Source organism: Rosa rugosa, chromosome 1, assembly GCF_958449725.1.
Source record: "Rosa rugosa chromosome 1, drRosRugo1.1, whole genome shotgun sequence".
NCBI lineage: Eukaryota > Viridiplantae > Streptophyta > Magnoliopsida > Rosales > Rosaceae > Rosa > Rosa rugosa.
In genome coordinates, this window is record NC_084820.1 from 18,247,843 (window position 1) to 18,318,401 (window position 70,559).

Here is a 70,559-nt window from a genome sequence, read left to right on the forward strand (position 1 = left end):
AGCAAATTCTACCCTTTTACTTCTCTTAAGAAGTTACTTTCATCTTCAGAAGTCCATCTTTATGGCAGGTAGGGTAGTTGACCATGAAACTTACGCGAGCTTTGAAATCAAACCCTTCATTGATTGGGAACCATGAAAATGATCATTCTCTACTTTTCAAGCATAATCACTATTACTGATTTGATTTTCTTTGTTGAATTTTCTTCGTGCAGATAAAATTCAGGCTTTGATGCACGACCATACATGGTCATCAATTGGGAAAATAATTAGAAATTGAGGATTGATGGTTACGGGTTACCAATATCAGCAATTATTGTGGAGTCATGTAAGAATTGGACGCTGAAAAGACAAAAGAGAAGGAATTTGGCCAGGTGAGAAAATTATGGGTATTTTATATCGTTATTGTATAAACATAAGGGTCTTTGTTTAAAGAAGACAACCTAGAATACATGAATATTCTGTTTTTGGACCAGATGTAAGACAGAAAAATGATCAATCTTATTAGTCAATTACAAGTAATTAGTGATAACGAAAGAAAATTGAATATTGTTTTTTGGGCCAAGCAAACTAATTGAGGAATGATATTTTTGACTACAAGGGATTGATTTGAGCTGAGCGACTCACTCGATGTAATTAAAAAGTCGGATTATGTATGTCGAGTACATTTCTATTTACACATCAATATCTTTTACCATGTAACCAGATATTTGAATTCATTTGTGTTCAAGTGTCTCTGCAAGGATGATTAGGTGAAAATAACCAATTTCATCAAACAACTTATTACTTTTCTGCTTTTTACAAGTATTGCCGTAAAGTGACAAATTTACATAAAGCCTGGTTGAACACCAAAAAAATCGAGAAAAAAAAAATTAAAAAAAATGCTAATGCTACACATATCACTAGAGGCCTGTTCACCTAACAGACAGTTTTTATAAGACTGTGAGGGACAAGTAAATTTGACGGCTGAAAACAAATGTACAGTTTTAAGTTGTTATAATTGCAGTTTTTAAATTTAATACATGTAGTTGAGATGTATTTATCTCTTAAAGTCTCTTAAAACTATTGCTTATGTGAGCAACACTGCATACCACCAATCCATTTGCACCTAAAAATAACGGATTATTTTTATTTTTGAGTTGCATTGCATGATTTGCATCCTAGTTTTGGCGACTCGATAATGAAAAACAAAGGAAAACAAATAAGCCCAAATTCATGGCCAGGTCACAAGTGTGGTGGTTTGGGCCCAAAAAACCAGATTAGCTTGGAGTTGGGTTTAGCTCCGTTAGAAGGTAAAGGTGTGGGGTTAGTATCGTCATTTTGAACTGCCTATATAATTCCATGCTCGCGTTTAGGTCTTCGATATGCAGAAATCCATCCGCCTTTCTTTTCTCTCTCTATTCCTGCCGATCTGTTGATCGGCGGCGTTTTTTTTTCTCATTCTTCTTCATGATTTCAAATTGCGTTCTTCATAAATTGGTTTTGGAAATTGTAAATATTAGAGGGCGATGATGATGAAACGTTTCTCGATTCTGAGTTTATGTTATATATATATACATAGACTAATGCTTTTGCTGCTTGATGACTGGTATTTATGCGTGTCTGAGCCCTTAGGTTACTGATTTACTTTTAGTGTGAATTATGCGTTTCTGGAATGATAAGGTGAACTGGGTGTGGCTGTGATTACAAAGTAAATCTGAATGCTTGATTGTATTTATGCAATCCGGTATAAGCATGACAGACCCTTTTACACCCATAGAATATGAGCCACAGATTTTCCCAGTTCCCTTTAGATTTATCTTGCTTACCCAGTTTCTTTTGGGTTCTTTAATTTTATTTTTGGGTTTTAATTTCTGAATTTGGATTTGATATTGCACTGAATTTGAGAACTTATACTAAGTTTTAAGCTGATTTTGACCTCATTTCATGTGTGTGATAGAGAGAGAGAATTGGTAGGGTAAGTTTTAATGTGGTATCATTTTCTGAATTTCTGACATTACCAGCTCTTAGAAACAGAAACAGGGCTCCCAGTCTGGTACAATTTTGTTGGCATTGCTGCGAATGCTGAGTGGAAATGTGGAATATCACTATAGTTGTCACTGGTGTTATGATAGACCAGTAGGGAAAGTGCAGCAGTCAAACAAATATGAACATTTTATGATATATGAAAAGGCATGGGAATTTCCTACAGGAAAGGAAAAGGAGAGACAATTTATGGGAAGTACAAGGGCTTGAATTTCCAGTTTTTATCATTACTGAAGAGTGGCCAAAACAGGGACAACCAGAAAGTGAATTTTGCACAGGATAAGTGGTGGTTGGGGTACTTTCGAGTTTTGACACTGTCGAGTTCATTTTTGGGGGGATTGAAATTGACAATATATGGATCTAATGTGATTCAGAGAGCTAGCATTATAGACCAAAATGGGCTTGATTTAACAAAAAAAGCTATCCAACATTGGAAAAAAGAAGTTTGTCAGAACTGAGAAGAATGATAATGAATATATTTTTTTTTAAAAGAAAAAAAAGATTCGCGGTTTATTACCTAATTCACAAGTTGAATATTGATTTTAAGTCCAAAAAAAATTCTGTAAGCCTGAATCCAACCAGATCAAAGTTGGCACATTAAGCGAAAAAAAGGCCCATCAGTTAACAGTGTGAGCAGATTCATCAGAACATACCAACTCAAACTAAAGCAACCGACCAAAACTTGATCGAGGATAATATAACTCAATAAGAATGCAGATGCTCTTAGTGAATACATTCAAGTAAAAAATTGGACATGCCAACTTTAGCCGCTTTTCATAAAAGTATTTGGTAGCAAGTTTTTACAAAACAAATTCATCAAAGAAAATGTTTACAATCACTTCGTACATAGTGCATCTTTTACATATTAATGGTATCGATATATTATGTAGACAAAATCGCCATAAAAATATACTGACCTCATGCACTAATAGAATTCATAAACATTTAATGTGAAGAGAGTATTCAATGCACCGATGTGCACTTGCATGAACATAAATAGACTATTGGATTACATTAAGGATATTTTTTATTTTTTATTTTTTAAATGTTGCCTATAAATATTTACGATTGAGATCTGCATGTTCAACTGCACACCGGTGAATAAAAGAATTTTCCTTTAGTTCCTTTACATATATTCCCCCAAATTCCCAACTTGCCCTTGGTGACAGTGTCTAACCTACCTCTTCACTGAAAGAAAAAAAAAATGATATAACGTAACCATATGGCTTATAGACAATTTTGATGATGATGAAATGGACTTTATAAAAATGTGGTCCCTCAAGGTCACGTTATTACCGTTGACACCACTAAAAGAACTAGCAGGTGATTCTACTAAATCTCCCCAATAATCTCAAATCCCACTTGCGTCTATAGGGTGGTCCATTCTCGGCTTCTGCACATAAATTTAGATGAATCCCATGCCTTTTGGACTATGCTGGGGGGCCCAAGTAGGCCCACTACCAACTCCCCACACTGGGCCCATACCCAAAGTTTCACTCCACCAAAAACAATAGTGTTGCTTGTTGGGTAGACAGCCCACAAGTGTGCCTCTTGTCTGAAATTCAGGGAACTCCCTAACTTAACTAGCTATTTCTGAATACGATGATCATGTAAACCCTGCAAAGTTGAAGAAACCATCCAACTAGAGGAGGTTGAAGAGGGTCTGTCAATGGGAGGGAGGGCCCTATTCACAGAAGGTCAATTGGGCAATGATCAATATGTGTTTTGGAAGTTTCACCTTCATGATTGATCTGGGCTGTCCCCACTGGTTTAGGGTCTGGACAAGAATGTACATTATATTTTCCACAATTCTGCAGAAAGATCTACCCCCTTCCTACCCAATAATGCATTTTGTGCCAGTTTCCATGATCTGTTTAGACATAGATGGAAACCGAAAACAGTATTAGCACACAGCATTTAAGTTGGACTGAACTACAAAACCCGGATAATGTCCGGTCTAATACAGTATAGCATAGTGCAGTCAATCCAGTTCATGTTTGATATAAATGATGGAAGAGAGATAAATTGAGATATTAACACAGCACAAATTAATTTAAATTGATAATGAACTTTGGATAACAAGAATTCCACACTAGCCAAACTGGCCAATACCCTATGCAAATTGGGATAAACCCATATGTCTGTAGTTTGTAACCAAGAAGAAAAGAAAGGATGAGAAACAAGAAAAAGAGAGAAATAAACAAGATCACAGATAATTCACTCCCAGTTGCTCTCTGATCTCCTACACAGTTTGTAGTCTTCAACGCCTTTGTTTTTTTTTTTAAAGGGAGGGAACTGAGGAGCTTGCTAAAGTTGAACCGAGTACATCATCATATAGGCTTGCCCCATCCCGACTCTTCTTGTTATCAGCTCTTGGGCTGCTCCCTGAGCTACTGTTTGAAAGTGAACAGAATGTTGACTTTTGCAGGACACCGGTTGGGGAAGACTCTAACTGGCTGCTGCCATCCCAGCCTTCGTTCAAGAGGTTAATAGGTGATGTGTTTGACGATGATGAGTTCTTGGAGTTCACACAGCTACTGGTGTTGGTCAGAACTTCCCCTAAGGGACCCCCCATCGAACTTCTCCAAGAGATAGGTACCCAATTTGTTTGCTGATCTGTTGGTTCGCTTTGGTCATTGCTCACCCCCAAATTTTGTGTTGGCTCGAACTCACGAGAGAGCCTCAGCGGTGAGAGTCCAAGCTTGTCTTGTGTGGGTGAGGATGAGGATGAGGAGAAGTCCGACGCCATAGGGATTGCCATTGAGAGCTGAGTCCAGTCTGATTTTAAATCCTCAGGCCAAGTAACAACTGATTGACTGGACTGGTCCTTCGGCCAATCATCGATGAACTGGTGAAGCAGATTTTGGTCTTGTGTTTCCTGATCAGTGAAATCAAGGAAAGAACCACCAAAATCTTTGGGAATGTAAGAGCTCCTATGTGAAGGGTTGAGAAGTGAATCAGTAGAAACAAGACCAAACTCTGATTGCGACAATTCTTCCATAAGGAAATCTCGTTTCGGGATGTTAAAACTTGAAGCATTAGATTCAGGCTTGATGCTAGAAGCAGACATCACGGAGAGACCCTGTGGATCTTGCATTCTGCAACACAATGTTGATTAGAAAAAGCCTAAGACAGGGTATAAAGTAAAGTAGAACAATAAAATAGAAATATTAACATAAGAAATATGCACAACCTTTATCATCACATATAGTTTCAACGATATAGGTCCAAAACTCCAAATTCAATTATCTAAACTAGTAAGACTAGTCACTCTCATGCATCAGTGTAAAAATGGAATTATGGGGTCTACAACAACTTGTATTGTGCATAACTATTTTAAATCAAAGTCATATTATAAAGCCTGAAAGACCTAATGAGAACTAATCTGTTTTAGTCCACATAATTTTCACCTGTTGGCAAAGGCATCAACAGAAGAATTGGCGGCGGCAGCATCAGCAGGAGGAGGCTCCAAGCTTTTGAACTGCGGCTGGGATGCACCACTGACCGACGTTGGCATTGATGAGGTTACCGGAGGCGCCACTTCCTTTGAATTTGCTCTCCTAGAGGCACCATGGCCTGTCTGGCCTTCCACAGGCTTTCTTGAACGATGGCGGCCCCTGTTAATGTGCCTCTCACAGTACTTCTGGTCTGCTACAGCATCTCTTGAGCACCGCCACTTCTTCCCATCCGTTCGACGACACCTCCCAGGTTCAGGATCAGCATTGCCGGAATACCCCAGATGGAAAGACCCCCAACCTACTGTACGAATAACAATGCCACAACATTGAAGAAAAAGACAAATTAGACAAGAGAGGAAATAAGAACAACATGATTTCTGATTCAGAAAAACTATAACAGCATAAAATAGGAAATTCCATGATCTGAGAAGTAAAGCATCAAATGTACAATATTTAATTTCAAATTTCAAACACAGATTCATTTCTGATCAAGATATGATTATGCATAGCTTACATGAGTTGGGAGAGGGACCAGACAAGCCATATGGGTAGAGGGCCTTCTTAAGAGGAATGAGCAAATTGGATGGCACAGGCGCATTTGCATTCAGGTACTTATAGATCAAGGCCTGGTGCTCTAGCTCAATCCACTGTGAAGGAGTAAATGGTCCTCTAGCCGCTGCATAAAGCCCATGCATGTTTGCATTCAAGCTTCCAGACCCATAACCTACAACAACCACTTTGCTTAAGCATTTCTGGAAATAAACACATCATATCAATGTTTTAAAAAATTGACCCAATCACGTCTTATCTGGTACTCCCATTATTTTCCCTATCTGTTTCCATCAATCTTTGAGCTGTTGAAGACAGATTTTACCGAAAAAGAAAAAAACACCCAAGAGCAGAAAACGGGTAGTTGTTTTCTTTATTTCTTGACAAGACCTCTAATTTCCTCTAAATGCCTCTTTGAAAAGACTAACCAGTCACCAAACACATCACTAAAACCAATCTATTACCCAAAATGGGCCTAAAGATCTCTGCTTTACATGTACATTCCCCCAAAACCATCTCATTAAATCATTATCAACATTGACCAACCACCCAAAAAGGCCAAAACACACTCAAAACTCAAAGAAAAAAAAAAAGAGAGAAATAATTAATCAGTACCTGCATTTCTAGCATAGGGAGAAGAGGGAGTAGGCATGCGCTGGTAGTATGCAAAATCTGAGCTTGCTCCTCCATCTTTGCTCAGAAAAGTGACCTCTGATTTATTGGAGGCAAAGCTCAGCATTTGCTCTTGTCTGGGAGGAGCCAGAGAACTAGATCTCATCGGGAGCTGAGGAGGAGGCCCCTGAGGCAATGGCATTGTCCTGGGAGACGACATGTCGTCGGGTTTGGAGACCCTCCAGTCATCCTCAACAGGCCAGGATCTCTGTTGCTTGAAAGACAACCCAGATCCATGACCCGGTTTGGTCTCGGGTCCTGAGACATGAGAATGAGCTGTTGCTCCTTCTCCGGGTTCAGGACCCATCAAGCAATCCATGTCCATACCACCCACCACCCCAAAATCCATTTTGGACACCAATCTAGAACAGGGTCTCTGAGAAGCAGCATGATGAGTTCATTAGCAGCAAAGAAGAAGAAGAAGCTTCAAATGGTTTGGGGAGAGAGAGAATGAAGAAGTGCATCTTGGGTGGGTTTGTAATACTAGTTTTGGGAGCTGAATATTTTAAAGGTGTGGTCTTTGAGAAGTTAAAAATAAATAATTGGAGAGAGAGAGAGAGAGAGAGAGTGAATGAAAGAGACAGTCTTTTTGGTCTGAGAGAGAGAGAGTTTGGAAACAGAAGCTTAAGCTTAAGCTTAAGATTAAGATGGTTGGGACTTGGAAGTACCAAAGACCCACTAAGCTCTACTGTACTATTACTGCTTCTGAGAGACAATGCTTGCTTGATAGAACAGGTTTATCCAGTATTTATAGTAGGAAAATCCTTGTTTTTGAGCTGCATAGAAAATCAAAATTTGCTAAATTTAAGAAAACTTTATCTGGAATTTAGAAGCAGTGGATTTTGTATTTATTAGCTAGTTTTAAGGGGATGCTCAGCAGGAATAAATTTACTAAAACCACTCCCTTTTGAGTTTTGGAATGCCAACTCAAATTTAAATAGGATTTGTCCTCCCTGAATTGTAACATTTTTCACATTTTGTTCTGTAAAAAAAATTAAAATAGTTGGATAGGAATAGTCTAATGCATGATGTACAATTTGTAATGAGATATTCAGTAAGACAGTGACCTAGTAAATAATGCTTACAAGAAATGAAGTGCAAATTAAATGGGTGATAAAATATGGGAATATATAACTATAGATGAGACAAGAATCAACATGGTACTTCATGTTTGCAATTAAAGTTGATTGATACTTCTCCATCGCACTGTTTAGTAATAGAAAGATGACCTCCTTTCTGTGTGTTTGTTTTTGGGCAACAGTTGCATTTTCCAAAGTCCAGTAGCATGTCACCTATAACAAACTTATGTAGCAATCAAATTAAAATATGTGTTGCAGTTCATTTATTCACCAACTCTCAAACATGGAGATAAAATCTGGACAATGTACCTATATTGGAAAACATTTACATATGTTAGTTTATTTTCACTAAACATAGCGAATATGGTTTAAAACATAGTTGTACGCACGTTTCACTAAAATTGTTATCTTTTATTTTACAAATGTACTTTACCCTATTACTAAACACCATCACACTTAAAAAAACAAAACAGAGAAAAAAAAAATATTGACCTAAATGGAAAAAAAATTTATTTGGTGCATGGCCCCGGCCAAACCCGATTGTGATTTTTATTGTGAAATTTGGCTATCAAACACTGTGTCTAACCACATTGTGATAAATGATACACGATTCTACCTAAAAAGCTTGTTATACCATATAAAAATATATTAAATTTACAGTTAAGCAAAATCATGGTAGGTACGTTAGAATTTCACCTATGTATGCAATGTTCTATGCATCTACACGTGGTGTTTTGTTGTTATGAACTTGCAAACATGATTTTAATTAAGGGTCCTTGACCCAAAGCACCAAAATTAACAAAAAGTATCCCACTTGCCCCAGTAACAAATTTTTATTCTCACTTACCCTTTTTAATGCAAAATGACAATTTTGCCCTCAGCTAAATTAAATAATTACATCGATCTCTCTGCTCTCTCTCTCTCTCTCCTCCCCTCCCCTCCCCTCTCTCTCTCTCCTCCCCTCCCCTCCCCTCTCTCTCTCTCCCCAACGAGGCCGGCATCTCTCCTCGAGGAGGTCCGACGCCGGTGACCCGTGGACGAAGGTTTGTGGTTGAGAACGAGGATAGCGACGGGGATTGGGCGAAGTTGGAGTCGACGACCGCCGGCGACATCACCCCTCACGCCGGTGTTATCTTCCTCACTCCGTCGCCGTCGACGTCGACCGCACCTCCAATTCCGAGCACCGCCGCCACGTGAAGAACACCTCCGAAGCTCCGCCGCCACGCCAGGATCGTCATCAAACCTCTGAAGCTCTAAGCGCCAGGATCGATTCCGGCTTTGTTCTCAGCCAAAGGTCACCGTCGCTCTCCTCTTGCTCAGACCGATTTCCGGCTTCGTCTTCAGCCAAAGACCGCCGTCGCTCCTCTTGCCAAGATCGGTTTCACCATTCGTCCGAGAACGACCTTCGTAGCCTTCATCTCGCCCACAGACCGGTGACCGGATTCTTCAGTCGCCTTCGGTCCGGGTCGGGCTCTAACGCAGACGTTCAATTTTTTTTTTTTTTTTTTTTTTGGGTAAAATGGTTTTCTGGGTGCACAAATCAGGTTTTTTTTTTTTTTTTTTTTTTTTTTTTTTTTTTTTTTAAGTATTGGGACAGAAGGAAAGAAAAAAAATTTTGAATGTCTATTGGGGGGCAATAGACGTTTTTAAATTGATATAATCTCTTCATTTTTTTCTTTAATCAAAGTTTTATTTGTCTAAATTTAGGGAGATTAGTTTATATTCTCGTAACCGAAAGTTCTATTGGGGGGCAATAGACGTCTATTGGGGGGCAATAGACGTCTATTGGGGGGCAATAGATGTTTATTGCCCTCTATTGGGGGGCAATAGACCGAAAGTTCTATTGGGAGGCAATAGACGTCTATTGGAGGGCAATAGACGTCTATTGGGGGGCAATAGACCTCTATTGCCCCTCTATTTGGGGGCAATAGACATCTATTAGGGGGAAATAGATGTCTATTGGGGGCAATAGAGGTTTTCAGCAAATTCCGGTGGGCGGCGGCCGGTGACCGGATTCCGGCGACCGTTGACCGGATTCCGGCGACCGGTGACCGGAATCCGGCGGCCGGTGACGGGCTCCGGTGAAGTCTCCTATGGTTTCTCTCTCTTCCATTTTCTCTCTCTCTCTCTCTAAGTAACAAAGGGGTGAGGGGTAAAATTGTATTAAAAAAAAATTAAAAACAAAAAAAAAATCTTAATGGGGTATTAGGGAAGACTCTCTTAGAGTGTATTGGGTAAGAGGGAATTAAAAAAACTTAATGGGGTAAGTGGGAAAAAAATCCCTAGAAATGGGGTAGATGGACAAAACCCCTTAATAATTTTAATTATCAATTATGCTTGTTAGATATTGATGTTTACCATAATATAATAACCGATACACGTTCATACCTAAAGTATTTTACCATATAAAGATATATTTAATGGAATTGTTAGGTAATTAAGATTACGTGGTAAGTATGTTAGATTTCAACATGCGCATACATGTATCTCTGAACGATAATATAAATAAGGGTGTTGCTCCACGTGGTAGCGTGTTATTGTTTAATCGTCCTCAATATATTTTTGTTGCTAATTGAGGTTATCCAACATCCTATCTTTACCAAATTGTGGCAATTGGTACGCATATCTACCGATGTTTAATTATAGTTTCATGTGAGCATACTATAAGCTTCTTTTTTTTTTTTTTTTTTTTTTTAAACCCCACCCCATTCCCACCCTTAATGGGGCTCGAACTCCTGACCTCTTATATATGAGACCAAAGCCTTACCACCCCACCAAGCATACTATAAGCTTAGATCAGTCATTGTATTTTACAACATTGTGGCAAGCAACTCGATACATGTTTACCGTTTACGTTTAAATACTTTGGTGTACCATTTAAAGAAATTCCCACCCAAATAGCTAAGTAAGATTACAATACTTTATAGTTCAACAAATGCATATAAAGATGATTGCATACTTAAAACAATGACGTCAAATAGGTTAAAGTTGAATATGATTAAAAATATGTCACTATAAGAGCATCTTTAGCAGACTCTCTATTTTGGCTCCTTAGCTATTTTGGAGAGTATATTTAGCTTTTTATATATTTTAGCAGCTGCACCAGACTCTCTATTATAACTTTTAGCTATCTCGCTCCTAAATATAGAGAGCGAGATGAGACTCTCTATAATTTAAAACATTCCTTTAAGTTATTTTGTGTAATTTATAAATATATTTAAACTATTTAATCTTCATTTAAAAAATAATATAAATTTAAAACTAGCTAACTAGAACACTGATGCAGATGTATTTATAAAGTGACTAGCCAAAATGACTTTTTAGCTAGTTTGGCTAAAATTTGACTTTAAAATAGCTAGCATTGTTAAAAATGCTATAAATGGACACCATTAAGCATTCAACTCTACATATTGAATAGACAAAACTACAATCAGTAGGTACTAATTACTATGAGTAAAAGAACAGCTTCTTGTTCAAAATAAAATGGAAAGAGTTTTGATTGAAAGTTTAAGTTGAGAAGAAAGAGGAAAATGTTATCTTGTGATTAGCATTACCTAAAAATCAACTGCAACCAAAAAGTACATGTTAAAAGGAAACAAGTGCAATTTTCTTCATTATCATGCAAATCTTAAGTTCTTAACTGAAATGACAAATCAGTTCTAAGTATTTGTAAAAGTAGCTTTCTTCCATTTCACCATTCAATGTTGCAAGAACAAAAAATAGTCCTATGATAGGGACTCACTCTCTCTCTCTCCAAATCTCTCTCTTTATTACAAAATCTCAATCATGAATACCTAAATATCACATCATTCTTTTATTTTCTCCTTCTCCTTCTTCATCTTTTTTTTTTTTTTCCTCTTTAGTTAAAAACCCTTTTCCATCTATTATTTTTTTTTTCACATCTATTTTTACTGTGAGTTATTGTATGGAGAAATACTGGTTGTTAAATATTTCAAACTGAAAATTCTAGAAGAGCATTCATGTCACTTCAAAATAATTGCTGGGACCCATGTATGACGTCGTGCTTCCCGTCGTTTTGTGCAACGCATCCGATCGAGGGTATTATGGGGTATTCACAAAATAGTCCGCTAGCGGTTTAACACTTCACGTTGGGACCTATCTGCCACGGAGGGTGGGCGTGTGGCCGCACGTAGAGGACATGTTTGCCACGTGACCTCTCACCTAAAATCTAATCCTTCTTCAAACTCATATCCCCTTTGCCACCTTTTTAATTTCTATCCTAACTTGTTGAGTTCATTGCGGCTTTTTCTCAAGAAGTAATTACACGTGCTTCGAAAAATTTGGAAATTACTCACCCATGGCACTTGCTTGGCTAGTTTGTTTTGTTGTAACAATTGTTAACTCGGATCATTGTCCATATATATGTAAATGACTACAAGTTGTTTAAGTAAAGTGAGTTTAATAGCGTGAACCTGATAAGTAACTTCCGACTCGTATTTGTGAATAGCTATAAATTATTTCAATGACCGTTTAAGGCTGCTCAACAAATCCCAATTCATTAATGACATTTACACCTACTTTCAAATTAAATGATTTTTTTTTTTAAATACGAAGCTCACCAAGTAATATATATGAACTATAAACTATTAAGTTAAATAAGACTGAATAACTACTCATATATCCACATCTTTGTGAACACTATGATCAACAACCCTCTTACAATATTTAGATATCCTTTAACCTTAATCTTAAATGGCTATCCCACGATAGTGAGCTATTCATGGATATAAGTTTGAATCCCGAGTCCGGTTTTTGGTCATATTCTCTTGTCCAAGTCAAGCCCCTTTGGAGTTTGGAGTTTCTATCCAAATGCAAGAAAAAGCTTCGAGGTAGGAAACTGCATGCAATTCATGAGGTCATCCTCACTAACTCATAAGACACTGCTTTGTTTTCGTTATACCCACTCACTGGAAACGAAGCCAAAGCAAAACCGAAACCCCGCAAACGCCCAAAGCATGCCCTGGTTTTGGCATCTACTTCCTTAGCGTTTGTATTAGCTAGCTAGTGATTTGCACGATGAACTCACCAAAAGACAAATAGCCTTTGCGAGTTTCATGCCCGATAAAACAAACCAAATTAAAGCTACGTTATTTCTTGCTTCTGGCATTTCAGTTTTGGAGTACAGATGGTGTGCATGCAACATAATAGAACCAAACTTTGTGGTTAGCATCTTCAATGCTAAATTGACAAATCCAAACCCGGATTAATTAGACACGTACAGACAATGGAAACGTCTAGATGGGTTTTATATTAAAGCCAAGTAGGTGAAATAATTCAATTTGGGAGGCTCAGCTAAGCATATAGAGGGATGTAGGAGACTTGTATAAAGTGATTACTTAGATGAATAGATAGACAGATACATGTAGCATTAATGTAGCTATACATCTATGTTTTGGTTTCCAAGTCCATAGTCAATTTGTCCTAAAGCTGTTCTGTAGATTAGTAGGTGTTTGATGGATCATAATTTCAAGCATGTGGCCTAGCTAGGTCTAAACAATGGGCTTTCTCTACCTAATTGCATAATTGAGTACGTGGTCCTGCAATCCTAAATGAATTTTACTAGAATATGGTTGATCTAAATTGACTCATATGCACAGTGCTAGATTTAGAATTAACTCAAGGAGGCTAGCTAGTCTTCCTCCTAATAATTATCAAGGCACAAGGAATGTGTTCACTAATAGAAATGTTAGGGTTTTGACTTGGACTGGGTCTCAAACTCTCAATGCCCTATTTATGAATAGTAAGGTTGAAAATGTCTTCTTTTTAAATTTTCCGACTAGTGGACGATATTAACAATATAGAAAAAGAGTGTTTGGTTTTTCTTATAATACATTATTTTGACTTTTGAGTTCTATCTAATTTTGATCATTCTTTTATAAAAGCCACTCAGTTTGCTCTCTAAGACAAACAAGAAGATATTTTAGGAAAAGAGGATTGAACTTGGAACTCATCTAAAATTGTAGATAAGACTAAAAATATTTTGTTATTGCTTGTTAACCGTGGTGTCATGAACTTCACTGAATATAATCAATCAGGATTCTTAAATCAAATGATTAACCAACCAAAATTAAAAATAGAAATTATTTTATACATGGATATTATTACTAATATAGTATACGTGCCTACTTAAAGATCACATATAAGATGTTTCTAGCACTTTATTCACTAATATCCTGAAGAGGCTGAGGATGGTACTAGCTCCAACCCTACGGGGATGGAGCTAGCATTTTCTTAAGTCTCTCTGCTATTAGACATCTGGATCCAAGCCTTCTAAAGTTGGAGTAATCTCTATGAGTTATTTTAAGATGTTTCTAGTTGTTATTTGTACCACAAGTGTGTGCTGGCAGATTAGACTAGATGAATGATTTTTCCTTAGAATAGTGAGGTTATTGTTCTTGCTTGTTTAGGCTTGCTTTCCAGCGAGCGTCCCTTTAGACTTTAATGAGTTTAGTATTGGCTTAGATAGGTTTATCTGGTTTTACTGGATTTCTTATGTAAGTTCTGTTAGACTCTGGCCTGTTTTCATGGCTTTGATATCTAATAACATCAAATCCTATTAAAAAAAAAAAGATCACATATAAGTAAAGAAATTACCTTACATTTTCTATTTTCGCCTCCTTTTATCTTTATTTCATAGTGTGGTTCTATAATCGTAACCATCCATCTTTTAGGTCTTCCTTCAAAGCATTATCACTGCAACAACAAGAAAAAGAACAAAAACATCAACCAAATAAAAAAGAGGTAGTTATCTAACTATCATTAAATCAATTAAGTACCGTTTGGTTCAGTGGCGTAAGTCTCTCTTTTGTAGAAGATCCTGAGATCAACTCATGAACAATTAGTTGTTGTGTTTTCTCAATTGTTAGCCTTTGAGTCTGAGCAATGTCGGGTTTGGTACAACTCAACCCCAGATTGTATCCGGGATTTAATTCAAAAGGAGACTCCCACTCCTACTTAATCTAATAAAGCTCAGTTCCTTTGCCTTCAAACAAAAATAATAAATAAATAAAGTATCATCAAATCAATATAAAAAACACTATAATTGATTTTGTTTAACATCTATTTCTTATTCTAAAAATGAACTGTTTCGATTAGCAGAGACCATATTACCATATATAAAGGGAAAAATAAGATGTTATAAAGGGAAAAATAGCTCATATATATATATATATATATATATATATATATATATATATATATATATATTCAAACATAAAATTTAAAGCTCAATTATTTTTTTTCTTTGAAGAAACAAAAATTAACTTTTATATCCATTAATAATCAATGCATTATTTGATCTAATTTGCAGTTGAAATTGGAGTTCAAATTACGTTTACCTCTAAACTCAAACTGAAAGTGAGTATATTAACGCAACCGAGAAATAAGAAAAGTTTGAGAAAGAGTCATAACTCTGGGAATCAAAGAGGGAGAGACACCGAAAAGAAAAGAAATATAAAGAGATGCTGGTATGAGAGTCGGAGAGAAATGAAGAAAGAGAGGGGTTTTTATAATTTAAGCGCTTTAAGAGTGATTTTGGAGACACCGAAAGGAATATTTCAAAGAGATGCTGGTATGAGAGTCGGAGAGAAACGAAGAAAGAGAGGGTTTTTATAAAGTTAAGCACTTTAAAAGTGATTTTGAAGACACCGAAAGAACAATAAATATTTCAACGAGATGCTGGTATGAGAGTCATAACTTTGTGAATGAAAGAGGGAGAGACACCGAAAGAAAAAGAAATATTTCAAAGACATGCTGTTATGAGAGTCGGAAAGAAATGAAGAAAGAGGGGGTTTTATAAAGTTAAGAAAGTTAAGTGCTCCATAAGTGATTTTAGAATTTTACTTTCTATAAAATGTAAAATTTTTGGTTTTGTTTATCCTCTTAATGCATAAAAAATAGTTTTAGACAACCCAAAGTTAAAAAAAAAAAAAAAAACCTAGGAAATTTTCTCTCAACCTGGTTTTCCTCCCCCAAAACCCTAGCACGGCAACTTTGCCGCTCTCCCCTACCAGACCAGATCTATCACCTTTCTTCCTCATCCATGGCTACCATTAATTGATGCCATCACTACTAGCTTTGCTGCCTCCTTGGCTCTTGCTGAGGGTGGTAAAGCCCCGGACCTTGGAAACATGAGTGGAGGCCCTGTGCGCAAATCCTCCCAATCTTTTCTCCTTGGAAAACCTCTTACTCGCAAACCCGTGGACTCTGCTGCCTTCAAATCTCACTTCCTCCGAACATGGATGGTGGAAAGGGACTTTAGAGTCCAGGAAAGGGAGGATAATCTTTTCTTGTTCTCTTTTGAATCAATCTGAGACCGGAATAAGGTTCTTAGAGGAGGAGTTTGGTGTTTTGATCGGGCTCCGGTCTGCCTGGAGAAGTATGATGGAGTCCTACGTATTGCTGAGGTTTCGATGAAACATGTTCGTATCTGGGTTAGGGTTTCGGGCATTCCGCCGCTGTATGAGGAACCTGATAATTTTACTCTCATTGAGAACCTTCTGGGAGGTTTTCTGGATTATGACAAGAAAGAATTCCGGAAAGGAATTATTCGCATATTCTTTTTGCATGATATCTCCAAACCCATTCTCCTTGAACGCCCAGGATTTTCTTGGCGATAGGAATTGAGCCTTTGTTGAAATTTCAGTTTGAACACCTCAAGGGTAGATGCTCTCAATGTGGCATGATTACTCATTCTGGGGCCAAGTGTGAGGACCCTAATGCGGCAATCTCTACTCCTAGGGTATTGCACTTCGGCGGCCCCTCTACTGTTGGTGGTTCTTTCTCCTTCTCGGCCCAAGCTAGTCCTGAGTTACCTTTCTCTTCTCCTGCTTTAATAAAGAAAAAGAAGCCTGTCATTAGAAGAAAGGAAGGATCGGTTTCTGGGTTAGATTCTTCTGCTGGTACCGTGCAAAGTATGGCAGAGGAGGAGATATTACAGCCAACGACGAATATGGATGAGGTGGTGGTCTCGGGATCGGCCTCCATGGAGGGTGTTATGAAATCCATTCCTCCTACTGAAGATGTGTAGGTGGAACCTAAGGTTTACAAGAAGAGAAGCAGGAATGGAGGTTGTACCCCCTCCCCGAAGAAGTTTAAAACTATCCTGGGGGGTAAGCTTCTTACTCTTCAAGCAGATGCTTTGGGTTTAGTGGAAACTGACAAAGAGAGTGAGCAAGGCATCCTGAAAAAGAAGGTTGGCAGGCCTCTGGGGAGCAAGAATAAGAATCCTCGTCCTCAGAAGATGGTGGGTATGACCCCTCTGCGTCTTACTTACCCTACTATTGAAAATGGTCAAGAGAGTAGCCCTATAGAGAAGGGCAAAGGTAAGCTCTAAGCTTCCTTTATTCGGTACGTAGTAGTTGAAGCTTCAAGTCTGTTGCTATTTAAGTTTAGTTGCTCTAATTGTACACCAATTGAGGTATAGGCGATTAGAGTTACTCTAGCAAGGATTTAGGTAGTGTTGGATTTGCCTTCATTGGCTAGGTCAAAAGTGTGCTTATTTTGTTCAACAGTGAGGGTTACCTGTCATGTGTTTGGTAGCTTAGACCATCTAGTTCTTTTGGTATGAGACAACATATGATGTACGTGTCTTCTGGCCATGGATAAATGAATGAAATTATCCCTTTCTCTAAAACAAAAAAAAAAAAGTTTTAGACAAAATTTATAAGGGCTCATGTCCTCGAGGTTCTTGCGTTCCTCTGCTCCTAACCGTTTAAATAATAATCATTTTACAACCACCATTTTAAATATTAGTTTTTTTATATATTATTTACCTTATCTTGAATGAGAAATGATTGCTACTTTGAAGACAATAATGTCCTCCCCCTCAATTTATTAAGGAGAGAGAAAAAAAGAAATAAAAGCAAGGTTGGGTTATGATATTTTGCTGCTCTTAAGAGATCAAAGCCAAGAAATTTTGGGGTTGTGTGGCTTTATACAAGCCAAACGCGTGCAGAGGGAAAGTCTCACATTAAAAAGAAGACACAATAACATAAAGAATATAAGTAGTTGAAGTAATACTCCTAACAGTTCTAAGGTCTTTTGAGATAAAACTTCTTCCCCGTTTGCCACTGAGTGGCTAAAGTGGAGACAATGTTGGTACTATGTCTAGTTTAAGAAAGAGCGACACAGATTTTGTTGCTCAACAATTGATATCATAGTCGAAGGTTCGATCGAGATAGATCATTTAAGGTGGAGTGAGGGCGATGGTCAAAGTGAGAACTCAAACGTGCAACAAGTGGAGCCAGCTTGAATAAATTTCCTGTCAAGGTAAAGTTAGGTTGTGCACTCAAAGAAAATCCTGACTGAAGTGACTTGATAGATGAAGTAGTGACTCGAAGCATGTATGAAAATTACTAGCAAGGTGGAGTCGGGTTGGAAATTCAAGGAAATCTTGATCGAAAGGTGGATCGAGCACGCACTCAAGTAAAATTCTGATCGAATGTTGTTAATGTTCAGAATACCACCATATGATGTCGGCTTCCGATAACGTGGACGAGGGTCCAATCTTCCAATATGTATAGAGCTCGTGAAATCTCGCTAATCTGTCAAGAGAAATACAACGGCGTCAAGAGGGGAGACCGCGGTTGGCGGTCTTCGCTCCTCCGATGCTGAAGTTAGACGATGTACTTGTATTGACAAATGTAGCGGTAGATAGCTATTAAATGCGTAGTAAATGAAGAGAGAGAAGTTGACCTTTTATAGGTGAAATAGTGAGTTACCTCACTCTTATTTGCGATGTGGGACTGAAATGTTTCAGTTTGATGAGCTTTGGTCCTTTCTGCAGACACGACTTTGGGTGGCGCGTGTCGGCGCGTCGAGGCATATTTCGGCCTGGAGATGGCTTGCCGGTGAAGGTTGCGTTGCTGTGTTTCCAGGGGTCACACCGTTGAAGTCATTCCGACAAGGTGACATGGTTAAGTATGAGTGCTGATTATGGCCGGCAGATGTCATGTATATACAAATGTGGAGTTGCAAGAGACCATTATATAGCTCAAGAAAATGATGGTTGCTGGGAGAACTTCTTTCTCGCCAAGATTGGACTTATGTGGCTTGATACAAGCCAATGATGTATAGAGGAAACAACTCGCATTGGAAATGAGACACAATAACGTAAAGAATATAAGTGGTTGGATTACTCGTAATAGTATTGACACATTTTGATATAAATCCCTTAACAATGTCAGTATTTCCTTTTTCTGAACAATATCAGTATTTCATTTTTTGATCAGATAAACAACTCAAATGCTACAACTAGTTTTTCGTGAGTCGAACTCATAACCTCTTACTTACAAAGGGAAGACTATGCCACTAGACCAAATGATATTGGAGAATATCAGTATTTCCTAAGCATATGACAAAGCAATATTTCTAGATGACTTTTTATTTTAATTTTTAACCGTATAACTCTTACATATAAAGAACGAGGAAAATACTCTTTTTTTTTTGGTTACAAAAAAGCTCTTAACTATTTTAATAAAATAGAGTCAGTGAGTCGTGGTTTGTTGGTTAGCTTGCAAAAAAATCATGAATTCAATTCTCGCTGGCAATTGTAATGAGTGACGTTTAGGGTGGAGATTTAAAAAATACTAGAAATTGCCAACACACCATTTGAATGGTGTGTGAGTTATGAATTACGGCCGAAATTATGTGCATATATTTGTAGTGGGTGGTGGATTTTGAAGGAGAGGCAAAAAAGTAAAATAACACACATATTACTGTTCACTATTGAAGGTTGAATGACATAGTCGTAATAAAACAACAAAGATGGGTAAAACAATAAACCAATATGGACGTTACTGTTCATAAATAGCTAGAACTTTAGTATAGGTAATATATAAAAAAAAAAACGAAATTGAAAACATTTAGTTAGTTTTGGGTCCTTGACAAAAAGCCCCAAAATGAGCCAAAGTTATCCCACTTACCTCAGCAATAGATTTTTATTCCTACTAACCCAATTTAAAGAGAAATGACAACTTTACCCTTCACCTAATTAAAAAACTACATGATGCCACTCTAATCTCTCTCCTCCCTCAGATTCGGTCTCCCTCTCACACCAGACGTAGGCTCTCTCTCTCTCTCTCTATCCCCGTCGCTCCTTCCTCGTCGGAATCGGACATAAGACGTGACTGGCCAGTTTGCCTCCGTCGTCGTCTCCGTCTCTCTCATCCCTTCAATCTGCACACTCTCTCTCTCATCCTCCGATGCAGATCGGAAAACACTCAGTCTCTCTCTCTTTCTCTCTTCCTCCCTCCCCCACAGCACGACGCTTGCACTGCCGCGCCATGGAGGCTCCGGACCCGGATGACGAGATCAGAGCTTTCTTCCAGTCCGGTTTCAGATGGTTTCGCCTTCGACAGCCAAAGATCGAAAATGGAGCCACTGAGTTCGACGTCCAGCACAACACCGGAGGCTTTCGGTTCCGATTCCGAAGAGAGAGATGGATAAGAGCTTTTCGGCCTCTCTCTCTCCACCGCTATACCTGCAGCGACTCCGACCGGGTCCTTGATTGGGTCGGGTCTGTTGGTGCTTGACCCAAATCAGTTTTTTTTTTTTTGTGGTAAAATATGGCAGAAGCCCAGAAAGAAAGAAAAAAAGGTTTTATTGGAGTAATAGACGTCTATTGCCCGGCAATAGATGTTTTAAATTGATGTAATCTCTTCGTTTTTTTTTCTTTAATCAAATTTTTTTTTGTCTAATTTTAGAAATATTAGTTTTCATTCTGCAAACGAAAGTCCTATGGGGGGGGGGGCAATAGACCAAAAGTTCTATTGGAGGGCAATAGATGTCTATTGGGGTAATAAACATTTCCGGTGAGGTTTTCTGAAATGTCCGATGGGCGGCGGTCGGTGACCGGAATCTGGCGAAAGTTGGCCGGAATCCGGCGACCGGTGACCGGATTCCGGCGAAAGTTGGCCGGATTCTGGCGAAGTCTCCTACGGTTTCTCTCTCTTCCATTTTTTTTTTCTCTCTCTCTCTAAGTAACAAAGGGGTGAAGGGTAAAATGGTATTAAAAAAAAAAAAATTTAATGGGGTATTAGGGAAGACTCCTTTAGAGTGTATTGGGTAAGAGGGAATTAAAAAAACTTAATGGGGTAAGTGGAAAAAAAATCCTTAGAAATAGGGTAAATGGACAAAAACTTTTGAGCTATTTACCATTAAGGTAAAGTTAAATGGTCAAATGACCATGCGCAAAATGGAGGGACTGGAAACCCGTGCGGCCACAATCAAAACACGGAGTGGAACTGAAATTAAACATTAGACATTAAATTTGTAATTAATTACGAGAATACCACCGCATCTATTTCTTTCCCTTTGTATCGAACTACCAACTCATTAATGCCAGCCAGAAAATCTTCCCGCCACACAAAAAAGCGGTTGCACCTTGGTAGTTGATCCTCTCCAGTTGCCAAATCTCTCAGCTTCTTCCGAGGGTCTCAAAGCCATGGCCCTAATCTCCACACAAACCCTAACCCTGAAATCCCCTCTTAACCTTTCTCTTCCTTCTCATCCATCTTCCCAATCTTTCTCTCTCTCACCATCCACTCCTCACTCTCTCCACACCCCAAAATCAACAGCACGGTTTAGCGCTAGACGACTCGTCGTTTCCAGAGCCACCACATCCTCTGCTTTTGATTTCAGCCCCAGCATCGGTGAGGTCCTCGGTGAAGTTGGTATCTTCACCGCTGCTGGTGATCCCGTCCGGTTCAACGATCTATTGGATCAAAACGAGGTCTATCACTGTAAAATTCTACGATTTACTTTTTTTTTTTCTTCTATAAATTTATGGTTAATTTCCATTCTCTGCAATTTTGATTCTTGTGGAGTAAACTTGTTGCCAGTAATCATCAACTTTGTGTTAGAAAGCTCAAAGCTCTAGGCTTTAATTTTATTAAAATTTTCTTTGTTTCCTTTTGCTCTAACTTAATGAAATTACCAGATGCATTTTAAACTTGAGGGAGAATGAAACTGAACAATCCTCAATTTGTTAAAAATTGATAATTTCTTAAGCTTGAGGTAACGAAGTGAAGAAAAGAGTCGGAAGGGGTAATCTATAATCACCATCTGTCAATTTCCATAGATCAGTTTTAGTTTATGGTCTTCAGTTATATAGAGATTATCAGGATTCTGATTTTGATAAGGGGGAATAGATTGCATATGTATGTCGGGTATGAATGATCATATACTATGGAGAACCTTTGCATTTCTATGTAGCAAAGAAAGATAATGGAAGTTGTATGATTTGATAAGCAGTGCAGTTCTGATGGTATAAACTATAATGTGTGCCATAGTAATGAGAAATTGTATATTTGCTTGATTTGATGCGGTGCATTTTTTTTTAATGGTTTTGTTAAAGGGGATAGTTGTTGTTGCGCTATTGAGGCACTTTGGATGCGTTTGCTGGTAAAGTATCTCCTTAACTAGTAACGTTGGATGAGTTTTGTATGAGTTTGTGGAGATTGTTATGATTAGTTTCTTCTTGTGCTTTCTTTTAGTTGGGAACTTGCTTCAGCTCTAAAAGAATCAAAAGCTAGATTTGACTCAGCTGGTGTGAAACTAATCGCGGTCGGTGTTGGCACTCCTGATAAAGCTCGCATCCTTGCAGAACGGGTATTTTTACTTTCCTTTTCGTATAATATTTCTGATGTTGCATTTCTAAAGTATATTCCTATAATCTTTTAGGTGCATATATCTATATAGAATTTGGTTGTGGAGGGTAGGAGACTTAGCATGACAGTCTAGTACAACAATGATGACCCCATGCATTGTTTCCTCGACAATCTTGGTCACAATGTATGCAATCACATATGGCCAGGCAATGTCATGTCATATGACTTGTTTATCTGAGAAATAGTTCTGTTGATGAGATTGAATGATTTGATCACTTTACTTTTCTTCATCTGTTTCAAAGGCTCAAAATATTAGTCTTTGGACAGAGAATAATATCATTTGGTGAAGTTTCATTTCAAACATCCGAAATAAGCTGTCATTTGACATGATAATGGTTGATGCTACTTGGTTATATGCTTTCTAACTGCAGGAAAACATTTCCAGTTACTAATAGCAAAGTTGCCGGACAAGTCTTTTTAAGTACTAGGTACTATGAGTCCCATGGGTCATTCATGTACTGGGGTTTGACTTGAGTATCTAATGACATTTCCTTTCTGAGAAACTTGGGCTGGATTTTAGCAAAATATGGGATCATGCTGTTCTTTCTCTTTTAAATAAAGTAGGTCGAAGACTTCATAACCTTTGAATTATAGAAATCTTTTAAAATACTTTTCAATGTCCAAAGTCGTTTTTGCAATTTCCTAGTTATATATTTGTATCCTAATACCATGGACTTCTTATTGATTTCTGGAGCTCTTATTCTATTCCCTGTGATGTTGTCAATCCAGTTACCATTTCCCATGGATTCCCTTTATGCCGATCCTGATCGTAAGGTACTAATATGTGCTACCTATATGTATCCAATTCATGAGTATTCTATTCTGGTGAGTGGTGATTGCAACTCTAACTTCACATTTCTATGACAGGCATATGATGTTTTGGGCTTATACTTTGGATTGGGTCGAACATTCTTCAATCCAGCTAGTGTAAACTCTTATCCTGCTCTCTGCTTCATCATAGAATTTCTATTTCTATTAATGGTGTTTTTATGCCTCTTTGTGAAATTCTGATATGACAGGCAAAGGTGTTCTCAAGAATTGAGGCCCTGCAGAAAGCTTTAAAGAACTATACGATTAAAGCCACTCCAGATGATATAAATAGTGTGTTACAACAGGTTTGATCGTTCATATCTCTCCAGTATTTGACGAGTTGGATTAGATGTACATACATCCTGGTCATGGATTTAGCTAAAATTCAACTTTTCTGAAATAATCTCTTGTCAGGGTGGGATGTTCGTCTTCAAAGGGAAGCAGTTATTGTATGCTCGGAAAGACGAAGGGACAGGTGATCATGCCCCATTAGATGATATCTTTGATGTTTGTTGCAAAGTTCCTGTCTCTTGAAACTGTATCATCTATAGATTTTTCAGGGGTTTGATATTGAAATTTGACCCAACCTTTCATTATTGTGGTAAGAAAACCTATATGTATAGCTGATCTTCATTGTATGTTTGAATGTATATGCAGCATGTTTATTTATTTGCATTGGCAAGCTTGAAAGAGAAAATTGTTCATACGAAATGGAGTATATTAGTGCCAGGATGATTTGTACATTTGAGCAAATAATAGAAGTACATAGCTGAATTTACCGATTTTTTTCCTAGTAGTGTACTATTTTGTTTTCCCTTCCCTAAGGTACGTCCTTAGTTAAGTTTATCATTCAACGATGATGACCAAATTGAAGAAAATGTTTGAGATGTTACCAGTGACTTCTAGGCCAGAGAAGTCGAGTTCACGAAACCATGCAACACATGCAGGGTTTTGCACGAGTAGTAGACTCTGTGTGGTCTGCTACAGAAAAGTCTTGCACACCAACATAGGAAGTGGAGAAAATGAGATAAAATCTGAAGAAGATGGGGGAAATCATCATGAAATGTAAAAGTTGGGGAATCTGAGTTGGAGAATTATTGCTTACCAACGAAAGGAATATTATGTACCAAAAACGAAGAATTGTATTCATGATTGCTTACCAAACAGGAGAATATTGTTTACCAAATTAACGATTTTAATAAAGACTACTTACCAAAACTAGATTTATTCAAGATTACTTACCAAAAGAGATTGTATTTCAAAAATACTATCTGTTTGGCTCCAATTTTGTTGCAGCTGGTCAACAGTCTATTTTCTGCGCGGGCGTGCCAGTACCGTTCGGGTGCGGTCGTCGGGGGTGTCCCTTGACCTGACTTCTATCAAGCGATTGTAGACGAGGAGAGCACCAACCTCGTCGTGGGATTCTTTATGCCTCGTGGTGAGGACTTTGCTGAAGTTTCTTCTTGTTAACACAATCGATACTCAATATTGTAGATTGAGCAGAGCGACATCACCGGGAAGTATTGAGAACTTGCTAAAGCGTGACTTTAGCTTGGCTGGGTTGCTAGGGCGTTACCCTTGCTTGGCAGGTTCTGTAACCGTTGTGGTCGCGGCACTACCGTCGGCTCCCGAGGAGACTAGGACCGAAGTACGTTGACAGAGGGTTTGGTGGCACTGAAAGTCGGCTTCCGAGAAGACTAGGACTAGGAGTGTGATCACCGATAAGAGAAAGAGAAGGAAAGGAGTTGCTCTTAGAGAGGTTTGCTCTAGAGAGAACTTAGATCATCTTAGAGATGTTTTGATGTGTGAATGGGTGTATTGTTCTATGTTGTAGCCTCTATTTATAGGCTACCAAGCAACACTATTTGGCCTTAAACAACTCATAATGGGTTAGGTTTTAGCACTTAAACATTAATGGAATGTTAGGTTTGAATACTTAAACACTTAATGGAATTTGTTAGGTTTAAGTCATTTTCTGCTCCCTTATCCCTCAATTTTTATCTCCACTAAGAACTCCGATTCAACCTTCGATTTATTCATATGAAATAATCCACCATGAATGTAGATTATTGTGGTAAAATTTCAGAATTTATTTCCATGTGGTTGGGCCGGAAATGCTGCTGGACCTCTTACAGGTCCAGTTTCCAAGTTTTGCTTCTGCAGAAAATTGGACTGTTTGTTTGAAGGTTTTCCACTCCGAATGAGCTTTGGCACTCTTCATAAGAAACGATCAATGGGATGTCTAGAATTAATCTGGAAAGTTTCAACTCATTTGGAGTTCGGATGGTTAGTCCGCCATCCCTCATTTCTTGTCTAGCTCGCTTTCTCCTAGCCGAAGTAGGAAAATGTGCTAAAGTTGATTTTTCATTTCCATGTTTGGTAGGCCTTATTTAGCCTCTTAATAATATATTTTTGAACTTATCGAAAATATATATGTGAGCCACTGATATTGGCTCAATTTCTCCAAGACACGCTTTGTCAAACCAAAATGCTCATTTTGGGTCCAAACATTGCCCCCCAGACCTCGAAGTCAAAAGTCTTCGTCTTGACTGAAGAGGTCTTGAATCAACACTACTCTTATAATGTTGTTGCTCCAAAGCCACTTGTATTGGCTTGACTGATTCCATATAGGCCTCTAAATAGGCCATAAAGCTTGAATGCCACAATCTGGATTGCCTTTGTTATGAACTGATGCTTCCTTTGCCAACTTTATTGCCCCCCATGGATTTGGCGAAACTTGGGCAGGTTGTAGGAGATCAGAACTTTAGCGTGCCCCCCATGCGAAGGAGACTGCTTTTGATCGCGAATGAGTGTTTTTCTTCCTTGTTCCGCCATGTGTATAGCAGCAAGTATCTGCCTTGTTCGCTAGCTCTCTGTTGAGAATGCGACTGCTGCAGAAAAAGCCCAAATCGATGAACCTTTGGCTGCTTCTGAAGAAATGGGCCGCAACCTGGCCTGTCTTAGAGAACGGGCCACTCAAGCCAAAGCTAGTGCTATTGCGGCGAACCTCCGCGTGGAGGAACTTTGCTTGAAATTGAGCTTTGCGGGCCAATCTCTGTAGGCCCCCTCGAAAACCGTTCGGTCTCCTCACATGTTGTTAATCCCTTCTTTTCCGAGATTTAAGGCATTAATCACTCGTTGAAAAACAACGGTCGTGGTACTAAAAAATAATCTCGTGAAAAGAACAGTTACCTCCTCGAAAACCGTTCGGTTTCCCCACATGCTATTAATCCTCTAATAATAGCTAACTCCTCAAAAACCGCTCCTCACATGCTGCTTAGTCCCTTTTTTCCCGAGATTTGGAATCACTAAGCTCGATTTACTGACATCGGTTTTGAAATTGAGCTTCATCCAAGGGTGGGGATTTGCCTGAAGTCCCTATAAATAGTTGTATTTCAGGAAGGGAATACTCACAACAACTTTTCTGAAATATTCGAGAAATGGTCTTTCAATCCTTGCTTCTTTTTCTCCTTCTTCACAAATCTTCCCCTCATGAAATGACCTTTAGCCTCTAAATTTTAGGCTTTATGGCGTAATCTTAAGCCTGAGTTAGGCCTCATGGCGTAATCTTAGGCAACCCCTTGTTTCGTCCTTCTGGAGTTCTGCAACAAAAATGCTAGGCTTCAGATTGGTTTAGAAACGCGAGGGGGCTCCAAGTGTGGGATCTCCGGTCATGTAAGATCATTTTTTGAGAAAATCCCATACGCGGAGCGAAACGGGGAGAGGGAGAACGGCCACTCTGAGGTTTGTCTTTCCTCCTCTGTTTCCTTCCTTCTGGACCCGGCCCGTGTTGTGCCCTCCAGATGGAAGGGGCTTTGGTTCTCACCTCCTTCTCCCCCTTTCTCTTCTTGATAGAATCTTGGAGGGATGAGAAGGGCTGGACTCTTTGAAGGAATGGGTTCAAGCCACAAAATGGCTGTTCCTATACTTCACGTCCAACTAATGGTGGTTACCAAGGCTAGAGGGGGTGCAGAGACTCAAGCTGATATTCGGTTCCTTCACTCTCTGCCCCTCCAGGAGATAATGGCGCGGCTCAACCCGGCGTTGGATTCCATAGCTGCTTCCACTTGAGAAAAGATTCAGAAGATAATCCGAAGATTCCTGTTTTGTATTCTAGCCACTTTTGGCTTTGTAATGAATGTACTGCTTTTGGCCGCAAAGCCACTTTATGAATACAATAATATTTTCTTATTCTGATATCCAAATATCCGTGGGAAGCTAATAATTGTGTCTCGCAAGGCCCCAAATATAGGCCCCCATAGTTGTATATTGAAAATAATATGAACTTTTTAAAATATGCTCCGCGTCAAAAAGAGACTCGCGGTGAGGGTTTTGAGAAAATATGTATCTTTTGGATCCACTTGCTGGCTCCCAACTCAAAACTCTTAGCGCCAATAATTCCTTCTTTTCCGAGATTTAAGGCACTAATCACTCGTTGAAAAACAACAGTCGTGAAAAATAATCTCGTGAAAAGAACAGTTACCTCCTCGAAAACCGTTCGGTTTCCCCACATGCTATTAATCCTTTAATAATAGCTAACTCCTCAAAAACCGCTCCTCACATGCTGCTAGTCCCTTTTTTTCCCAAGATTTGGAATCACTAATCTCGATTTACTGACATCGATTTGACTCCTCTTTGACCGTCCATCCAAGGGTGGATATTTGCATGCCTATATCTTCCTCCACATTATAAACCCAAATTTCCAATCCCGAAATCATTTCATCAACTCGAATATTTCTAACAGCAATCTTTCTTAATTACACATCATCATCACTCTTCAATTCTTGCATTCTCTCAACCCATCACCAATGGAACCACAAACCCAGCAACCAACCGAGGATGGAGGAAGCAACAAAGCAGCCGGGAGTAGTGCTAACATGCTGCGGGGGCGGAACAGGTGGAATCCTACTACAGATCAGATAAGAATCCTCAAGGAGTTTTTCTACAATAAGGGAGTTAGGTCCCCAACTATAGAGCAGATTCAGAGGATCTGTCTCCAGCTGAAATGGTACGGCAAGATCGAGTTCAAGAACGTCTATTTCTGGTTCGTGAACCAAAGGGCTCGGGAGAAGCGGAAGAAGAAGTCCACTTCAGATGTTCATGTGCCCATGCAAAGATCAGGGCTTGTTGGTGATGACAATGTTGCCAATTCATCTGCACCTGCGTATGCTTCTTCTGCTGGTGTGATGATTGCTGTTAACGGGCAGATGGGGAACTATGGTGGTTATGGATCTATGAACATGGAGATTGAAACCCTTCCTCTGTTCCCCATGCATGGTGAGGACATCTTTGGCAACATGAAGACTACTTCCGATGGAGGTGGCGGTCACGGTGGTGGCTCTCACATTTCCCTTGAGCTCAGCCTTTCCTGCGAGTGCAAAGCTGGAAAAAGTTTCCGGAGCCGCTGACTCGGCTTAGTAGCTTTGTAGGAACACTTAGAATTGTCCCCTAAGAGTTGTATTTTTTTTTTTTTTTTTTAATTTTTTTTTTAATATAGTAGCTGAATTCAATAAGACAAGGTGAATCAATGTTTAGACATGCGGCCCAAGTATAGTCGCCTAGACACAAATTTTCTTTCAAATCATTTGGGCAACCTTACTGAAATGGCCAGGTGGGGGAGGGCGAACAAGAGAGGCAGAATCCATTTTGGCATGAGCTACTCCCACATAGTGGTTTAGGCCCATTTGCACGCACTTCTGGATTCAAGAACCTGTCATGAACGTTGTCCCCTTTCTAGACACCATTTCACATAGGCTATACTTACTAAGATGAGAAATGTCATAAGTATAAAGACAGTTCAACAAGTGTTAATAAAAGCCGCCCTTAACCTTAAGAGACCTGAACTAGGCATCAATAAGGAGTTTAGGCCAATATTAACAAAAAAGACTTCACCTATTCCGTTATGATTCACAACCCCTTACCAAATTCAACTTTTTTTTTTATTTTTTATTTTTTATTTTTTTTTATTTTTATATAAATGACGAAAATAAAAGTGAAAACTGAAAATTGACAGGAAATTAAAAACAAAGAAAGAAGTTAGCAGCACTATGTTTAGCTAACCTCCAGAAGGCCACAGGGGAGGCCATCTATGCTTCACTCCAAGCTCAGATGCGTAAAAATTTATAGCATGAAAACCCCCCTTGTGAGAGCTTGAAGGAAAGCAACAAAGATACTTCGCGTGCCAAAATTGGAAGAAATTTAGCTCGTAGGAGGAGTAATCTTGCCCCCCAAGTATCTTTGTTGGTTGGCGAAACATGATCTTCAATTGCACTTTTGGAGATGAAGATGTTCCAAGATCGGCTTTGTCGCCAACTACCATGTCATAGAACATGGTGTCTTCAAGATTAGCCACAGATTGGCCATTATAGACGACCACTTGCTGGTTTGAATTCTCATGATCAAGAGCCTCAAAAACAACAATTTGGTCGCCTAGATCATATTTAATCACCGCTTGGCTATTAGAATTTTTAAGAAATTCCTTTTGGTGATCAACAGAATGAACATGGGCTCCATCTTGCCCCCCATGCATCTGATCAGTAGCCACATATTTGGCTTGATCATTGGAGAAGTCAAGTACATGTTCAGAGACAACTTTATTGTCAGAAGAACAATCTTGTGGACCATCTTCTCCATAAACAGCCTCAATTTGTTGGTCCCAATCGCGAAACCTCTGCTTTGTTTTTGCGATCAAACTGGCCATGTCCCTGGCTCGCTTTTCTTTATGCCTCTCGATGTTGGCCATGATGATCGCGAGCTGTTCCTCAATGCTTGCCCCCTCTGGGATGGGAATAGGCATAAAGTCATCATTACTGGCAGTATCCCCAGTGGTAATATTGACCATCTATTCACTTTAGGAATTTCTTTTGGTAAAGATTTTCCCCTGGCATCTCAATGATGGTGAACAAATGCAAAAAGACTCTAGTGTAGTCCCACCGGGTGTGCCAAAATGTTTGTTTTGAAGCCCGGTGGTTGAATGTGCTTCAAGAGAAAAGACTCTGATGTGTCCCACTGGGCGTGCCAAAATGTTTGGCTCCAATTTTGTTGCAGCTGGTCAACAGTCTCTTTTCTGCGCGGGCGTGCCAGCACCGTTCGGGTGCGGTCGTCGGGGGTGTCCCTTGACCTGACTTCTATCAAGCGATTGTAGACGAGGAGAGCACCAACTTCGTCGCGGGATTCTTTGTGCCTTGTGGTAAGGACTTTGCTGTAGTTTCTTCTTGTTCACACAATCGATACTCAATGTTGTAGATTGAGCAGAGCGACATCACCGAGAAGTGTTGAGATCTTGCTAAAGCGTGACTTTAGCTTGGCTGGGTTGCTAGGGCGTTACCCTTGCTTGGCTGGTTCTGTAACCGTTGTGGTCGCGGCACTACCGTCGGCTCCCGAGGAGACTAGGACCGAAGCACGTTGACAGAGGGTTTGGTGGCACTGAAAGTCGGCTTCCGAGAAGACTAGGACTAGGAGTGTGATCACCGATAAGAGAAAGAGAAGGAGAGGAGTTGCTCCTAGAGAGGTTTGCTCTAGAGAGAACTTAGATCATCTTAGAGATGTTTTGATGTATGAATTGGTGAATTGTTCTATGTTGTAGCCTCTATTTATAGGCTACCAAGCAACACTATTTGGCCTTAAACAACTCATAATGGGTTAGGTTTTAGCACTTAAACATTAATGGAATGTTAGGTTTGAATACTTAAACACTTAATGGAATTTGTTAGGTTTAAGTCATTTTCTGCTCCCTTATCCCTCAATTTTTATCTCCACTAAGAACTCAGATTCAACCTTCGATTTCTTCATATGAAATGATCCACCATGAATGTAGATTATTGTGGTAAAATTTCAGAATTTATTTCCATGTGGTTGGGCCGGAAATGCTGCTGGACCTCTTACAGGTCCAGTTTCCAAGTTTTGCTTCTGCAGAAAATTGGACTGTTTGTTTGAAGGTTTTCCACTCCGAACGAGCTTTGACACTCTTCATAAGAAATGATCAATGGGATGTCTAGAATTAATCTGGAAAGTTTCAACTCATTTGGAGTTCGGATGGTTAGTCCGCCATCCCTCATTTCTTGTCTAGCTCGCTTTCTCCTAGCCGAAGTAGGAAAATGTGCTAAAGTTGATTTTTCATTTCCATGTTTGGTAGGCCTTATTTAGCCTCTTAATAATATATTTTTGAACTTATCGAAAATATATATGTGAGCCACTGATATTGGCTCAATTTCTCCAAGACACGCTTTGTCAAACAAAAATGCTCATTTTGGGTCCAAACACTATCTGTTTTTGTTTTATTAAAATCAATTCTTTAGTACATCAATGCATCAATACAATGAGAGCGTAGTACTAGTAGCTAGCAAATTATCCGCTAGCCTTTCATTACAAATGCTAGTCTATTAGTAAGTTTAGTAAGCTATCAGTCTTACTAAAGACTTGTTGTTAAGACCGAATGTAAAAAGCTGAGAAAGGTTGGAAAACGAGTTATGATTAGCATAGATTACAAATTTAATCTCTGTAATTTAACCTTAGAAAAAATAAAGGATCACGAGTAAGTATTATAAGTGAAGTAAATAGTAATCACCGTTGCAAAGTTCATATGGATGTACATACAGGAGTAAATGTTCTTATTTAAAACTTAGCGTTTAACTATCGAGTTTAAGCGTTTACCTAATCTTAGACTAAACATCATTTTAAAATATTTAATGAACTAAACAATAAAGGGACTTCGTTTAGCGATTAGGGATCTTGCATGTGGGTTTTACCCTATCGTAATTGATAGCGATAGCTTATTTTTGAATAGTAGAGGTGCCTATATCATTTTACTTCCTATATAATGGCTGAATGGCACTTCTTTCATCAACCTAAACACACCAAACAAAACAGCTAGAATCAGCCGTGAGACGCCTCCTCTCAAAATCTTGGAGCCCTCATCATATCTCTATAACTGCTGCTACAAAACCCTCTTAGCTTTAGTCTAGATCTCCTACAGCTTTATAAACAATCCCCACCTACATGATGATAATTCCTCATGGTCTTCTATACAGATCACAACGCCACTGACCCATCCTTTCATCTCTGAGTCATGGTCTTTTGCTTTTTTTTTTTTCTTTGCTTATTATACATAATATATATATATTCTTGTTGTTGTGCGCATGCATGCCTTGCATCCAATTGTATTTCAATACAAATTTCATCCCAAAGGAAAGGACCCAATTGCACAAGCAAATTACGAAAAAATAAATTGAATTCAGCAACGAATATAACAAAAGAGAAAACAGAACATGCAAACAAGGGATTGTAATTTGTATTATGAGCTCCTTTTCCAAAATTTTATTGTACCAAAAGAGCACAAAATTAAGGTGTGATAAAGGAACGGTAAATTCATTGTTTGTTATTTTCTGAAGCATAAGTAGAAAACTTCCCCATTATTTTTGTGTTTGTGACTTGAGTTGGTTTTGGCCAAGTTTTATGTGTAGAAATGTCTCTGTGTTGTTCAATTCGTTCAGTTTGCTCACTTATGGTTAATGCATATATATTAGGGCCAATAGAAGAAGTACCCCCAAGCTGGGTCAGTTCCAGAGAGATCAGACGATTTGCCCGAGTACTCGTCTGAGGATGAAGGAGACTGAGCTCGAAGCTCCTTGTCTTACAGGAGAACTTGTCCTTCACTGACACCATCTCTCTCTCTCTAACCTGTACTTACAGCGCATGTGCGAAGTGGAGGGTAATAGGTGCTTCACTAAAGCAATTACAACGTCCTCTCGTCTGCTGAGTTTCTCTACTCCCATTGTCTTCAGTTCCTTCAACTTTTCAAGCACATCCGAGTACTATTTTAAGATCATGCAGAACAGGCTCTCAATCAGCCTCATGTGAGCATCTGGCTTCCGAAAATGGCCAAACCTGTTTGTTACCGAGTGTACACAAGGCAGGGATGAACAGAAGAAAGAATCATTTCCTTCTGGAGAAGATGGCGTAGGCAGTCTAATAAGCTTAAAAAGTTCGTTAGCCATCTTGAAGAAATTAGATTGACGTTTTGAGAATGAAACTTGGCGAGCATCTTCCCCGTGAATCATTTTGATTTAAGTCGAGGTATGACCGAGAATTCAATTCGCTTACTTGAAAAACTCTCCTTAGTACGCGATCTAATTAATTAGGACAAAGCTTCAGCATTTAATGGCCTGTTAATGCAAGATAATAATTGTGTACTATACTACTATTCATTATCAATTCATATTGTATCTCCTGTTGATTACGTTTAATTTATTTTTTCATGAACAGATTGACATGGATGTGATGACAATTTAAGAAAAAGATGTGAGCACAAGAATTCGGAAGAATTTGTGAAACCTTTTGCATTGTCTAGAAGTTGCAAGTCTTCAACAGCATAGGCATATCTTTCGTAGTTCCTTCTATTCTTGAGGAACATGAGTTGTCAGTAGACCAAAATAATGATGATTCACGAGGCAGATGCTATCCATGCTTCCTCTCAAAAAGCCTATCTGGCTTCTTCAAGATGGCCAGAAAACTTCTCTGCTCTTCAGACTGATGCCGTCACCTTCTCCTCCAAGGCAATGCCATTTCTTTTGAGTTTTGACCGATCTCATGTTCCCTCGGTGATAAACAGATTTGACTTCTCGGAATCCAGAGGCTGATACATTCAAATTGAGCTAGGCAGGAGGCTGTCTTGCAGGCATCTTAACAATAGTATTTTCATCTACTTTTTTTTTTTTTTGAGAACGAGTATTTTGATCTACTTGAACTGTTTGGATGTTGAGAATATATAAACAAGAGGCTAGGAGAGACTACTGAAGCAGAGGAGTATGGCCGGATTTGTATGAGTTAAAGGGGGCGATGCAGCAAGTGAAGGACAAGTACTCGTGCGAGAGGAGGAGCTTCCAGCCCTGCCGCTTCATCCTCGGAAGAGTACTCGTCCAAAATCTTAAGTTTTCCCTGTAACTGACGCAGCTGGGTGTATGTTGGTCTTTATCAGTTGGTGAGTGTATAGTTTTGTTTGGGGTATAGTGATTTTTCATCAATTTCGGTGTTGTGTTGATTACTGTTGAATAGTATGATATGATGTAATGATTGTAACTGGTGAAAAGGGAATAATAAAATTCGTTCTCTATTTTCGATTCTTTTTTCTGTTCATGTTATCTCTGCTCTTCATCAAGCACATATATTAGTGAAGTGTTACTTTATAAAAAAGTTGACAAGAATTCTAGCTATGCGTATTTAATTATGATATTTAGTTAAAACATTGTAATTCATTAATTAAGTTGATATTAGTGAAGTTTTACCTCATAGAAAAATTGACAAGAAAATTAATAACTAAATTTTAGCGATACATATTTGTGATATCTAGTTAAAACATTGTAATTAATTAATTAATTAAATTAATACGAAATGAACAAATAGCTATTAATAGAGTCGAGTTTTTTGAATTCAACCACTACACCTGGAGTTAATAGTTACATTTTATACGCCCATTACAAAGTGGTTTGTTTTGGCCTACCCAATTTTTATTAGTTGTCTCAATTAGTATTGATTTTGTGAGAACTCATGATCTCTTATTTACGAAGAGAAAACTTATGTTGCTACAGCAAATGATACCGATACAACGCTAGTTGCTCTACCTCCGAATAGATCTGTTTTTACGAGGACTAGTCAAAAGAAAGAAGAAGAACACAAAATCTGTTGGGATCTTTTGATCAGCAAGAAATATCCTTCCCGCCACACAAAAAAGGAGTTGGTTCTTGGTAGTTGGTACTTTTCGGTTGCCACCTACCCACAACTTTCTCTGAGCTCAATTCCTAAAAGCCATGGCCCTAATCCCCACACAAACCCTAATCCTAAAATCCCCTCCTTCTCATCCATATCTACGGGTCTAATTGCTTTAAACAAGCATGTCATGTGACATGATAGTGGCTACTCATACTTGATTATTTGCTTTCCAATTGAAGGAAGCTGTTTCCAGTTACTGTTATGAAATTGTGTCATTACTGGTTTTCTTAAGCAAGTTTGTGTCATTATCTATTTAAGTAGTGGGTACTAGGAGCCCCATGGGCCATGTCAAGTACTGGGATATGACTTTAGTAATAAGAAACTTGGCCTGGACTTTAGCAGAATATGTAATCACTATCATTTTTCTTTAGAAGAAAGTTATTTGGTTAAAAACATCACAACCTTTGAATTACAGAAATCTTGTAATCACTTTTGAATGTCCAAAGCAATTCTACAATTTCCTAGTCATATACTTGATACTGATTCCATGAACTGCTTATTGATTCCTGGAGCTCTTATTCTTTTCCTTTTGATGTTCTATATACAGTTACCATTTCCCATGGATTCCCTCTATGCCGATACTGATCGTAAGGTAACAATATGTGCTACATTAATATGTCCAATTAGTGAAAGAATCTCTTATTCTGGTGATTGTAACTAGACTTGAAACTTCTATGATAGGCGTATGATGTTTTGGGCTTATACTATGGATTGGGTCGAACATTCTTCAATCCAGCTAGTGTAAGTTCTTTTCCTGCTTCTGCTTATTTGTTGATTTGTTAAAGAGAACTTTCACACAACTTTTTGAGATTATAATATGACAGGCAAAGGTGTTGTCAAGATTTGATGCTCTGCAGAAAGCTGTCAAAAACTACACCATTGAAGCCACTCCAGATGATAGAAGTAGTGTGTTACAACAGGTTTGATTTATTCTCTACAGTAAGGAGTTATATTGAAAATACATTTTGGTCATGGATTTAGTTCAAACTTGATGACAATCTTACTTCTCTAATTTTTTTCTGTTAATCAGGGAGGGATGTTTGTCTTCAAAGGTAAGCAGCTATTGTATGCTCGGAAAGACGAAGGGACAGGTGATCATGCTCCCTTGGATGATATCTTAAATGTTTGCTGCAAAGTTCCTGTCTCTTGAAAGTGTATCATATGGATTCTTCAGTCATGGGGCATGATATTCATATTTGGCCCAATCTTTCATTAATATTTCATGCAGCAGTTGTAGAAAATTACATACGGTCAATACGTACAGATATTGGATATATTGCATTGTGTAGGTGGGAATTCATACAATATGAAGTATAATAGTAACGTGTTTTGTACACGTTTGAGCAAATGATAGAAGTACTTTAGTGTAAAACAGCTGGGTTTGCTCATCTCTTTTCTAGAAGTGTACTTCATTCACTACAAAAAAGAATTCAATTTGCCACGGCGCAAGGCCGTCGCCAAAAGCCAAATTGCCGTCGCAAAAGACCAACGGCGACGGCTAGGCGACGGCAAAATTGCCGTTGTCGTTGGTGGGGTCGCCATTGCTATTTGCGACGGCAATTACGCCGTCGCATGATTTTTGGCGACGGCATAATGGCGACGCCATCAACAATTTTGCCGTCGCCAAAGGTCATTGGCGACAGCAACATTGCCGTCGCAAAAATGCATATTATTGATTAAAAAAAAACCTGGCATGCAAATTTGCATACCAGGTTTTCTATTTTGAGCAAAAGAAGCCATATAAATCATAATTTCATATGTTTTTTTCACATTATTTCTATACATTTCATACAACTTCACCAATCTTGAAAATACAAAAACATTCAAAAATTAAAATACATAATGCTGACGCTCAGTAGGCTAAGTATCATGACCTACATAATCAGAATTCAAGCGCATAAGTTCAACCGCATTGGTATTCTTCTTTGCTTCATTCATTCATTGATAGCTATGTTCTTCTTTGTGTCTATCTCCTCCTCCACCACTCTTCTTCTCTCTATAGCAATAGGTCCTACACTGTAAAAATTCAGTTCTTGTAAACAAAATCAGTAGATTTAAGACAAGTATTTGAAAATGTGAAACTTGTGATTCAACAAAATCTGCATAGAGAGACTTGAACCAGATTTGATGCCACCACATATAAGGAGAGACTTGAACACATTGACAATATTGCAGATAAAAAACATATAAAACTGCTTCATCGATCTTAGGCAGAAGTGTCATACTAAGACAAAAGGCATATAAAATTAACCAAAATGAAATAGCACTAGAGTTTAAGCCTTTGCAGTTACATTATCTGAATGATACAACTCCAGTCATTCAAACATAAAAACAACCTTTTCTCATTCCTGAGATATGCAAAAGAGGAGATAGATACTCACTTTAACCATATTTCATGGAACATCATTTACCCAAATTCGGAGAAAAAAGCAGGTAAAAGGTCATGCATTTAGTGTAAATAAGAATCTGACTGCAGAGAATTCAAAAAAGGCCATGACCAAAACAAAAATGCTTCAGTCTCAGATAAGATTGGCTTACTTTTTCAGTTCAGGGGTGTGTCCTTTTGCAACAAATTTGGCTGTTTCATGAGGCTCGTAATTTGAAAGTGGTGGATCTCCTTTAAGCATCTGCTTAAAAGTTGAGAGTGATGCAATTAGATAGAATATAACATTTCGCATCATCATCAGAATGAAAATCATAATGCTTGAGTTGATTTGTTGAATGGCAAGTAATGTCAGTTATGTTGATTTCGCATCACCATATTGGTTGACCTATGAAAACTTCTGTTGTAAATTTGTCATATGTACAAACACTATTAAAAATGAGAATTAAGATATTAAGATAAATACATTATTGAGTATTACAAATTTACAATCACTAAAGCAACTAAAAGTGTCCATTAACCTTTGGTATAAAGTTTTACTCTTGCAAGTGACAGATCTTGGACTCAAATCCATACAAATACTCCAACACTAAAAGAGGTAGAAAGATGTAACGACCAAATCATAAATTATACTCAATCAAGTTGAGAAATTTTATAAATAATCCTTTATCAGCTCAAGTCAAGGGATTCCTTAACAATTTTAGTAAATTTCACCTTTTCAAATTATACTGGTTCCCATGTAGCATTTATAAATTTGTAGTTGTCATGAAGCATATACTTAAAAGTTATAAGAAACTAACCCTGTTAGATCTCTCATTTGCAGCTGCTTACTTTCTGCCTCTCCACTTTTCTTTTCTTCCAGCCTCTCAAAGAACTGGCATAGAACTTGACATTAAGTCATTAACCAAATAAAAAAAACCCACAACCATTTAATGAACCACAGCAGGAGGAAAAAACAATAACTTCAATAACAATTCATACCTCTTTCCGTCTTGCTGCTCTTTCTTCACCATGATTAAGGCTAAAAGGACAGGAAAGGACAGGACTTGATGGGACCTCGTGGTTTGCTTCCATTTGCAGCAAGAGATTGACTGCCAAACAATCAATTCCATGATGTTATAAAATTGTTGCCAGTTAACTTTATAACAATTATAAGTAGCTGGAACAATGAAAACTTTTCCAGGAAGACGAATAGCTACAAATCTATCTATTTTTATAAAGTTAACACATAAAACGAAGCATGCCAAATTTCTATGATCAAAACATAACAATTCCTTCAACAAAGTCAATATGAAATGTCCAATCCTAGTGAACAATGGATGCACAGAAAGTTGACACAGAATTTGATAAAAATAAAATTGCTTCTGTACAGAAATCCATTATAATCTATGACCAACTTTCAAACCATAAGCAGCCAAATCTCCAAGATAGTTCAAGGTATGCTGAGAAAATCACTTTACACCATGAAAATAGTACCTCGGGCAATAATTCCATGAAGATCGATTAAACTCTCCCATGAGTTTTCATGTGGGGGCAATATGTTCTTGTGCAAATTGACCCCCGCTTTCCTTAAACTGCAATGATGCATCAAAATTCAACAAAATGTGAGACTTTTCACACTTTGTTGCACATCCATTTTGAAATATTTGTCAACAGTACAGATCCCTTCACTAAATTAGGTGTGGCAAATAAAGAATTCGTTGTACACTAAAGAAATTTCACCTATGTATCAAAAACATTCAACCTGTTTCACCAGCCAAAAGGTGTTGTGCAGAATTTAATCCACTATTCCTGCTACCTGGAATCCAAAGGCAAGTGCATATATCAGTTAAGTAATCATTAGAAGCTTAAAGATAATCTCTTTCTCTTTATTATGATAAATTAAACATCAATTCCAGTAACCCAAAGCATTTTATATGTAACTATTGAATTCAAAACCTGAATCCATAGATAAATGTACAACAATCTATAAATTAAACAAAATAAAAGCTTCATGCCTCAATATAAGCTAGATGATAAGAATCACTATTTTAAGGAATTAAACAAATAAGGGGGAAAAAAATTCATCAGAATCAGCATTCAGGCCAACTCCCAAATCCCCCATTCTACACAATCAAATCCCCATTTTGCAACCCATTGCCTGTTTCAGCCTCATGGATTTGGGTTTGTACTTCTTTATCGACATGCAGCCACAAATAGCTATGAACCCATAAAAGTAAGCAATACCCAGATTGAATTCGGAAATTTCTCAAAAGCAGAAATTTTGATCAGGCAATGAAAAACTCTTCAAAAGAAAACAACATTACCTGCCCAAAAACAATCTTCCTTCATATATCTATTTGTATATATTGGGAGTTTAGGGGCTTACACTAAACAGTTGATTAAGCGGCATGAGAGAGAATTAGAACTCTAAAGATTCCGACCAAGAATCCTAAACTGAAACCCATCTTAGCTCTGGTCTCCAGCCAGCTAGAGCTCCCCGAAAACTGACTCACCGTCGTCGTTTACGATAAGCGACCCAATTGACTCTTTTGCAGGTAAGGGATCTAGATCTGAACGATACCCCCAAAAGATTTCCCCAATCTGGTTTGCCGATAAGGAAGAGCTTAGACAGAAGTATTGGCGGAAGATGGGATTTGCGATGAGGGAGAGAGAGGGTGGACAAGAGAGACGAAGAGATCGGCCTCCGTTTTGAGAGAGTTTTCTTCTCTTTTTGAGCAGAGGGCGATTGTCGTGGTTTTCATACCACGGGAAGAATTGAAGAAACGCGATGGCATGTCTTTTACAGTCGCAAACTCTTAGTATTTTAGTTTTACTACGGCTAACTCTTGCCGAAGTAAATCATTGGGTTTGCCACGCCCAGTGGCGACGGCAGTTGTTACCGTCGCAAATATTTTGCACAATGGCGACCCCTCAGTTTTTGCCGTCGCAAAAGAGAAGGCATTGGCGACGGCAATTGAAGGCCGACGCAAATTGGTGAAGCTAACACAATTCTTTTTTGTAGTGATTGAAGTCCACCCTTCATATATATTTGCTCCCCATTGTTCTAAAGTCTAGGACTGACCGAAATTGAAGAAAGGTTTCTTCTGACTTAAAATAAAGCATAGGATGACGGTGTTTTAATGATCGAAAACTTTTTATCAGTGCTTGTTTATACATATTGGGTCAGCAAAAAATCCCAAAGCAATCAGAAAAAAAAATTGTTAACAGAAGGTACAAACCTTTTCTTGTTCTTCAGTGCATTGTATTAACCAGTATTGATCAAACAAGAGCAGCAAACCATATGGAACGGAAAGTAAAAGGGTAAAGTAACATTGAGAAAAAAAAGAAGAGTCGACTCACAGGGTTTCAGAATATTTCAGGAGCTTCATCTCCGATCCGACCTAAATGTTTTGACACAAACATGGAACCTGAAAACCTTCATCTCGATCGATCTCCAAAAGATTCTTCAATGAACCAACCATCATAACCGATGTAACCCTAAATCGTAACATATGTTACTCCAGTTACTGCAGTTATCATGGTTGGTTAACTAAAGAATCCTTCTATAGGCCAGTGGATAATGCGTGCCATGAATCTAACACTTCAAATGAGACTTGATTAGCTAGTTTGCTTTCCTCCATGATGTTTTTATAGGCTGATTCATATATTTTACAGCTACACGCAGCCAGCTGCCCTTATGAGAAAATTCGTACAAAGGACTATATCAGTGCCAACATTGAGGGAAGTGTTCACAACAACGACGTAAAAAGCATATGTCACTCCCAAGCAGATCAATGATCAGCTCTTATGAGAATTCGTACAAATGACTATATCAGTGCCAAAAATGGGGTAAGTGTTGTCACAACAACCACGTAAAAAGCATATGTCACTCCCAAAAACTGAGTGGACTCCATACACGTGAGTGACTCAACCAACTCTGCTATGCTTGCATTTGTTAGTTAGTTGTTTGTAGCTTTGTAATATATATTGTTCTCTATGAATCGAACAACATAATGTCTAATAACTAACATACAACTATTACGTTTTACCTACATTTCTATTTAACTGTTCAAAATTTTTTTAACAACCTTTCAAAAATTACTCTTATAAATTTTTTTTTTCTTTATTAAAAGAGGATCAAAGGGTTTCACTCCTGCCCCCATGCCATGATGACTCGAACCCATGACTTCGTACATAGGTAGCGGGTGCTCAAACCACTAAGCTAACACCACTTCGTCAATTGAGCCAAATTTACTTGTTGCACCTTTCATGTTTCACGACTTCCATTTAAAAAAAAAATTGAGATGTTTAAAGTAAATTTTAAATAACTATCAGCAATCTTCCTGTTATCAACATCCTTGCCACCACACCACCCAGCTTTACCACCACAATGATGGCCAACAAGTTGATCTGTCTCCACATCGCTCACTGGTTTCCATTGGCCTCAACTAACGGTCAAGATTTGTGCAATTGAACCCGAATCCTTATGGGTCGTTGTGGCTTCACTTTGTTCACTTTTCTAAAACAATTTTATTGGGTAAGTTTTACCATTGGAAGTTGATCATCATGTGAAATAACCTTTCTCTGCAAGCGATGCAATTCTTTGGTAAAACAATTATTGCTTAACATTATCAAAGAAGGAATAAGCAAATTTTTAAACTTGCTGTCACGCCCCGAATTTTGAATAACCAATTCAAATCCGAAACATGAATAAACAATTAATACAAATAACGTTCTGAATTTTTTTCTCACAAACAAACACACCACTCGCCACTCAACACAAAAACTCGAAAACCTCGAGTTAATTATTACAATTCACTCTTACAAAGTAAAATTGCAAAGCTCTAAATGAGCATAACAAACCTCACAATATAATGCTGTAATTCACATAACACTACTCTAAGCAGCCCGATCACCGTCCTGGTTCTCCTGACCTGTAGGATTTCCCGCTACACAATTTGAATAGTGTACCGGGAGTTGCAACAACACAAAACCCGGTAAGCTTTTTACAGCCAGTATGAGTAAACAAGAAAGAACTGTTGATTTTAAATTACAATTCTTATAACTCAACAACACAACCAACAATCTCAACATCCACGACGCAAACGTCAAACCCATTCAATATCACCACTTTGGTCCTATCTCACAACACTATCACCACTTGGGTCCCATCCCATAACACGTTAGAGCTCTAACTGCCTCGTTACCTCTGACACCTTGGCCTAGGGTCAAGCAACGGCAAAAATACTTCGGTTAACACTATAACCGTCGCGCTTTGGACATCCCCGTCCTCAGCACCATATACTTCGGTTAATAATAAACCGTCGCGCTTTGGACATCCCCGTCCTCAGCACACAACTTCGGTTAATAATAAACCGTCGCACCTTGGACATCCCCGTCCTCAGTACACAAACACTCCGGTTATCCTTAACCGTCGAACTTCGGACACCTCATCCTCAGAACCCTACATTCTCTGACTCTATACATCCTCCAATGTAAATCATGAATATTAACAAGAACTCATCAATCATGTTCATCACATATAAATATGGTAAGTCACATGTCAATTTATAATAATTTAATCATCTCAATTTCACACTCTTCAATGTCACGCCATTCACATATAATCACGTAAATATATATATACGTAATTATCCGCTCAGGGATAATCACTAATACCAACTATAGTTCACACAAGAAAATCGTGAAATTCATTTTGTATAATTAAAATCATTTTACTTACCTATGGACCGTAATTGATCAAGTCCATATGATTTTAAAACAAATATTTATTCCATAAATATTTTCACGCAATTACGACAAAATAAGGTAATTAAATTTATTCGGTTCGTAATATGAACCACGTGAGGTTTACTCACCTCGATAATCCCGCTGCGTCTTCAATTCAGCTCAAAATACGATCCACAATCGTCCACCAACTCAAACCGTCAATAACCTAATCCAATAATGATCTTAACTTAGCCAACAACTCATAAATGTAATTAAACGACGATCCAACGGTCAGATCTGAATATAATGATGATCCAACGGTCGGATTCAAATTAAACGATGATCCAACGGTCGGATCTGAATTTAATGATGATCCAACGGTCGGATCCTCACGGATCGCCCTTAGGATCATCCTCCAAAATTATCACGAAGATCCAACGGTCAGATCTTCCTGAATCGCCCTTACTAACATCTCCACAAAATTATATGAAAATCCGACGGTCGGATTCTCACGAATCGCCTTCCGAATAACTATTTCTCAATTATACGAAGATCCAACGGTCGGATCTTCGCCCGTGACCTCACAAAGTCATCGGGACAGTCATACGATCAACATACTAAAATTTGAAGTAAAACCGATGGTCTGATCTTCACAGATCGTAAACCGAAGATAAAACGTAAAAACCGTAAATAGTAACGTAAAAACGTAAATCCACTATTTATCAACTTTTTCTAACATGACCATGTTATATATCAAAACGCTCGTAAGGATGCGTAGATCATCACCTAGATAATAAAAACTCAAAATATGGTCGAATACGCCGCCACAAGCGGCGGTCAGTGGGCGGTCAACGGCGGTCAACGCGGCGGTCAACCACCTCCGATGCAAAAGTCGTCAACTACAAACTTGTTCAAAATGACGAGTTGATCCACTTTCATAACTAGCATGAAGTCTGAAAACGAAAGGAAGTGGTCGGAAATTACCTAGAACAGTCGAGGTGGCCGGAAAATTTCCAGAATCCGGCGAAATTTGCAGAATCCGGCAAGGCTTGATTTCGACGTCAAAACTTCAATTTCAGGCTTCGATTCCTTCTAGAGAGTTGTTAAGAAACTCAAGACGAACGCATTGGTTCAAGAATCACAGAAAAATATGGTCTGTAGCTCGAGATATACCGATCGAAAGCTTCGGTGGTCGGAAAATTTGCAGAATTTTGCAGAATCCGGCGAGGGCTCCGATCGACGTAAAAACTTCAATTTCAGGCCTCGATGCCTTCTGGAAAGTTGTTCAGATCCTCACTCTGAGTTCACCAGTTCAAGAAACACTCAAAACAACATCCTGTAGCGCGAGATATGTCGATCGAAGCTTTGGTTTTCGATTTGATCGGGTCTGGCTTCCAGCCGCCACCACGAGTAGCGCCGCCGTGCAAGGCCACTTCTGGGAGCTTCAGGACGTTGAGGTGAGCTTGTGGATGGAGTTTGGTGAGGAGTGGTGAATGGTAACTTGAGATATCAAGCTTGAAATCAAAACGGGGGTAAACCGGCCTCGTGCTCCACCGCCGTGTACGGCCCACGAGACGGCGAAAGGCTGTTACCGGCAGCTGCGAAAGGAAGAGGCGAAGCTGTGGAACGTGGTCTGGGTCGATTCGAAGGCCTGTGGAGCGAGAACAAGCTTGGAGAAGGAATGCTCTGTTTTGGTTGCTGGTTTCGGCAGAGAGGGAGAGAGTGAGAGATTTTCTTTCTTTTCTTCTGGAGCTGGTACACCACCATCTATCAACATGTAGAGTAAAATACAACTAGTGTCGCACTACCTCTCTTAATGCTTGAAACACAAAGAGCACACCTCAATTTTTTTAAACAAAGTATTTGCCACTATAAATTTGTGATAAAACCAGAAAATTCAATAACTAGTAAGTGGAAGATGAGGTTATTACAATCTACCCCCCTTAAAGGAATTTCGTCCCGAAATTCAAGTACTCAACTCCCCAAAGAGCTGTGGATACTTCACTCTCATGTCAGACTCTAACTCCCATGATGCATCGCCCTCGTCATGATGACTCCACAGCACCTTCACAAGATTAACCTCCTTCCTACGAAGCTTCTTCGTAGACCTATCTAAGATACGAACAGGTTCAACCACAAAGGTTACATCCGTGTTTACCTCAATCGTACCATGATCAATTACATGGGACTCATCTCGGACGTACTTCCTGAGCATAGACACATGAAAGACATTGTGTACACCAGACATGCTAACTGGTAAGGCAAGACGATATGCCACTTTCCCAACCCTTTCTAGAATCTCAAAGGGTCCAACATACCTTGGTGCGAGTTTTCCCTTCTTGCCAAATCTCATTACGCCTTTCATAGGTGAGACCTTCAAGAACACGTAATCACCCGTCTTGAACTCAACTGGTCTTCTCTTTAAGTCTGCATAACTCTTCTGTCTACTTTGTGCTATTTGGATCCTATCCCGAATAGTAGTGATCTTCTCTGTAGTCTCCAGAACAAGTGCAGGACCAAAGAGTCCCTTCTCCCCTACTTCTGTCCAACAGATAGGAGTTCTACATGGCCTACCATAAAGAGCCTCATACGGGGCCATGCCGATGCTGGCGTGATAACTGTTGTTGTAGGCAAACTCTATCAATGGTAGGTGATCCGCCCAACTTCCCTTAAAGTCCATCACACAAGCTCTAAGCATATCCTCCATCACCTGATTCACTCTCTCAGTTTGCCCATCTGTCTGTGGATGAAATGCGGTGCTCATAGCTAAAGCTGTGCCCAATGCCTTATGGAATCTACGCCAAAATTCTGAAGTGAAACGAGCATCCCGATCAGAAACAATTGTAACAGGCACACCATGCAGCCTTACTATCTCATTCACGTACAACTTACACAACGCATCCCCTGAGTAAGTTTTTGCCACAGGAAGGAAGTGTGCAGACTTCGTCAATCGGTCCACAATCACCCAATTTGAGTCATAACCTTGCCTGGACCTAGGCAATCCAGTCACAAAGTCCATGGAGATATCTTCCCATTTCCACACCGGAATCGGTAATGGTTGTAGCATCCCTGCAGGCCTCTGATGTTCTGCCTTCACTCGCTGACATGTAAGACACTTCGACACATGTTCCGCCACATCCCTCTTCATTCCATACCACCAAAATTGTCTTCGTAGGTCCATATACATTTTAGTACCACCTGGATGTATCGTGTATCGAGATCTATGAGCTTCCCGCATGACCTCCTCCTTGAGGTTATCAACACTTGGAACATACAATCTTCCTCGAAATCTCAACCCCCCATCTGCTCTAGTAGCCCACTCAGAAGGGCCCTCCACATCAGGATTAGCAGTCATCTCTGCAATCCTCGCCTGGGCAAACTCATCAAGTGTCTGCCCCTGAATGATCCTGGAAATCAAGGTAGACTGTAAGGTCATACTACCGAGAAAGATTTCATGTCCACCTCTTGTGGGCATAAGATCAAATTCGGATGCAGCTTCCAACATGAGCCACTCCTGTACCATAAGCGATGCCATGATTACTCGGGGCTTCCTACTCAAAGCATCTGCCACTACATTGGCCTTTCCAGGATGATACTCCAAAGTGAAATCATAGTCTTTGATGAGCTCCATCCATCTCCTCTGCCTCATGTTCAACTCCTTTTGGGAGAATAGATATTTCAGACTCTTATGATCTGAAAAGAGTTCAAACTTCTCACCATACAGATAGTGTCTCCAAATTTTCAAGGCAAACACCACTGCAGCTAGCTCTAGATCATGAGTGGGGTAATTCCGCTCATGAACCTTCAGTTGTCTAGAGCCATAAGCAACAACACAACCATTCTGCATCAACACACACCCCAAACCCTGATGAGATGCATCACTGTAGATAACTAAACCACCTCTGCTAGTAGGAATAGTCAACACTGGTGCCGTAGTCAACCGGGTTTTCAGCTCGTTGAAAGCCTTCTCACACTCATCCGTCCATACAAACTGAGTGTCCTTCCGTGTCAACTTAGTCAAAGCTGAAGCGATACTAGAAAACCCCTCAATGAAGCGCCTGTAGTAACCTGCTAATCCGAGGAAGCTACGGATCTCTGTAACAGTAGTGGGGCGACTCCAACTCATCACCGCTTCAACCTTCGAAGGGTCCACAGAAACTCCATCCTTCGAAACTACGTGACCAAGGAACTTGACTTCCTTCTGCCAAAAATCGCACTTCTCGAGTTTGGCAAACAATTTCTTTTCTCTTAATGTCTGTAGTATAATTCGCAAATGCTTCTCATGGTCACCAGACGACTTTGAATAAATCAAAATGTCGTCCACGAAAACTACTACAAACTGGTCCAAGTAGGGACTGAACGTGCGGTTCATCAAGTCCATGAATGCTGCTGGTGCATTAGTTAGACCAAAAGGCATGACAAGGAACTCATAATGTCCATACCTAGTTCTGAACGCCGTCTTTGGAATATCCTCATCCTTCACCCTTAACTGGTGATATCCAGATCTCAAGTCAATCTTTGAGAACACAGTAGCCTCTCTAAGCTGATCGAACAAGTCATCAATCCTAGGTAAAGGATACCTGTTCTTGATGGTCACCTTGTTCAGCTGCCGATAATCCACACATAATCGAAGTGAATTATCCTTTTTCTTCACAAACAACACTGGTGCACCCCAAGGAGATACACTAGCCTGTATGAACCCTTGAGTCAGTAATCCATCAATCTGAACCTTCAACTCCTGAAGTTCAGCTGGAGCCATCCGATAGGGTGCTTTCGATACAGGGGCAGTACCTGGTATCACATCAATGGAGAAGTCCATTACCCTTTTTGGAGGTAACCCTGGTATCTCCTTAAACACATCAGCATATTCTGAAACTACAGGAATCCCTGTAATCTCAGAAATACTACTCCCTGACTCAATATGAGCCAAAATCCCTGCCCTCATGGCAACGTCGGACCTCAGACAACGGTAATGAAACACCGGTTGTCCAGGAATACGGAAGGATACAATCATCCTAAAGCAATCAATCAATGCATGGTTCGGGCTCAACCAATCCATACCCAAAATCACATCATATGTGTGATCCGGAATCACAATCAATGATGCAGAGAACTCTCTACCACCTATCCCAATAGGGCAATCATCACAAAACATATCCAGCTCAAGAGACACACCCAGAGGTGATGTAACACATAATGATCTAGTAAGAGGCATGACAATCAATCCCAACACATCCACTACTGAACTAGATATGAAAGAGTGGGAGGCTCCCGTATCAAACAATACTCTAGCAAGATAGTTATAAACAGATAAAGTACCTTCCACCCCAGTGCCTCTCTGACCGATTGCAAAGACTCTAGCTGGTACTGGAGGTAAGAGCCTTTGCTGATTACCCTGTCCTCCAACACGGGGTCGAGTACAGTCCTTGGCAAGGTGTCCAGTCTGTCCGCAACGAAAGCATCCCTTAGCCCTGGGTTTAGTGCAAGCCCTAGAGAGATGACCCAACTCATCGCAGTTATAACATCTCACAGGCGCTGCAGCTGCAACTTGTCTGACAGGTACGGCCCGAATAGGAGGAAGAGGAGCTGCTGCTACTCTAGCTGGGGCCTGATGGTGGAACTGAGTCTTTTGTCTCTTCCAGTATCCACCCCTAAAGTCTCTGGATCCACTGTTACCTGCCACTGCCTTTCCCTTTCCCTGAAAATCCCTCTCAGCTGTTTCCTTCTCCTTATGAATCAAGTTCTGTTGCTCAATGATCAGAGCCTTTGCTAGAATTTCCTTCATGACCTTCAGTTCCAAAATGGCCACATCACGCTCAATGGAAGCATTCAACCCCCGCTGAAACTTCTTGGCCAAATCCTCAGCATCCATTGATTTCACAAACCTATATAGCCTAGAGAACTCTGCCTCATACTCTGTCACCGTCATCTTCCCTTGTGTTAGTGAGAGGAACTCCCGTTCCAATTTTTCTCTCACTGAAGCTGGAAAGTACTTCTCTCGGAATAGTCTCACAAAACCATCCCAAGTCAGGGTGGTCACATCAATGGTCTTTTGCATACAATTCCACCACACCCTAGCCTCACCCTTTAGCATGAAAGTGGCTAACTTCCTCTTTTCAATCTCATTACAGTCCATCATCTCGAAATAATTCTCCATATCCTCGACCCATTGATCAGCCACCATGTAATCCATGCTTCCATGAAACTTGGCTGCTCCCAGATGATTAATGTCTCTAGCCAATCTCAACAGACGACCAGGGTCAGCCATTTCACCCATGGGCGGAGTAGGTTGTACACCGATAGAAGACTCTACATCATCATCATAAAGCTCCTCTATGGGACGGAACCTGTCCCTATCACCAGTTCTACCTTCTCTTACACCCCCACCACGACGTCTAGGCCCACCCCTCGGAATTTCCATTACCTAGGAAGCATAGTATGTTTGGTTAATACATGTATAACACTCAACATAGTATAAGTCAATACTAGTCCATATTAACCAAGTCGATACTACAAGAAAAGTATTCACGTTCCTAAGACTACTTAGCGGCCTAAACGACTCCTAACACTCACACATACCCAATGACTTAGCCAATACCGAAGAGCACACGATGGGGATCCGCTGCAGACGGGCCATCACTCGGAAAGTATTGACACATCACCAAATATGCACCTTACGCTCTGATACCAAACTGTCACGCCCCGAATTTTGAATAACCAATTCAAATCCGAAACATGAATAAACAATTAATACAAATAACGTTCTGAATTTTTTTCTCACAAACAAACACACCACTCGCCACTCAACACAAAAACTCGAAAACCTCGAGTTAATTATTACAATTCACTCTTACAAAGTAAAATTGCAAAGCTCTAAATGAGCATAACAAACCTCACAATATAATGCTGTAATTCACATAACACTACTCTAAGCAGCCCGATCACCGTCCTGGTTCTCCTGACCTGTAGGATTTCCCGCTACACAATTTGAATAGTGTACCGGGAGTTGCAACAACACAAAACCCGGTAAGCTTTTTACAGCCAGTATGAGTAAACAAGAAAGAACTGTTGATTTTAAATTACAATTCTTATAACTCAACAACACAACCAACAATCTCAACATCCACGACGCAAACGTCAAACCCATTCAATATCACCACTTTGGTCCTATCTCACAACACTATCACCACTTGGGTCCCATCCCATAACACGTTAGAGCTCTAACTGCCTCGTTACCTCTGACACCTTGGCCTAGGGTCAAGCAACGGCAAAAATACTTCGGTTAACACTATAACCGTCGCGCTTTGGACATCCCCGTCCTCAGCACCATATACTTCGGTTAATAATAAACCGTCGCGCTTTGGACATCCCCGTCCTCAGCACACAACTTCGGTTAATAATAAACCGTCGCACCTTGGACATCCCCGTCCTCAGTACACAAACACTCCGGTTATCCTTAACCGTCGAACTTCGGACACCTCATCCTCAGAACCCTACATTCTCTGACTCTATACATCCTCCAATGTAAATCATGAATATTAACAAGAACTCATCAATCATGTTCATCACATATAAATATGGTAAGTCACATGTCAATTTATAATAATTTAATCATCTCAATTTCACACTCTTCAATGTCACGCCATTCACATATAATCACGTAAATATATATATACGTAATTATCCGCTCAGGGATAATCACTAATACCAACTATAGTTCACACAAGAAAATCGTGAAATTCATTTTGTATAATTAAAATCATTTTACTTACCTATGGACCGTAATTGATCAAGTCCATATGATTTTAAAACAAATATTTATTCCATAAATATTTTCACGCAATTACGACAAAATAAGGTAATTAAATTTATTCGGTTCGTAATATGAACCACGTGAGGTTTACTCACCTCGATAATCCCGCTGCGTCTTCAATTCAGCTCAAAATACGATCCACAATCGTCCACCAACTCAAACCGTCAATAACCTAATCCAATAATGATCTTAACTTAGCCAACAACTCATAAATGTAATTAAACGACGATCCAACGGTCAGATCTGAATATAATGATGATCCAACGGTCGGATTCAAATTAAACGATGATCCAACGGTCGGATCTGAATTTAATGATGATCCAACGGTCGGATCCTCACGGATCGCCCTTAGGATCATCCTCCAAAATTATCACGAAGATCCAACGGTCAGATCTTCCTGAATCGCCCTTACTAACATCTCCACAAAATTATATGAAAATCCGACGGTCGGATTCTCACGAATCGCCTTCCGAATAACTATTTCTCAATTATACGAAGATCCAACGGTCGGATCTTCGCCCGTGACCTCACAAAGTCATCGGGACAGTCATACGATCAACATACTAAAATTTGAAGTAAAACCGATGGTCTGATCTTCACAGATCGTAAACCGAAGATAAAACGTAAAAACCGTAAATAGTAACGTAAAAACGTAAATCCACTATTTATCAACTTTTTCTAACATGACCATGTTATATATCAAAACGCTCGTAAGGATGCGTAGATCATCACCTAGATAATAAAAACTCAAAATATGGTCGAATACGCCGCCACAAGCGGCGGTCAGTGGGCGGTCAACGGCGGTCAACGCGGCGGTCAACCACCTCCGATGCAAAAGTCGTCAACTACAAACTTGTTCAAAATGACGAGTTGATCCACTTTCATAACTAGCATGAAGTCTGAAAACGAAAGGAAGTGGTCGGAAATTACCTAGAACAGTCGAGGTGGCCGGAAAATTTCCAGAATCCGGCGAAATTTGCAGAATCCGGCAAGGCTTGATTTCGACGTCAAAACTTCAATTTCAGGCTTCGATTCCTTCTAGAGAGTTGTTAAGAAACTCAAGACGAACGCATTGGTTCAAGAATCACAGAAAAATATGGTCTGTAGCTCGAGATATACCGATCGAAAGCTTCGGTGGTCGGAAAATTTGCAGAATTTTGCAGAATCCGGCGAGGGCTCCGATCGACGTAAAAACTTCAATTTCAGGCCTCGATGCCTTCTGGAAAGTTGTTCAGATCCTCACTCTGAGTTCACCAGTTCAAGAAACACTCAAAACAACATCCTGTAGCGCGAGATATGTCGATCGAAGCTTTGGTTTTCGATTTGATCGGGTCTGGCTTCCAGCCGCCACCACGAGTAGCGCCGCCGTGCAAGGCCACTTCTGGGAGCTTCAGGACGTTGAGGTGAGCTTGTGGATGGAGTTTGGTGAGGAGTGGTGAATGGTAACTTGAGATATCAAGCTTGAAATCAAAACGGGGGTAAACCGGCCTCGTGCTCCACCGCCGTGTACGGCCCACGAGACGGCGAAAGGCTGTTACCGGCAGCTGCGAAAGGAAGAGGCGAAGCTGTGGAACGTGGTCTGGGTCGATTCGAAGGCCTGTGGAGCGAGAACAAGCTTGGAGAAGGAATGCTCTGTTTTGGTTGCTGGTTTCGGCAGAGAGGGAGAGAGTGAGAGATTTTCTTTCTTTTCTTCTGGAGCTGGTACACCACCATCTATCAACATGTAGAGTAAAATACAACTAGTGTCGCACTACCTCTCTTAATGCTTGAAACACAAAGAGCACACCTCAATTTTTTTAAACAAAGTATTTGCCACTATAAATTTGTGATAAAACCAGAAAATTCAATAACTAGTAAGTGGAAGATGAGGTTATTACACTTGCCCTTCATATGTAGTTTATAGACGCTGGGAACTAATCAATGTATTTCTTTTGATGTAATGAATATTTTGGTGGGAGTATATTTAAACACGTTGAAGTATTATGTCAAGTATTTACAGTTCTTGAACATTGGATTGGAGATACAGAATAACAGAAGTGTTTTTTCTTTTCATTTTTTTGGTTGAGGGGTATAACTGTATTTTAAAAAGTTAAAAAATTGAAAGAGGTCTAAGTGCTAATTTAAGAGGTATGAATAGAAGCACTCATAGAAAAAATAGAAATTTATTTAAAAAATAGAAAAAATAAAAAATTATTAGAGCTTGATTGGGCGAGATTAAAGGGTCAGACCAGGTTTCATTTGCATTGCCTATATCCTACCTTATTTGAGAAAAGGTAGGGTCGGGCGGGCTTGAGGCAGGCTTAGGGTCGAAGGGCCAAATGATGACCCCTAACCCGGACAAAGGATCACAATCCCGCGAGAGTGAGCTAATTCCAAAAACTCATCCTCATGCTCGGATTGTGGACTACAATACAGAATTTAAATCTTAATTAGCATTGTCATATTCAGTTGATAAAATCTAGAGACTTCCAGAAAAATTTCTAAACTAAAAGAAAAAAATAAAAAAAAGAAATTCTTCCCGCCACACAGAAAAGTGGTTGCTCCTTGGTGGCTGGTGGTTGGTACATTAATTCCATTTGCTACCGATCGACAATCTCTCAGCTTTGTTGTCGTCGATCACTTTCTTTATCTCTTCACAATCTCTCTCGCTCTCTATTCACCCCAAAATCAACAGCATAATTTAGCAGTCGACGACTTGTCGTTTCCAGAGCCACCATGACCTCCGCTTTGGATTTCAGCCCCAGCATCAGTGAGTCCCTCGGCGACGTTACCATTTTCACCGCTGCTGGAGACGCCGTCCAGTTCAAGGACCTCTGGGACCAGAACGAGGTCTTTTATTTAAGTTCACCGTCTTTCACTCTGCAAATTGTTATTGACCTACGCTTCTATTAGAAATTATCTGTGATTTGATTCCTTGTGGATTGAAAGCTTTAGTCTTAATTAATTTGCTTGTGTGAGATTTGCTTTCTCTCTCATTTTTCTGTTAGTTGCCGTACAAAATGCAAATGCATTTAGAAGGTAATTAAAGTGAATTTCAATATTCAGATTGGAAGGAACAAGCCTGAAGTGGTGAAATGACAAAGGAAAACTTTTTCTGTCATGATTTTGAGTAGATCGATCAATATTACTTTATGATCTTGAAATTGGAGAAGAAATTTGAAGGGTTATGACCACGTACTTATAAATTATAGTGTAGTGTCATACTCATAAAAGTACATACCCCAGATACTGTGTTTATGCAATTGTAATAACACATACTATAATGTGTGCCATGATTATGAAAGAGTACGTTGTATATTGGCTTGAATCCTTCATGTGTTATTCTCGAACTAGTTTCTCAATGCATTTTGTTTCAGGGGGTGGCTGTTGTTGCACTATTGAGGCACTTTGGATGCCCTTGCAGGTAAATCATCATGTTCTTAATTAACTGGTAGTCTAGAATGGGTTTTACCTGAATTGGTGGATATAAATTGTTAATTTGTTATATATAACTCGGTACGTACATCTTGTGCTTGTACTTTTTAGTTGGGAACTTGCTGCAACTCTAAAAGAATCAAAAGCGAAATTTGACTCAGCTGGTGTGAAACTAATTGCTGTTGGTGTTGGTAGTCCTGATAAAGCTCGTGTCCTTGCAGAACGGGTATCATTCTTTCCCTGTTTGGGTCACCATAACGTTTCTAAAGCTGCAGATTTTGAACATACTTACTTTTGATGCCAAAGTCTTTTAGGGTGGATATCTATAATTTAAATGTTCGTAAGTAAACCAAATCCGCTATGGCATGACAATAATAGGCTAACAACTTGTCATGCCATAGCGGAATGAATCCGCTAGGAGAAATGTGCTCGGAATGAATCCAGTAAGCATGCTGGATTAAGAAATAGCTGATAACTTGTTAGATAACATTCAAGTACTCTTAAATGTCCAAAGCGATCATCCTATACTAATAGTCTAATACCATGCACTGCATACTGATTCCTCGAGCTCTCTTTCTTTTTTTCCCTGTGATGTTTTATATACAGTTACCATTTCCCATGGATTCCCTTTATGCTGATCCTGATCGTAAGGTACTAAGATGTGCTACATTAGTATCTCCAATTAGTGAGAGAATCATATATTTGATCTGGTCATTGTAACTAACTTGAAACTCTATGGTAGGCGTATAATATTTTGGGTTTATACTATGGATGGGGTCCAACATTCTTCAATCCAGCCATTATTGTAAGATGTTTTCCCGCTCTCTGCTTTAGCTTTTGAAGACAATATATGGTGTTTGCATGTATGCATCTTTGTGAAATTTTAGTATGACAGGTAAAGATGTTGTCAAGATTTGGTGCTCTAAGGAAAGCTGTAAAAAACTATACGATTAAAGCCACTCCAGATGATAGAAGTGGTGTGTTGCAACAGGTAATTAGATCTAATTCTCTCCAGTATTTGGAGGAGTTGCGCGCTTTAGACAGACAGACATCCTGGTCATGGGATTTAGTTCATATTCAACTTTTCTGAAATGATCTCTTACTTTTATCAACCTTATTATTTTAGGGAGGGATGTTTGTCTTCAAAGGGAAGCAGTTATTGTATGCTCGGAAAGACAAAGAGACAAGTGATCATGCCCCATTAGACGATATTTTGGATGTTTGCTGCAAAGTTCCAGTCTCTTGAAACTGTAGTATCTTTAGGTTTTTCAGTTATTGGAATTCAATCTTCAATTCACATTTCATGTATCAGTAATAAGGAAATCATATATGTATGAATAACACACACGTACATGCGTGTGTATTTGCATTATACACTTTGCAAGCTTCAAAGAGAAAATTGTTCATTCGAAATGGAGTCCAATAGTAACACGAAATTTCATTATTTTGTACACGTTTGAACAAATGATAGAAGTATATAGCTGAAGTGTAAGACAGCTGAGTTTGCTGATCTCTTTGCAAGAAGTGAGTTATTGAAAAATTATACAGAAACTTTTCTTTCTGAGTTCAAGAAAAAAATTTAAAATTGATTGTTCCCATAGAGGAGGAAAAAATATCCAGTGACAAGGTTCTGAGCTTGTTTACCAACTACTTTCCTGAAAGTGTGCGCTATTACTACACCACTGTACACCTCTTCCCTTTTCTGTTTGGATTCCTAATATTGCTGTAGTAAATCTCTATTCCTTCTTTATTTAGGGTTTGGTTCGAGTTATATATAAACTCTACTTAGTTCATAAACTTTGTTTCATTATCTACCAATAGAGTTACAGACAAACTGTCTTTTACTCTAAACAACTCCTTCTCTCTCTGTTTTTTTTTTGTTAGCGAGCATTTTAGGTTTGTAAGATTTGATTGTAATGGACGCAGAGCAGCAGAAAAAGTTATTCGTGGGTGGAATACCAAGATAGATTAACAAAATGATCTTGGAAGAATACTTAATTCAGCCAGTATGGTCAAGGAGAAAAATGCATGATCCCCCTAGATAAAATCACTGGTCAACCTAGAGCGTTTGGTTATGTTACCTTCACTGACCAATTGGTGGCTGAGAGAATCTTGGAAGAAGAACCACTTCATATTTGGCAAAAGTGTTAGTTCTAAACTTCAAAATAGGTTTTATTATTTTTGTGGAGTAGACCAGTGGTGTTCACCAGGTCAGTTGCTGTCTCTTGAAACTGTATCATATAGATTCTTCAGTCATGGGGCATGATATTCATATTTGGCCCAATCTTTCATTAATATTTCATGCAGCAGTTGTAGAAAATTACATACGGTCAATACGTACAGATATTGGATATATTACATTTTATAGGTGGAAATTCATACAATATGAAGTATAATAGTAACATGTGTTTTGTACACGTTTGAGCAAATGATTTTTTTTTATTTTTTTTGAAGGAAGGACGACAAACTATATTAAGTAATAACCGAAGGTTACATGAGGCGATGCAAAAGCATCGAAAGAAAACAAAAGAGCATAATGAGATGCACAAACGCATCTATAATAAAGAGAAAACAATAAAGGATAATAAGATGCACAAACGCATCTTGAATGAGAGGTAACCAGGATGTGACTTGATGTCGAACGATATCGCTGCACTGCATATGTCACGAAAGCAGTGTAAATGTAATAGTAACAGTAACCGTAGCCGTAACCGTAACCGGTGTTATGATCACCAAGAAGAGGTGATTCACTCACCAGGAGTTCGAAAGTAACCGAGGGTGACGTTTGAGCAAATGATAGAAGTACAGAGTGTAAAACAGCTGAGTTTGCTCATCACTTTTCTAGAAGTGTACTACTGTGTTTCTCCCTCATTGAAGTCCACCCTTCATATATATTTGCTCCCCATTGTTCTAAAGTCTAGGACTGACCGAAATTGAAGAAAGTTTTCCTCTTATTTAAAATAAACCATAGGATGACGGTGTTTTAATGATCGAAAACTTTTTATCAGTGCTTGTTTATACATATTGGGTCAGCAAAAAATCCCAAAGTAATCAGAAAAAAAATTGTTAACAGAATGTACAAACCTTTTCCTGTTCTTCAGTGCATTGCAATTGAATATGTTGTATTAACTAGTGTTGATCAAACAAAAGAGCAGCAAACCAAATGGAACGAAAAGTAAAAGGGAAAAGAAACATTGAGAAAAAAGGAAGAGTCGACTCACAGGGTTTCATCTAGTATTTCAGGAGCTTCATCTCCGATCCGACCTAAATGTTTTGACACAAACATGGAAGCTGAAAACCTTCATCTCGATCTCCAAAAGATTCTTCAATGAACCAACCATCATAACCGATGTAACCCTAAATCGTAACATATGTTACTCCAGTTACTTCAGTTACTATGGTTGGTTAACTGAAGAATCCTTCTATAGGCCAGCGGATAATGTGTGCCATGAATCCAACACTTCAAATGAGACTTGATTAGTTTGCTTTCCTCCATGACGTTTTTATAGGCAAATATATGTATTTTACAGCTACACACAGCCAGGCTGCCCTTATGGGAAAATTCGTACAAAGGACATATAAGGACATACAATTGAGGGAAGTGTTGTGTCACAACAACGACGTTGCCTAGTTTCTGCAAATTGGTGTGTCATTGCCGCATTTCCCAATCCAAACGTGAAAAATGTCAAATTTATTGTCCTCCATCTTTTTGATTCTAAACGTGAAAATTCCCTAGAGAGCTGCACCGCTACTAGTAAGGTAAGACATATATATATATATATATATATATATATATATATATATATATATATATATATATATATAGAGAGAGAGAGAGAGAGAGAGAGAGAGAGAGAGAGAGAGAGAGAGACAAAAGAGGCAATTACTAGTCATTCATCTGTTTCTCGGCGTTGCTCACAGCGCCTCTTCTTCCTTCTAGACACAGAGAGAGAAGCTGCGAACCAAATTGGTAGTTATGGCGAGTGGAGAAGAAGTGAGGAACAAGCAGGTGATATTCGGAGACTAAAACTAAAGAAAATCATATATGTATGAATAACACACACGTACATGAGTGTGTATTTGCATTATACACTTTGCAAGCTTCAAAGAGAAAATTCTTCATTCGAAATGGAGTCCAATAGTAACACGATATTTCATTATTTTGTACACGTTTGAACAAATGATAGAAGTATATAGCTGAAGTGTAAGACAGCTGAGTTTGCTGATCTCTTTGCAAGAAGTGAGTTATTGGAAAATTACACAGAAACTTTTCTTTCTGAGTTCAAGAAAAAAATGTAAAATTGATTGTTCCCTTAGAGGAGGAAAAAATATCCAGTGACAAGGTTTTGAGCTTGTTTACCAACTACTTTCCTGAAAGTGTGCGCTATTACTACACCACTGTACACCTCTTCCCTTTTCTGTTTGGATTCCTAATATTGCTGTAGTAAATCTCTATTCCTTCTTTATTTAGGGTTTGGTTCGAGTTATATATAAACTTTACTTAGTTCATAAACTTTGTTTCATTATCTACCAATAGAGTTACAGACAAACTGTCTTTTACTCTAAACAACTCCTTCTCTCTCTGTTTTTTTTTGTTAGCGAGCATTTTAGGTTTGTAAGATTTGATTGTAATGGACGCAGAGTGACTTGATACACATTTACGCAAGCGTACGTATCATTGTCAAGACAGGGAAATATTATGCCCAAAGTTTATCGTACCACGGGGATTAGTGGCTAACCCACAATCCTTGGGTAATCGGAAATAAAGACACTTAGCAAACAAAGAAAAGAAAAAGAAAATAAATAAAAATGTTAATCTAAGGCACCAAGCCTTAGCAATGCTCGACTTTGATTTTCACCAAAGCCTAATAAAAACTAAGAGCCTAGTGATGAATATTTACAATGAGTTGGAGTTCAATATTTTGAGAGTTGATTTTAGTTCAATAAAAGTGTAACCAAATAAATGGGAATGTCGGGTGTTAGGGATGTTCCTTCACCCAATTTCATGTGTCGGAAGCTAATCTAATATAGATGCAAATTTCCTACTTTGGCGGTAGTCGTATCCAAGGCGGTTCAAGGTTCAAGGACCGAAATTCCCTTTCATGGTATTCCTACTCCGGTTCAAGGGCCGTAGGAACTCACTTGACATGAATTAGAGCCGGTTCAAGGGTCACTAATTCACATCAAGAGGCCTAGAGTTCGAGGAATTAGACTACTAAGCGACCCGCCCGCGCAATCACGCAACGGGTGTAAATCACCATGCTTATAACCCCTCGAATACGAAATTGAAGGTTTCTAGCTTAGAAATTAGAGGGGGTCAAGCCTTTAACTCCGTCCTAGACATGCTCAAAATACACACCTTAGAGTTGACTAGGCTCCTAGACATGCATTTTAACCCAACAAAAATAGATATAAGCATCCATCATATGAAAATTGCATCATTACATTAAAATAAGCATATTTTACACAAAATTTGGGTTAGGGACACAACCCTAACCCCCAACAAGGAAATTACTCACAACCCATAATCATAGACATCAAAATTACAAAATTCAAATACAAAAGAGAAGAGAAGTGTAGGAGAAAACAAGAATAGTCACAAATAGCTAAAAAGCTAGCATGACTAGTTTTGATTTACAACTCCCACAATTACCCAAGTCTTGAATCTTGTTGAGGAGAAGTCTTTCATGAATCTTTGAAGCTTTGGGTGAGTAAATCCTTCAAATCCCTAAAATAAAACTAAAGAAAATATGGAAAATGGAGGAGAAGAGGATGAGAGCAGCCCAAAGGGCTACCCTGTTTCTTGGTGCGGCGCTGTAGCTCTGTAGGGTTCTCCTCTCGATGGAATGGAAAGAATGATTATATATGGTGCTGCAGTATGAAGGCTAAAGAATAGGCACGTGAAAGCATGTGAGGTGAGAGTCATCTGTGCAAAGAAAAGAGTAGCTAGGGTTGCTACGTGTCAATAATGGGGTGGCTACACCCATTGATTGATTGAACGATAATTAAGTTGCTGCATTGCTGCACGTGCATGGCTAGTGCATTGTTAGCTTGATTAATTAAGTAATTAATCACTTGATTAATTAACTTAATTAACTAAGCAAACATTTCTTTTCCTCCTTTCTTTATTATTATTATTATTTTTGTTTTCTTTTTGACGTCCCACAATCTCAAGACACTTCTGTTCATATCTTCTAGAGGTAGTCGGGTTCAGTTGACCGCAGTTGACCGGTGTCGTCAATTTTATCCTTTTGTCGAACGCTCTAATTTGCTCCAATTTTGTCTCATTTTGTCTTGATTTCCGTAACTCTCCTTATTTTCTACAAAATAATAAAAATGAATTAATTACATTATAATTGACTTGAGGATTAACTTAATTCTAGTGTTTTAGATACAATTACATGCATAGAAATGCGTGTAATCACAGAGCAGCAGAAAAAGTTATTCGTGGGTGGAATACCAAGATAGATTAACAAAATGATCTTGGAAGAATACTTCAGCCAGTATGGTCAAGTAGAAAAATGCATGATCCCCCTAGATAAAATCACTGGTCAACCTAGAGCGTTTGGTTATGTTACCTTCACTGACCGATTGGTGGCTGAGAGAATCTTGGAAGAAGACCCACTTCATATTTGGCAAAAGTGTTAGTTCTAAACTTCAAAATAGGTTTTATTATTTTTGTGGAAAGCAGTGGTGTTCACCTGGTCAGTTGCTGACCAAAGAATTTATGCTCAATAACCCTTAGATTTATATCCAATGGTGGAAAACAAAACACCTCAACTTAATAATAATTATCTCTGCCCTTGGATTTACATCTAAGGGTGGTTGAACATTATTTTCTTGGTCAATAACTGACCAGGTGAACATTTTAGGAGTAGACAGTGGTGTTCACCTGGTCAGTTGCTGACCAAAGAATTCATGCTCAATAACCCTTAGATTTACATCTAAGGGTGGAAAACAAAACACTTCAACTTAATAATAATTCTCTCTGCCCTTGGGATGTAAATCCAAGGGTGGTTGAGCATTATTTTCTTGGCCAATAACTGACCAAGTGAACATTTTCGTTGTAGACAATGGTGTTCACCTGATCAGTTGCTGACCAAAGAATTCATGCTCAATAACCCTTAGATTTATTTCTGAGTCTTTTGTGCTCTTAGTTTATGATAAGTCGTTGTTGGGAATTATTAATTCTTTTCCCAGTATGACATTTCGAATTTTGGTCATACAGATTGATGTGAATCCCTCAAAACCAAGACATGATAGGAACCAAAATAACCTTGGAGATCAAGATGCTCAATGTCAAGGATCCTATCTCCCCAAACAGATTGTTGTGGGAGGTTTACCAGACCATCTGACAGAAAAAGACTTCATCAACTACTTTGCTAAATTTGGTGCAATTGATGATGGGGCCATTATGTATGACAATGAAACCAACACACCGAGAGGCTTTAGATTCATCACTTTTGAATCAGATGAGGCAGTAAAAGATGTCTTGCAAACAAGTTTTCATGAACTGAAAAATAAGATGGTTGAAGTCCAAATAAGCACTCATCCTCGAGTTAGGAATTACAAACAATGGGAGAACTGGTATGACTGTGAGCGAGTGTGGATGATCTTGCTTTTGAGTTTGATCGCCTTTTTTGTGATGATTGTGGAGCTGCTAATGGCTTTGAGCACTATGTTGGTATATATACCTCCCAGGCACAAATATCGGAAACACAAGGCTCATCTAGCCACCAAAGATAGCAAAGATACTCCCAGGGGGGATTTTGATACCCCCTTGGGCAGTATCAGAAACTCAACCATCCCACATTGAACGCAAAGAAACCACATCTCTCAAAATCCTCTACAAATGGGTCATCTCCAACATCCTAAAGAGGTAACTGTTTACTATCACTTTCCATTATCTTTATCTTATAATGATACTGACTTAGGAATCGGAGCGTTAAAGGCCAACACACCCGGTCTTCCCCTTTGACCTTTGTTTGTCTTGCAGATAAACGAGATCGATAGTGATAGTAGCAGAACACCCCGTGATTCCGTTGGACTAGACTACCCATCTATCTGACTGAAACATTTGGTGCTAGAAGAAGTCCCCTCGGACCCTTGCTGGCAAGACAACACACACTACCAATGACTACCGACACTCTTGATACATACGACAATGACCACTCGCGCGAGGATGTAACTCGCGAGGTCCAGCGTACCCTCGATTTCCTCAGCCCTAACGGCGAGACCCCCACTGTTGTAACAACAGACGTCGCCACTGCATTCGAAATCGCCAAGCGCGACCTCATGGAATCGCGTGCATGACCTGAGACTGAGCAGCTAGCAGCTAGCAGTTGTGGAAGCCCGTAGGCAAGTGGAAAACATGGCCAATCAGAACCACATTCTTCGCGATGCACTTTAACGCAGAATTGCGAACAACGATGTACTAGACAAGGCCCGTCAACAAGAAACTCCAATGCCTACCATCGGCGGTGTCAACACACCAGGGACTTTCCTGACGACAGACCCGAGCACAGGTCTCGCAGGCACCTTTGTCCCTCCAACAGCTGACGTGACACCTGGGACTCTTGCAGACCTAACAACAGGGACCGCGAGCACAGGCCTGCAGATCATCTACGTCAACTCACCTCTATTCCTCAATTCCCTCAGTGCAGCACCGTTGCCACCACCACCTCAGCCTGTACTCGACATGGTCGGTGTTTCAGGCACAGCCACAGCCACAGCGACACCCAACACCACTATACCTCCGCCTGATCCCAACACAAGGCTGCTGATCCAGATGAGTGAGACCATTGCTGCCTTACATGGCGGTGCACCCTGTGCCTAGACCCTTCATTTGCCCAAGCCCCAATACCCTCTGGGCAAGTAGTCCTGGGACTCAGCTACGGCTGCAACACTCCACAAGTGGAATGAGACTTGATCACCTTCAACCACCAGGAAGATACCATAAGGAAACACCACAACGACCCCTTCTTGATCATTATGGTCATAGACCACTATCGATGCCAAAGGGGTTTGGTCGATAGCGGCGCCGCGACAAGCATCATGTTTAGCAGTTGCTACAAATGTTTAAAGCAAGACAAGAAGAAACTTACCAGGACCACGAGCCCTTGATAAGCTTTTCAGGAGAGATCACACAACCCCTAGGTCAGACAACCTATGCATTACACTCGGCGGAGGTAACACTATCGCTACAATGACAACACACTTCATCGTTGTCGATTGCCCTTCATCTTACAACGTCATCTTAGGGCAAGACGCCATTTGGGGACTCCAATGCTTTGTGGCAGGACACATGTTGATGATGAAGATACCTACTCCAGAAGGTATTCTCACAATCAAGGGCGACCAAGAGGTAGCGAGACAGTGTAACTCGCGAGGGCGTGACAGACATGAGGTACTCTCGGCCACAGACCTTTCCTCCCCATCCGACAAACCTGATGACCCCAGGGAAGATCCTGAGAACTAGGAAAATGGCTATACTCGTAGCAAAAAGAAAGAAGACAAGAGGAAGCTTAAGCACCCAAGGCCAGACGCCTTGGAAGACCTGATATCGGTCTCCATCTCTGATACAATCCCAGAGAGAAAAGTCAAAATGGGGCCCAAAACGAACCCACATTTTCAAGCAGAATTGACTGCATTCCTTAAATCTAGACATGAAGTGTTCGCATGGTGGTGTGCCGACATGCCAGGCATATCGCCTGATCTACTCACTCACAAACTCACCATCTCGCCAGACGCCGCACCTGTCAGACAAAAGAGAAGCGCTTTCATAGAAGAAAAATACAAGGCCATACAGGCAGAAGTCAAGAAGCTCCAAGATATCAGGTTCGTCAGGGAAGTATCCTGCCCGACATAGCTTTCCAATGTAGTAATAGTAAAGAAATCTAATGGCAAATGGTGCATATGCATTGATCACATCAACCTGAACAAGACATGCCCCAAAGACAGTTTCCCTCTGCCACGAATTGATCAACTTGTCGATTCCACTGCAGAACACAAGCTATTGAGCTTCATGGATGCCTTCTCGGGATGCAACCAAATCACCATGGAACCCTGCGACCAAGAGCACACATCATTTACCACTGACAAGGGTCTATACTGCTACAAGGTAATGCCATTTGGATTAAAAAAATGTAGGAGCGACATACTAAAGGTTAGTAAATACTATGTTTGTAGATCACATTGGGAAAATTATGGAAGTTTATGTCGACGATATGCTGGTAAAAAGTGTCACCATCGAGGACCACATCAAGAATCTGGGCATCGTCTTTGACATCCTACTCCAGTATGGCATGAGACTTAATCCTGACAAATGTGTATTTGGCATCCTTGGAGGAAAATTCTTAGGCTTTGTGGTTAGTGAGAGGGGCATTGAGGCAAACCCCTAGAAAGTCCAAGCCATTCTCGATATGACCCCACAAAAAACAAGAAACGAAGTCCAGTCCCTCACAGGTAAGGTCGTAGCTCTCGCCCGATTCATATCTCGCCTAAACGACAAGTGTGCGCCATTCTTCAAGCTCTTCAAGACTCACCACACTGAAAAGATAACATGGGGGCCAGAACATGAAAAAGTATTCAATGGAATCTGCGACTATCTTGCATCAGTACCCATCCTCTCCAAACCCATCCCAGGGGAGATTCTGTACATATAACTTGCAGTATCAGTCACAGCGGTCAATGTAGCCCTTGTCAGGCAAGAAAACACCGACGAGTTGCCAATATACTACATTGGCAAAGGCTTTAATGATGCAGAGTCCAGGTACTCCGACATTGAAAAGTCGACATTTGCACTTCTCACAGCTGCCAGGCGGTAAAGGCAATACTTCCAAGCGCACACTCAACCAGCCCTTGAAGCAAGTCGTCCAGAAACCAGAATCCTTAGGCAGACTGGTCAAATGGTCCATCGAGTTAGGTGAGTTCGATATCTAATACATGCCGAGAACCGATATCAAAGAACAAGTTGTTGCAGCTTCATTGCAGAATTCATTCCTCTGGAAGATAGTGAACCTCCAAGCGAGACAGAGACGGAACCCAGCTCTACCCCGATATGGACACTCCATGTCAATGGCTCCTCCAATAACAAGCTTAGTGGGGCAGGCATGATTCACAGATCCCGAGGGGTACACATACGAGTACGCCCTGAAATTCAAGTTTAAAGCTTCTACTAATGAAGCCGAATACGAGGCACTGATAGCTGGAATTCAACTAGCAAAAGAACTCAGGGTAAAAAACTTGCAGATCTTCAGTGACTCGCAACTCATAGTGAATCAGGTCGGCGGCGATTTCCAAGCCAAAGAACATCATTTTTCCCACTACCAATCCCTTACCACAACCCTGCTTAAACAATGCTTCACTTCCTACACAATTACCCTGATCCTAAGGGCACATAATACAAAGGCAGATGCTATCGCTAGGTTGGCGACCTCGCCACCTGACGAAGACATCGGAGGCCTCAAGGTGGAGATCTTGGACAAGCCGAGTATCAATAGACCGTTCTTGGAAATATTCACCACAGAAGGCCAAAGGCCACCCTCATGGATGGACCCATTCATTGACTACCTCTCTGTTAATGTCTAAAAGTTCGGCGGTAGCTGAACCTTTGTTAATGTTGATCCGGTGGGCGGATCGATACTTGTGATATACTCAAAGTTTCCGCTACCTGTCAAGTAAAATACAAAGGGCGTCAGAGGGAGACCGCGCCGGGCGGTCTTCAACTCTCCGATGCCTAAGTTAGTCAATGTATTTATGTTGACAAAGTAACAGTAGGTAAGTATTGAATGCGTAATTAATGAGGAGAGAAGAGAGAACCTTTTATAGGTGAGGAGGAGGTTGACCTCCTCCTTGTTTTTGATGTGGGACTGATGTGCTTCAGTTCCCAGTTTTAGAAGCTTCTGATGCTATCTTGGCGCGGCGAGTAGCGGCGCGTTGGCGGCGATCTGGAGGTGATCTGACGCTGCGGTTGCAGCCCGTCTGGCGGTGTGTCTGCATGTCATTCCTTTGGTTGGAATTAGTACCTTTGGCGGTACAATGAGCGTGGCCCATTATAGCTAATTATGCTTGCAAATGTATATGTATGTACACTCTCGAAAGGCATCGAGCCAACAAACAGGACAATCACTACTAGACTACGCATGAGAGCGGCACTGTACACTATCTGAGAGGGCAAGCTATACAGAAAAGGTAGATCTTTTCCTCTCCTGAAATGCATCTCCCTCGAGGAAGGGCAGTGATTGCTACTAGTGCTGCACAGCGGAGTATGCGGCAACCATGCGGGGGCTAGGAACTTGGCATTCAAAGCACTCCGTACAGGGTTCTACTAGCCCATAATCGAACATGACGCAAAAAGAATTGCCAGCGCCTGCCTAAAGTGCCACCAATTCGCAAACTCCCCAATTGCACCATCAGTCCCATTGTCCATCATTATTGCTCCCTGGGCATACTGCCAATGGGGACTGGGCTTCATCGACAAATTTCCCATAGCACCAGGACAGCTGAAATTTGTTATCGTCGCCGTGGACTACAAGACTAAGTGGGTGGAAGCATAGGTCCTCGCCACCATCAGCCGCCAAGGTCATCAATTTCCTATGGAAGAATATCTTCTGCTGGTTCGGAATCCCTGAAACAATCATCATCGGTAACGATGCACAGTTCGACAACGACACACTCAAGGAGTTCGTAGGCCAATATGACACCAAGATCCGATACGCTTCACCAGCTCACCCTCAGACAAATGGCCAAGTGGAGGCAGTCAATAGAATCATTAAGCTGAACTTGAAGAAACGGCTCAAGGACGCCAAGGGCCTTTGGGTAGCAAAGTTACCTGAAGTCCTCTGGGCCATAAGGCTAACACCAACCAAGGCCAATGGCGAGTCCCCCTTTTGCATGTCTTTTGGTACTGAAACAGTTGTTCCTGTAGAGCAGGAAGTCCAGAGCGATAGGGTGGCATGCTTTGACACGCTAACCAACTCGGAAGACCTGAATCTCAATCTCGATCTCCTGGAGGAGTGCCGAGAGCAAGCACACCTACACAATGTAAACAACAAGCAGCGCATCGCCGCTACTATAACGCCAGGGTTATGTCTTGCCCCTTCACTGTCGAAAATTGGGTAATGAAGGAAACCATGCCAACTCCAACAGGGTTAAAGGCTGGCTGGGAAGGACCCTATGAGATTGTTAAAGCTGCTGGGCCAGCCACTTTCTATCTGAGATGAGGCGATGGCAACATACTGCCACATCCATGGAATGCTCAATACCTTCACTATTACCCCAAATAGGGATGGAACGGCCAAACCCATACTCCAAAACTCCTTCTCGCCACCCAAGCTCCATGTATACATCATTTACTTCACCAAGGTCATCAGTTATCTAATGTATTTCTTTTTGTGCCTGCCTTCAGCGCAACACTTATGGAAACTCTTCTACTAGCACTACATATTGTAATCTCCAAAAGCATTTCATCACTAAAGAGATACACTCGCCAACCGATCCTCAATATGGCCACAGCGATTCCTCGTAAACTTTATATCGCTTATCTCGATCAAGCCACAACAAGGCCAATAATAATAATAATAATAATTCAGAGACGCTAAAGGCATGGGCACGCTATATAGCAATCCCAAAACACTGCCCACACGTCGCTAACGATACACCCAATAAATATCGCCCACGACCAGTTCTGCTGACATAGCCAAAGTGCTATCCCTCGCAAACCCTTGTGTTGCCTATTGGGATCAACAGGTTATCGGCCTTGACCAATAATGTCGCCCACAATTGGTTACCAACGCAACTAGGGGCTGTCACTCGCTAATCACCGATTCAATGATCAATGTGCAAGTCTAAAATGTGTATCGCCAACATTGCATACGCCAACGTTATACCAATGTGAACAACCGATTCAATGATCAATGCCCCAAAACCTCATGCGTTCACCAACATTTCATATCGCCAATGCTGTATATCAATGCGAGCCACCAATTCAATAACGATCAGCCCCAACTCAAGAACACATCATCAACACTTCATATCGCCAATGTCAATATTTCAAATGCATAATCGCTAATGTTCATTCAAAATGCGCTCTCGCCAACAGTCAGTAATCACCAATGTATTAAAAATGCGCTCTCGCCAATAGTAAGTAATCGCCAATGTTCATTCAAAATGCGCTCTCGCCAATGGTCAGTAATCACCAATGAATTAAAAATGTGCTCTCGCCAATAGTCAGTAATCGCCAATGTTCATTCAAAATGCACTCTCGCCAAGTCAAGAATCGCCAATGTTTGTTAAAAATGCACTATCACCAACGGACCGTAATCACAAATGTCTAACGCGTTACCAACAACCGATAATCGCCCCACAATGCGTTTAATAAAAACAATGAGTTCATTCACTACAAAGGCTTTGCGGCCAATAGCAATACACCAAAATTCATGTCACAGAATACGATACATAAATATCTACTTTAGTTAAAGCGAGATCATCCCTCTGATAAGCCTGATGCTTTGGAATTTGAGGAGCCCCGAAAAGAGATCATTCTCGCCAACGCCGAAGGTGCTAGCTTGGAAGGCTAGTCAAGTATCAGTGGGAAAGACTGGGGGACAGAACCGCTCTCTGCCCCATCGCCGCCAGATTTCCATCGTTGTAGCAGCGCCGTACCACCAGCAATTGGTGCCCTTGGGTTTCTCACTTGAAAGGAGATTCAGTTCCCTAAGAGCACCGATTGCTCAACCGCTCAAGTGATGGAGGGGCTGAGCCTGCCTGAGATTAGGCTATAAAGCCTAAAAATGCAAATGCTGCAAATAATTTCCTGATGAATTGATTTCAGAAGAAGAAACAAAATAAAAAATAAAAAAAAGGAAGAAGACATGTTTCTCATTGTCTCAGTCTAAACTCACCACACCTATTTATAGGGGAAGAGTGGCCACCAAACCGCCTTAGGACGCCCAAAAGTCGCATCATCTTAATGACTTGCAATAATGATGACATTAAAAACACAAAGGACAGTTAATGCATTCAACGCATGGGGGACTATCAGCCATTGAGGTAACCATTCCTAACAAAAGACTTTCCATATTTCCAAAGACAATAAAAATCTAGAATCTGGTCAAACAACCAATGTTCCAACAAAATTCAAAGTATATACACATCAGCAAATTTATCGCCGACTAAAAACAAAAACAACAGAAATTAAAGAAAATTAAGTCTTGCCCTCGGCACTACGCGCTCGCCCGGATTCTGTATCAGGCCCTTTAGCGTTATCACCCTCAGCACTGCGGCTTCTGCACCAAGTCCAACACCATCACCTCCCTTTGTCGCCCCCATATCCACGACTCGAACCTCGCCACCCTCACTGTACATACATGTACATTTGCAAGCATAATTAGCTATAATGGGCTACGCTCATTGTACCGCCAGAAGTACTAATTCCCGCCAAGGGAATAACATGCAGATACACAACCAGGCGGGCAACAGCCTGAGCCTCGGATCACCGCCGACGCGCCACCACGCGCCGCGCCAAGATAACATCAGAAGCTCCCAGAGCTGGGGATTGAAGCAAATCAGTCCCACATCGAAAACAAAGAGAAGATCAACCTCCTCCTCACCTATAAAAAGGTTCTCTCCTCTCCCCTCATTAATTACGCATTTAATACTTACCTACTGTTACTTTGTCAACATAAATACATTGACTAACTTAGGCATCAGAGAGTCGAAGACCGCCCAGCGCGGTCTCCCTCTGACGCCCTCTGTATTTTACTTGACAGGTAGCGGAAGTTTTGAGAACGTCACAAGTATTGATCCGTCCACCGGATCAGCGTTAACAAAGGTTCAGCTATCGCTGAACTTTTAGACATTAACATTAGCGCCGTCTGTGGGAATCCTTGAACAGAAAGTCATCCCACCATGACTAGCGGTAGCGGGGGAAACGCCGAAGAGCAGGCAGATCAGTCCGCCATTCCCCAACCCCCTGACCCAGCGGTAGGCGTTAACCGCACATTATTCACAACCCCAGCCAACAACTCCGGCGGTGAGGCAAACCCAAGCAGCAGCCGCCCGCCGGGCCAAGATCTCACCACTATGTATGAGCTGGCGCTGACGGACCTTCACAAGGAAAACAGAGAGCGAGAGGAGGAGCGCAGAGAAAAGGCTGAGGCCCAAAGACAGGTGGCTACGCTGATGTCACGT

The 70,559-nt window shown here is 40.0% G+C and overlaps 4 protein-coding genes, 2 long non-coding RNA genes and 2 other non-coding genes across 16 annotated transcripts; 5 read left to right on the forward strand and 3 right to left on the reverse strand.

Moving 5' to 3' along the window:
* Positions 1-1,500: 1,500 nt before the first annotated feature.
* On the forward strand, positions 1,501-1,608 carry LOC133727607 (small nucleolar RNA snoR126). Its single transcript, XR_009855286.1, has one exon. It is a non-coding gene; the product is annotated as a small nucleolar RNA snoR126 (small nucleolar RNA).
* A 59-nt stretch (positions 1,609-1,667) lies between these two features.
* Positions 1,668-1,769, forward strand: LOC133727600 (small nucleolar RNA snoR8a). The gene has a single exon (XR_009855281.1). It is a non-coding gene; the product is annotated as a small nucleolar RNA snoR8a (small nucleolar RNA).
* A 2,278-nt stretch (positions 1,770-4,047) lies between these two features.
* LOC133727465 (growth-regulating factor 1) lies at positions 4,048-7,202 on the reverse strand. 2 transcript variants are annotated; one of them, XM_062155041.1, is made up of 4 exons: positions 6,645-7,202; positions 5,995-6,204; positions 5,433-5,778; positions 4,048-5,120 (listed from the first exon to the last, which is right to left on the reverse strand). In XM_062155041.1, exons 1-4 carry the CDS (start codon positions 7,048-7,050, stop codon positions 4,304-4,306), a joined length of 1,779 nt encoding a protein of 592 aa, XP_062011025.1. In that variant the 5' UTR covers positions 7,051-7,202; the 3' UTR covers positions 4,048-4,303. The 2 variants fall into 2 exon arrangements, with proteins under 2 accessions (XP_062011025.1, XP_062011024.1); XM_062155040.1 differs by having other exon boundaries at positions 5,433-5,781; positions 6,645-7,201.
* A 13,927-nt stretch (positions 7,203-21,129) lies between these two features.
* On the forward strand, positions 21,130-36,449 carry LOC133722252 (thioredoxin-like protein AAED1, chloroplastic). 2 transcript variants are annotated; one of them, XM_062149102.1, is made up of 7 exons: positions 21,130-21,533; positions 22,158-22,204; positions 22,297-22,411; positions 35,594-35,638; positions 35,728-35,787; positions 35,871-35,966; positions 36,077-36,449. In XM_062149102.1, the coding sequence occupies exons 1-7, from the start codon at positions 21,246-21,248 to the stop codon at positions 36,194-36,196; spliced, it is 771 nt and encodes a 256-aa protein (XP_062005086.1). In that variant the 5' UTR covers positions 21,130-21,245; the 3' UTR covers positions 36,197-36,449. The 2 variants fall into 2 exon arrangements, with proteins under 2 accessions (XP_062005086.1, XP_062005079.1); XM_062149095.1 differs by lacking the exons at positions 35,594-35,638; positions 35,728-35,787; positions 35,871-35,966; positions 36,077-36,449 and adding exons at positions 23,200-23,244; positions 23,338-23,397; positions 23,490-23,585; positions 23,695-23,955 and having other exon boundaries at positions 21,131-21,533.
* LOC133722261 (uncharacterized) lies at positions 23,978-25,082 on the reverse strand. The gene is made up of 2 exons (XR_009852596.1): positions 24,523-25,082; positions 23,978-24,314 (listed from the first exon to the last, which is right to left on the reverse strand). It is a non-coding gene; the product is annotated as an uncharacterized LOC133722261 (long non-coding RNA).
* LOC133736106 (uncharacterized) lies at positions 32,194-33,597 on the forward strand. Its single transcript, XR_009859422.1, has 3 exons — positions 32,194-32,350; positions 32,805-33,354; positions 33,544-33,597. It is a non-coding gene; the product is annotated as an uncharacterized LOC133736106 (long non-coding RNA).
* A 331-nt stretch (positions 36,450-36,780) lies between the features above and the next one.
* Positions 36,781-40,956, reverse strand: LOC133727466 (uncharacterized). Of its 5 annotated transcripts, none has more exons than XR_009855193.1 (7): positions 39,798-40,356; positions 39,174-39,227; positions 38,906-39,003; positions 38,411-38,520; positions 38,230-38,303; positions 37,585-37,673; positions 36,781-37,062 (listed from the first exon to the last, which is right to left on the reverse strand). XR_009855193.1 is itself a non-coding variant. In XM_062155043.1 (7 exons), the coding sequence occupies exons 2-6, from the start codon at positions 39,166-39,168 to the stop codon at positions 37,589-37,591; spliced, it is 384 nt and encodes a 127-aa protein (XP_062011027.1). In that variant the 5' UTR covers positions 39,169-39,227; positions 40,772-40,956; the 3' UTR covers positions 36,781-37,062; positions 37,585-37,588. The 5 variants fall into 5 exon arrangements, 3 of the variants coding, with proteins under 3 accessions (XP_062011027.1, XP_062011028.1, XP_062011026.1); XM_062155043.1 differs by lacking the exon at positions 39,798-40,356 and adding an exon at positions 40,772-40,956 and having other exon boundaries at positions 39,152-39,227; XM_062155044.1 differs by having other exon boundaries at positions 36,781-37,057; positions 39,152-39,227; positions 39,798-40,354.
* Positions 40,957-53,466: 12,510 nt separating this feature from the next.
* LOC133727468 (thioredoxin-like protein AAED1, chloroplastic) lies at positions 53,467-55,819 on the forward strand. Of its 3 annotated transcripts, XM_062155045.1 has the most exons (7): positions 53,478-53,783; positions 54,311-54,357; positions 54,480-54,594; positions 54,975-55,019; positions 55,111-55,173; positions 55,264-55,359; positions 55,495-55,819. In XM_062155045.1, the coding sequence occupies exons 1-7, from the start codon at positions 53,670-53,672 to the stop codon at positions 55,612-55,614; spliced, it is 600 nt and encodes a 199-aa protein (XP_062011029.1). In that variant the 5' UTR covers positions 53,478-53,669; the 3' UTR covers positions 55,615-55,819. The 3 variants fall into 3 exon arrangements, with proteins under 3 accessions (XP_062011031.1, XP_062011030.1, XP_062011029.1); XM_062155046.1 differs by lacking the exon at positions 54,975-55,019 and having other exon boundaries at positions 53,469-53,783; XM_062155047.1 differs by lacking the exons at positions 54,975-55,019; positions 55,111-55,173 and having other exon boundaries at positions 53,467-53,783.
* The last annotated feature ends 14,740 nt before the right edge of the window (positions 55,820-70,559 follow it).

Excerpts from the sequence above, each read along its gene's own strand:
- LOC133727465 (XM_062155040.1), bottom strand. The coding sequence starts at position 7,050 with ATGGATTTTGGGGTGGTGGGTGGTATGGACATGGATTGCTTGATGGGT. Across the intron at positions 5,782-5,994 it reads TGGTCCCTCTCCCAACTCAT|TAGGTTGGGGGTCTTTCCAT; the intron begins GTAAGCTATGCA and ends TTATTCGTACAG. Across the intron at positions 5,121-5,432 it reads GTTGATGCCTTTGCCAACAG|AATGCAAGATCCACAGGGTC; the intron begins GTGAAAATTATG and ends ATTGTGTTGCAG.
- LOC133722252 (XM_062149102.1), top strand. The coding sequence starts at position 21,246 with ATGGCCCTAATCTCCACACAAACCCTAACCCTGAAATCCCCTCTTAAC. Across the intron at positions 22,412-35,593 it reads CTCGCATCCTTGCAGAACGG|TTACCATTTCCCATGGATTC; the intron begins GTATTTTTACTT and ends TTCTATATACAG. Across the intron at positions 35,788-35,870 it reads CATTCTTCAATCCAGCTAGT|GCAAAGGTGTTGTCAAGATT; the intron begins GTAAGTTCTTTT and ends ATAATATGACAG.
- LOC133727466 (XM_062155043.1), bottom strand. Across the intron at positions 38,521-38,905 it reads TCATGGAATTATTGCCCGAG|TCAATCTCTTGCTGCAAATG; the intron begins GTACTATTTTCA and ends ATTGTTTGGCAG. Across the intron at positions 37,674-38,229 it reads CAAATGAGAGATCTAACAGG|ATGCTTAAAGGAGATCCACC; the intron begins GTTAGTTTCTTA and ends ACTTTTAAGCAG.
- LOC133727468 (XM_062155045.1), top strand. The coding sequence starts at position 53,670 with ATGACCTCCGCTTTGGATTTCAGCCCCAGCATCAGTGAGTCCCTCGGC. Across the intron at positions 55,020-55,110 it reads ATGCTGATCCTGATCGTAAG|GCGTATAATATTTTGGGTTT; the intron begins GTACTAAGATGT and ends ACTCTATGGTAG. Across the intron at positions 55,174-55,263 it reads TCTTCAATCCAGCCATTATT|GTAAAGATGTTGTCAAGATT; the intron begins GTAAGATGTTTT and ends TTAGTATGACAG.